General features: G+C 57.8%; 1 protein-coding gene and 1 long non-coding RNA gene across 2 annotated transcripts; one reads left to right on the forward strand and one right to left on the reverse strand.

Moving 5' to 3' along the window:
- Window positions 1-22,366: 22,366 nt before the first annotated feature.
- LOC122116125 lies at window positions 22,367-23,853 on the forward strand. The gene is made up of 3 exons (XR_006148897.1): window positions 22,367-22,506; window positions 22,873-22,937; window positions 23,111-23,853. It is a non-coding gene; the product is annotated as an uncharacterized LOC122116125 (long non-coding RNA).
- An 842-nt stretch (window positions 23,854-24,695) lies between these two features.
- On the reverse strand, window positions 24,696-32,861 carry LOC122116110 (extensin-like). The gene is made up of 4 exons (XM_042689746.1): window positions 32,692-32,861; window positions 28,595-29,935; window positions 28,182-28,248; window positions 24,696-25,265 (listed from the first exon to the last, which is right to left on the reverse strand). Exons 1-4 carry the CDS (start codon window positions 32,859-32,861, stop codon window positions 24,696-24,698), a joined length of 2,148 nt encoding a protein of 715 aa, XP_042545680.1.
- Between the last annotated feature and the right edge of the window lie 36,982 nt (window positions 32,862-69,843).

Below are 69,843 nucleotides of genomic sequence, written 5' to 3' on the forward strand. Positions count from 1 at the left end.
GACATCTGAGTCACTGTGGGCCTTTGCCTCCCAGTTCTTTGAGGAGCCAATAGTTGGCGTGTCTGCTCAGTTCATACCGTCTGCCGGTGGACTCAGAGGCCACCCAACTCCCTGCCTCTTGGGGGTCAGGGCAGAAGGTTTTTTAGGAGACTTTGTTGACTTAGTGTGGTGACATGATGTTAGGGGAAGCCGGAGACACGGGGAGAGGGGAGCTGGGACAGGGAGCCCCTCCGGCATACCCCCGCTTCATGTTTGGAGTAATTCAAGTCTAAAGACAGCAACTGTAACTTCATCCTATCAAGGTGATTTCAGGCCACATGTGCAGTGGTATTTTAAATTTGAGCCGTGGCATTTAGGGAAGTTGCTGGGAAACACAATTCAAGATGAGGACACCGATCCGATGCTCTGTCTAAGCTGAGAACCTGGCAGCCCTGTGATACTGAGAACTAGTTCTTCAGTCTTTTCGAGTCTTTAAATATATTCCCCTAATGGCACAGGTGGAATCCCGTCCCACGGCGGGACAGGCCGGCGCTCACCGCGCGTGTGTTGAAAGGGAACCGAGGCTCCACTGGGGGGTGAGCAGTTCTTTGGAGCTGTCTCGGGAAGTGTGGGGCGGCCAGAGAGGGGTGCAGAGCCGTGGGCTTCAAGGCTGCGCGGCCTGTGGGCGTCGCTCCGCTCTGCTCCTCCCCGCCAGCGAGATGTCAAAAGACTTTATTTAAACTTGGATCCAAATTACATCTTCAGAACCACAAGCAGGGGCTTCCTCTTTCAAGCTTCTTATTCACCACGGCCGACATCTGACGAGTGGTTAGGTGATCAATGGAGGCAGTTGGCACAATGCCCTGTGTGCGGGTGGCAGCAGTGAGAGCCACAGAAAGCTGAGCTGGCGAAGGCTGCCCTCGGACCTCCCTGCCCCTCCCCAGCCCGTGGTGCTCAGCGTGGGCTAAGTCCTGCCTGAGGCTGACCCCCAGGCCAGCAAGGGCCGGTGGGGACACACCGCCGGGAAGTTTTCTGGGAGCTCAGCCTCTACCCTTCGTCCTGGGGAGGCTGTGCTGGGTTCCTGGTGTCCCCCATCAGGAGTGACGCCAGGAGAGGTACGACCTCATTTCTGGGCACAGAGCACAGACACAGCCACCCGCCGGCACTGTACACTTCCACAGCGGCTGAGCTGTGGCTCGTGGCTCCCGGAAATATGAACGGAAGCCTGCAGGTTTTGCAGACTTGCGGTTCCTCACCCCCAGAAGTGTTGAGCCTGCAATCCTGGGCTTCGGTGGGCACAGAGCCTCTCCCTGAAGCTCGTGGAAGTCCTGAGGCAGAGGTGAGGTCTTCTGCGAAGATGTCACACTGATTTGTGTCACAAGAGCTTCAGCCTCCTGCTGCGCTGGGAGCTCTTAAGGAAACACAGGGTGATTTGGTGAGAAACTCCCGCAGGGGCAGCTGGTGGCCGTGCGCTGACTCGGACGAGTCAGCCTGGGAAAGGCAGTGGAACTCCTCTTTATACCCCAGTGTCCTGGGTCCTGGGAGCCACGGGACCAGTGTTTCCTGGCACACGAGGCCTGTGGGGAGAAGGTGCAGCTGGGACCGCGTGGCTCCCGGTTCTGGCCTGGCCCAGCTTCCCCGCCCGCGAGGACCCCGCACTCCTCAGGCCCCGCCGCTTCCGATGCCCCCACCGAGGCCCAATGCCTCTTCTGTCCCTCACCTCCGGTTCCCTCACTAAGATGTGGTGGACAAGGCCTCGGGAGAGCCAGGACAGAGCGGAGGAGCTCTGGGCCCAGGAGGGCAGGGCAGGTGTTCTGGAAGGCAGCACGGAGGAGGGAACCATCACTGCGGTCGAGAGCCAGCCCCGCGGTGTGCAGCGGCTGCCCGACAGCCTTGAGTCTTCTGCGAAGATGCCCTCTTGTTGCCCTGGTCCTGATGGAAGACCCGGGGTGCGTCTGTGCTCCGGGGAGGGAGACCAGAGTGGCGGGCCAGGCTCCCCCCCAGGGCGGGGGTGACGGCTAGGGAGAGCCAAGTTCAAGGTCGTGGCTGGCGCTGTCTGCACCACAGGCGTGCTCGGCGCGGCTCCCTGGGGCCTCCACGTGCGCTCATCCACAGCAGTGGTACGGCCATGCAGGGCAGGACGCACCACCCGCAGGACAGCGGCTCCAGCCGGGCAGGCTTTCGCTGCGGGGAGACACTGCTCTAGGAAGGTTCACCACACACAGCAGCGTTTTTATTCTGAGCTTGTTTCCAGGTATTGAGTTGCATTTCTGAAAACCTTCCAGTGTGTCCAGCTAAAAGCGATGAGCTGCTGCTCCGTCCGGGGCTCTGCAGGGAGGCTCCTCCCCCGCACGGCACACGCCAGCTCCCAGCGCGGGGCTGGGGGCCTGGCTGGACACAGCTGCCCTTCACCTGCAGCAGTGCTGGGCACCCCTCACAGCTGGCTGCGTGGCCCCCTGAGCCACGGGACCTGGCTCTCCTGTCATCTTCCACACGAGAGCTGTTTGACCCTGGACAGAGCCTGTGATCCCAGTCAATTCTGCAGCGCCCCCAAGGAGAAAATCCTAAAATCCACACCTCACACCACTAAAAGAAAGCAATGATTTCAACACAAGCCCAACAAACGGGAGCAAACAGGTCAGTGATGACACTGGAGAGCAGCTGTGGCTTTCGATTCTCCTTCGTTCACTGGCTGTTGGAGGCGCGCCATCCAGGGTGTGGGCCCCTTGAGGGAGTCCACCTCGAGTGGTGAGCTGCCCAGGACACGGAGGCTCACGGCTTCCTGGGTCCTGTGGCCAACGCTGCACCGTCGTTTCCTGCCACGTGCCCCTGAGGAGGGGGGGGGGAACGCCGCTCCGAAGAGCCAAGGCTGGCGGGACTCATGGAGATCCAATGGCGCGGATGCCTGTGTGCATCGCAGACGGAAGGGACCAGAAGGGCTCTGGCAGCGGCTCGTGGCCCTGAGCAGCCCAGTCTGGGCAGAGCGGGCTGAAGACGTGGACTCCCCTGGACGGGAGGCGAGGGGCAGGGACCCCTCACTGCCAATTGCAGGTCAGCGGGAGCCCAGGGCCTCTCCCCTCCTGCAAGGTAGACCAGGCATCCACTGACCATGAGGGTGGACACTTGTCTGTGGGGACGGACAGGGCCATCCACTGACCACTAGGGTGGACACTTGTCTGAAGGGGTGGACAAGGCCATCCACTAGTCACAAGGGTGGACACTTGTCTAAAGGGTGGACAGGGCCATCCACTGACCACGAGGGTGGACACTTGTCTGAAGGGTGGACACTTGTCTGAAGAGTGGACAGGGCCATCCACTGAAGAAGCATCCGTGGCAAAGCTGTCTCAGATGGGCGTTGCGTAGGCGAACCTCTGGCTGCCTTGAGCAGAAGGGAGCTGAGTCCTCTCCTGCCCAGCTCAAGGCAGTGGCCTTGTGGTCCCGGCCAGAGGCCAAAGTGGCTTTGGCCTACCTCACACCCGACAATAGCAGCTTGGGATTCCAGCTATGGGGGACCTGCCCGGAGGGTGGGCCAGGAGCGGGGGACCTGCCCAGAGGGAGGGCCAGGAGCAGAGGGCCTTCCCAGAGGGCCAGGAGCGGAGGACCTGCCCGGAGGGAGGGCCAGGAGTGGAGGACCTGCCCAGAGGGAGGGCCAGGAGTGGAGGACCTGCCCAGAGGACCAGGAGCGGAGGGACTGCCCAGAGGGAGGGCCAGGAGTGGAGGACCTGCCCAGAGGGAGGGCCAGGAGTGGAGGACCTGCCCAGAGGACCAGGAGCGGAGGGCCTGCCTGGAGGGCCAGGAGTGGAGGACCTGCCCAGAGGACCAGGAGCGGAGGGCCTGCCTGGAGGGCCAGGAGTGGAGGACCTGCCCAGAGGGAGGGCCAGGAGCAAAGGACCTGCCCAGAGGACCAGGACTGGAGGACCTGCCCAGAGGGAGGGCCAGGAGCGGAGGACCTGCCCAGAGGGCCAGGAGCGGAGGACCTGCCTGGAGGAGGGCCAGGAGCGGAGGGCCTGCCCAGAGGGAGAGCCAGGAGTGGAGGATCTGCCCGGAGGGTGGGCCAAGAGCGGAGGGCCTGCCTGGAGGGAGGGCCAGGAGCGGAGGGCCCAGGGCCGTCTCCCGTCTCCAACCACTTGGGGTTAAGGCCGCTCTGCAGACCAAATGCCCCCGGTGCACCCAGGTGACACCCACCACACACAGTCTTTCAGAGGTAACTGGACACACTGCCTACTGTGCTGCATTGTCCTAGAATCTAACATAACCCAGTTACGAAGAACCCTCTTCACTGCAGACCCAGGAGGCAACGTCAGGCCTCTCACTTGATCTGTAGATAACTTCAGTACCCAGGAACAACTCGGGTCTGTCAAGGGGGGAGGTCCACGTACCTTGAGCCTGTGGGGCTCACGGTGAGCATGTCCTGACGGTCGGCACGCCTGCAGCTCTGCAGCCCCTGAGAACGCTGGCATGGGGCGGGGCAGAGTGCTGCGTGTGCCCCAGGCTCAAAGCTGCCCTTGGGGACAAGCCCGTGGCCACCAGGCCGTCTGGAACAGCGTTGCTCCAGAGTGGCCTGGCCAAGGCCTGACTCTCATGGGAATCGGGAGCACGGTTGGCTTGATGTGCGTGTGATGTGTTTAGTGTTGAATTATGTCCAGGAAACCTGTCCACGAGACCCGTCCACAAAGCAGCAGCACTGGCTTCTGACCTTGTGTGATCATCTCTGCGGACAAGCCATGCCCCGGCTCTTATCTCCTGTGGAGTTCCCCCAACACACTGCTCAGGACCACAGCTGGACAGCACCCGGCAAAGTCCGTCCCCAAGGATGCCACACCCATACCTGTGCAGAGCGGCCACTGAGAGAAGGTGTGAGATGAGACCCGGCTCGAAGGGCAGCCCGGCCCGGGGCGGCCGTCCTGAGAAGCGGCGCTCACCATCACCTCTGCAATCAGGGCTCCCGCCTCCCTGTGCTCTGCTCCCTCCACACTGTCTCCTACTTCAGCCGCTCGCCCTGGCCTCCCTGGAGACTCTGGGCCTTGGCTCCTGTATCCATGCAGTGGCTCCCGTGTCCCGTGCAGGCTGTGGCTCCCGTGTCCCGTGCAGGGCTGTGGCTCCCGTGTCCCATGCAGAGCTGTGGCTCCCGTGTCCCGTGCAGGGCCGTGGTTCCCGTGTCCCGTGCAGGCTGTGGCTCCCGTGTCCCGTGCAGGGCCGTGGCTCCCGTGTTCTGTGCAGGGCCATGGCTCCCGTGTCCCGTGCAGGGCTGTGGCTCCCGTGTCCTGTGCAGGGCTGTGGCTCCCGTGTTCTGTGCAGGGCTGTGGCTCCCGTGTTCTGTGCAGGGCCGTGGCTCCTGTGTCCCGTGCAGTGCCGTGGCTCCCGTGTCCCGTGCAGGGCTGTGGCTCCCGTGTTCTGTGCAGGGCCATGGCTCCCGTGTCCCGTGCAGTGCCGTGGCTCCCGTGTCCCGTGCAGGGCTGTGGCTCCCGTGTCCCGTGCAGGGCCATGGCTCCCATGTCCCGTGCAGGGCCGTGGCTCCCGTGTCCCATGCAGGATGTGGCTCCCATGTCCTGTGCAGGGCTGTGGCTCCCGTGTCCCGTGCAGGGCTGTGGCTCCCGTGTCCCGTGCAGGGCTGTGGCTCCCGTGTTCTGTGCAGGGCCGTGGCTCCTGTGTTCTGTGCAGGGCTGTGGCTCCCGTGTTCCATGCAGGGCTGTGGCTCCCGTGTTCTGTGCAGGGCCATGGCTCCCGTGTTCCATGCAGGGCCGTGGCTCCTGTGTTCCGTGCAGGGCCGTGGCACCTGTGTCTCACGCAGGCTGTGGCTCCCGTGTCCCGTTCAGGGCCGTGGCTCCCGTGTTCCATGCAGGGCTGTGGCTCCCGTGTTCTGTGCAGGGCCATGGCTCCCGTGTTCCATGCAGAGCCGTGGCTCCCGTGTTCTGTGCAGGGCCGTGGCTCCTGTGTTCCGTGCAGGGCCGTGGCTCCCGTGTTCTGTGCAGGGCCGTGGCTCCCGTGTTCTGTGCAGGGCCGTGGCTCCCATGTTCCATGCAGGGCTGTGGCTCCCGTGTTCCGTGCAGGGCTGTGGCTCCCGTGTCCTGTGCAGGGCCGTGGCTCCCGTGTTCTGTGCAGGGCCGTGGCTCCCGTGTTCCGTGCAGGGCCGTGGCACCTGTGTCTCGCGCAGGCTGTGGCTCCCGTGTCCCGTGCAGGGCCATGGCTCCCGTGTTCCGTGCAGGGCTGTGGCACCTGTGTCTAGCGCAGGGCCGGGTGCAGATTCTTTGGACGAGCATCCTGTCTGTAGGAGTGTGTCCCTTGAGCTCTCAGGAACAGCCATGAGGAGGGCCATGTGCTCACACCCATCACCTCCTGGCACCACCTGTGCTTCTGCCCCCCCCCCATGTGGTCTTTCCTGGCGCCCAGTTGTGGCACTGGAGACATACTCAACACTCACTCCTTCCTGCTGGGTTAGTCACAAGGGTCCATCTGCCAGCCCAGGAGAACCATGCATCCATGGCACACTTGCCAGCCGTGCAGATGGGCAAGAAGGAAGGGGCGGTGCCACCCAGGCACCGTGAGGCTCTGGTCATCAGCTCCTCTCCCCCACCGTGCTCAACTGCTGTTTGGACGCAGGTTGGCTTCTCATTCCACATTAGCTTTGCCCAAATCATTCAGTTTGGGTCCTTGGCCCATTCATCTTGATCCCTGGAGATCATCAGGCCCAGTTCCTGTGGGCTCAGGAACTAGGGGAGAGTCTGGGGTTGCCAGCTTGCACCCCTGAGGGCTACATGGAGATTCAGGGCCAGGGTAAATACCAAGTCTACACACTGCAGCAAAGGACTAAGGTTCAGCTTGGCCTGGGCAGCATCCTCTTGATGGATCCTTGCCACAGATCCGGGGAGGTAAGTGGGTTTCCCTGTGGCAACAGGGTCTGCTCGGGCCAGGAGTCATGCTCACTGCCACTGGGGGCCCTGTGGTAACTTCGGAACTCTTTTCTGGCCTGTAGACTGAGAACACAGACCCCCAGGTCTGGGACACAGCCCAGGACTGGGTCGGGGAGGTCGGTTGTGAGAACACTGTCCGCATGCTGTCAATCACAGTAATGTATGGACCCGCGATCAAAGGTCCGGGCTTTCTGTCAGCCTAGGGTGTGATCTGTCCTCTCGGAGGCATTGTCCTGTGTGTTGCAAAACTCACTTGAGTTTGAAAACAAGCCACATCCATACTCGCAGGACAGGGCTAACCCTTAAGACGTCTGTGTCTCTGTCATGAGGGGACGTGTCCGCGAGGCACTGATTCAATAGGAAAATTCCTCCTGCCTGTGACCCGCACAGACCCCCCCGTCCCTCCCAGCGAAGCAGCTCCTCCGTTCCACTCTGACAGTCCATCGAAAACATCTCTCCTCCAACTGGGGTGCGGGGTGCGTCCGGGCACCACTGGGGTCGTGCAGGGTTTGAAGTTCTCTACAAGCTCTGACCCCGTCTTACCCACAGTAAAGTGATGTAAGTGTTGCTGTCCTTGGACCCCTGGCAGAAGGAGCAATGTGCACAGCCAGGCAGGGCAGCAGGCACACGGCCGGGCAGGGCAGCACGCATGCCCGGGTAGGGCAGTGGGCACACAGCCGGGCAGAGCAGTGGGTGTGGCCAGGCAGGGCAGTGGACACACGGCCGAGCAGGGCACCAGGCATGCCCGGGTAGGGGAGTGGGCACAGCTGGGCAGGGCAGCGGGCACACAGCCGGGGAGGGCAGCGGGCACACGGCCGGGCAGGGCAGCGGGCACGGCTGGGCTGGGCAGTGGGCACACGGCCGGGCAGGGCAGTGGGCACATGGTTGGGCAGGGCAGCGGGCACACGGCCGGGCAGGGCAGCGGGCACACGGCTGGGCAGGGCAGCGGGCACGGCTGGTCAGGGCAGTGGGCACAGGGCTGGGCAGGGCAGTGGGCACACGGCTGGGCAGGGCAGCGGGCATGGCCTGGACCTCCAGAGCTCTTGCTCTGAGCTGAGCTGTGCAGGAGGCTGCTGGGAGGGGCTTCTTCCACAAGCAATAAATATTCTGCTGGCGCCTTGATTCATATGCTAAGGAGCATGGAATTAGGCCTTAATTGGTATAAGAGGAAAGTGGCCACAGCTGCTTCAGCCCCGCAGGTGGGATGCAGCCTGAATTGTGTTTAAAAATAAGCAGAGGGGAGCTGCAGGCAGCAGCTGGGAGGCAGGGGGGGGGGGGTTGGGAAAGGGGGAGGGGGGAGGGAGGGGAGGGAGGCTGGGGAGGGGGGAGGCTGGGGAGGAGGGGAGAGGGGGGAGGCTGCGGAGGGGGAGGGAGGCTGACCTGGGTGCCCCGACCTGACCTCAGAGGTGCGGCCTGCAGCCCCGGGCTGGGCCCAGGCCTCACCCTCAACCTGTGGCCCAGGAGCCCGGCACTTTTCACTGGCGCCGGCCTGGCCCTTCTGTGGTGAGGCACGTGGAGCCAGAGCCCGGCGGCAGCAGCCAGTGCCCACGGCTGCTCCATTGTGGATTCCTGCAAGAAAGCCAGTGGGGTGGGCTGCTGACGGAGCCAGGAGGTGGCCCAGCCTGGAGGTCAGTGTGTGCACACGTGTGGCGCTGACACTCCTGGAGGCCAGTGTGCATGCACACATGCGGTGACCATGCACTTCTAGAGGCAGTGTGCGTGTGGGGGGGATGCCACTCTTGGAAGTCAGCATGTGGGCACAGTGTGGGGGTGCCGAGCCTGGCGGGCTCTGTGGTGGTGGGCTGTAGGGCTCTGTGCGTCCGGCACACCATGATGAAGATCAGGACACGATTACAGCGCAGATCAGCCTCACGCACCCTTGGGCTGCAGCAGGGCCACCTTGCAGTCTGATGCCCTGGGCTTGGTCTGCAGCCATTCTGGGCGGCGCTGGTCTCCTGTGACAGGCTGTGGCCGTCTGCCTTTGTGTTTCTGCCTTAGTGAGCAAGCCGCTCTTTGTCCTTGCTGCCTCGGTTACACCAGCCAGTGCATGCCGGGAGCCGTGTGGAGCTGTAAGCCCCCAGCCCGGGGGGATGGGCACAGACACACCACGAGACTTGGCAGCCAGGCTCCAGGCAGGGTCAGGAGCAGGACAGAGACCGGGAAACGCTCCCGGCCTTTCATTCCGCGCCGCCTGGCCTCCCTGCCACAAGAGGAGCTGCGGGAGATGAGGGGGCCTTTGTGGAGGACCGCAGGCCAGTGGCCTCACTCGCGTGGACAGTTATGGGAGGCGGCCCATGGCAGGAGGAAAGGTTCCTTGTGAAGCAGCCGCTCCACTCCAGAAAGCTTGGCATCAAGGGATTTAGAGGCTGGGAGGGTTCTTTGTTGTCCCCTTGTTACCGTAACCCACCATTCGCACCCGAGGGCCTCAGGTCTGTGCCATTCTAAAGGTCTTGCTGGGCAGCAGACCTCTGCACCGCTCCAGCCTGAACTGCTGTGGTGCTGTCAGGGCCCGGTCTCCAGGCTGTGTGCGGCTGGCCCCGAAGCAGCAGTGACAAATGTTCCCACAGGCCGAGACTGCAAAAGAAGGGGGCGTGTGTATGCCAGCGTGTGTGCCAGGAGGGTCCGTCTGGTGCCAGCGTGTGCGGGGCTCACCTAGACAAAGCCCTGGGCCGGGAAAGCCTTCCTTCTTGGTGAGGGAGACGGAGTCCTGCCCTCTTCCACAGCAGGGAGGGGAAGCGGGGGGGGGGGGGGGCTGCCTCACCAGCCTCAGGAGAGCCTCAGCTCTGAGGGCTCCCGGATGGCAGGACTGGGTGCCTTGTAACCCCAACCCCCATTTAGGGAATCTCTGAGGGGCACAGGGAGCCCCAGTTTCTTTCACTGAAGACCACGGTGAGGCCAAGCGTGAGAACCTTGCTCTAGGGAAATGTCATGCATGGAATCTCTCCCTGCCGCCCAGGCCGCCCCTCTGCCGCCGCTCAGCACCCATTAGCTGTGCGACATGCTCAGACTTCACCACCTTTCAGGAAGGCGCAGCCACTGGCCGTGCTGTGTGTGAGATACATCCTTTCCCTAGATGCGTTAAAATATGACCAGGAGCATCTAAGAACCCAGGCAACGTGACGTTTGGATAGAGCCAAATAATACGTGCGTGCGTCCACATTCAGGTGTGTCTGGGAAGCAGAGTTAACTCCGGAGGACGCGCGAGGGTCAGCCCGGGCCAGCCTGGGCTGTGCTGAGCCACCAGCAGAGGACGTCAACGGTGTACAGACGGTGAACGTCCTCCAAAAAGAGGCAGACGTGACGCCGTGAAGCAGGACCGTCTGATGCTAGCACTCGGAGAAATGTGTGTGTGTGTGTGTGTGTGCGCCCCAAACACTCACACTTATTTAATCCCCTCCTGCCTGTCAGTGATGGTATCAGCTGAGGCCTGGAGAAGTCCATGACTTGCCGAAGATGGCACAGCGGACTTGGAGCTCGAACCCCAGACGTCTTCCACTGAGTACAATGTTCCGGTCACAGAGAAGAGCACGTGTCTGCTGAGGGTCTGGAGGGCAGGCTGGCCAGGGAGACCCCTGGGACCATGTCCCGGCGGACGGTGAGAGAAGGAAGCGTGGGGGCAGGCTCTGTGTCCAGTCCTGGACGCCAGGCTGTGCGGTGTGGCAGGGTCCTGTCCCGTGTGAGTTCATCACCCCAACACCCACCCACACAGGCCTCTCCTGCTCCCGCCACGTCTCGGCCCCGTCAGCCTGTGCTGAGACTGGAACTGTGTGCCCCAAGGAGACTCCGCCCCCGAGCTGCTTTGGCGGGGTGTTCCCTTGGGAGCCCTGGCGTGGGGGCCCAGGGTGGAGGTGCTTACAACCCACACCCCTAGGGTCTGAAGATGCCAAGGGAGCTGTGAACGCCCAGTCCTGGGCTTCTCAAGGGTTGTGGGGTGGGGAGGCTGTGTCTGGGATGGCCAGTACCCCAATCTCTGCACAAAGGCGTTTGTCAGTCCCTGCCACTCCTTGTTAACCCAGGAGCCCAAGCCAAGAAAGGAGTGCCGGGCAGCTTCCCCGCGGCCCCTGGCCCTGCCCCGGTGCACCAGGACTGTGAGCGCCCTTAGGGGAGTGCCAGGCTGCTGCTGGACACCGCAGGGGACCTCGTGGGCTGGCCCGCTGTGCGCTATTGGCCCTCTGCCCTCCCTCTGCCTGGCTGCCGCCTCCTTCACCCCTACTTCCAGGTCCTCATGCTCACACACCGCCTTAGACTCCTTTCTTGAACACAGGCCGCTTTTGGAAAATGAGCCCAGGAGTGGAGGGGGGCGGGGGGACGGGGGGTGTCACATGCTCTGCCCGCAGTAGCGCCCCCTGCAGGCTCCACTGTGTTCCGTCAACTTCTCGGGCGGGGAGACCACTGTCTGTGTCCCCTGCGTCCCCCGTGGCCCCCGTGGCCCCCGTGGCTCCCGTGGCTCCCATGGCCCCGCAGCCCCAGCTCAGCACCCTCTCCCTGTCCCCTGCCCCCCCGTGGCCCCCGTGGCTCCCATGGCCCTGTGGCCCCAGCTCAGTTCCCTCTCCCTGTCCCCTGCCCCCCCTGTGGTCCCCATGGCCTCGCAGCCCCAGCTCAGCACCCTCTCCCTGTCCCCTGCCCCCCCCCGTGGCCCCCGTGGCTCCCACGGCCCTGTGGCCCCAGCCCAGCACCCTCTCCCTGTCCCCTGCGCCCCCCCCGTGGCCCCCGTGGCTCCCGTGGCCCCCGTGGCTCCCATGGCCCTGTGGCCCCAGCTCAGTTCCCTCTCCCTGTCCCCTGCGCCCCCCCCTGTGGTCCCCATGGCCTCATAGCCCCAGCCCAGCACCCTCTCCCTGTCCCCCGTCCCCCCCCCGCGGCCCCCGTGGCCTTGTGGCCCCCACTCAGCACCCTCTCCCTGTCCCCTGTGCCCCTCATGGCCCCACAGCCCCCGCTCAGCACCCTCTCCCTGTCCCCTGCACCCCCCCCATGGCCCCGCAGCCCCCGCTCAGCACCCTCTCCCTGTCCCCTGCGCCCCCCGTGGCCCCGCAGCCCCCGCTCAGCACCCTCTCCCTGTCCCCTGCGCCCCCTGCGTCCCCCGTGGCCTCGTGGCCCCCGCTCAGCACCCTCTCCCTGTCCCCTGCGCCCCCTGCGTCCCCCGTGGCCTCGCAGCCCCAGCCCAGCACCCTCTCCCTGTCCCCTGCCCCCCCATGGCCCCGCAGCCCCCGCTCAGCACCCTCTCCCTGTCCCCTGCACCCCCCCCATGGCCTCGCGGCCCCCGCTCAGCACCCTCTCCCTGTCCCCTGCCCCCCCATGGCCTCGCAGCCCCAGCCCAGCACCCTCTCCCTGTCCCCTGCGCCCCCTGTGCCCCCCCATGGCCCTGCAGCCCCCGCTCAGCACCCTCTCCCTGTCCCCTGCCCCCCCCATGGCCCCGCAGCCCCAGCCCAGCACCCTCTCCCTGTCCCCTGCGCCCCCCATGGCCTCGCAGCCCCAGCCCAGCACCCTCTCCCTGTCCCCTGTGCCCCCCGTGGCCCCGCAGCCCCTGCTCAGCACCCTCTCCCTGTCCCCTGCGCCCCCTGCGTCCCCCGTGGCCTCGCAGCCCCAGCCCAGCACCCTCTCCCTGTCCCCTGCACCCCCCCCCTGTGGCCTCGCGGCCCCCGCTCAGCACCCTCTCCCTGTCCCCTGCACCCCCTGTGCCCCCCCATGGCCCCGCAGCCCCCGCTCAGCACCCTCTCCCTGTCCCCTGCCCCCCCATGGCCCCGCAGCCCCAGCCCAGCACCCTCTCCCTGCCCCCTGTGCCCCCCGTGGCCTCGCAGCCCCAGCCCAGCACCCTCTCCCTGCCCCCTGTGCCCCCCGTGGCCTCGCAGCCCCAGCCCAGCACCCTCTCCCTGTCCCCTGTGCCCCCGCGGCCCCGCAGCCCCAGCCCAGCACCCTCTCCCTGTCCCCTGCCCCCCCATGGCCCCGCAGTCCCCGCTCAGCACCCTCTCCCTGTCCCCTGCGCCCCCTGTGCCCCCCATGGCCTCGCAGCCCCAGCCCAGCGCCCTCTCCCTGTCCCCTGCCCCCCCATGGCCCCGCAGCCCCCGCTCAGCACCCTCTCCCTGTCCCCTGCCCCCTCTGTGGTCCCCGTGGCCTTGCGGCCCCCGCTCAGCACCCTCTCCCCTGTCCAACTTTTGTCCACGAGCACCACATCCCAGCAGTGCTTAAGACAAACCCTGGAAAGGATGAAGGAGCGTCGGTGACAGAGGGGTGCAGAGGGGTTCAGGCCTCCTGGGCTCTCCCTCTCCAGCCCAACCTTCAGAGCCAGGAAGGAGTGGGGAGGGAAGAGGCGGCCTTGGAGCAACAGACAGAAATACAATGCTCTGGGAAGAGCAGGAGGGCCAAGTGCACGTGAAAGATGCCGGCAAGCCGCGTTCGGAGCTCTCCAAGCAGCCGTCTCCTCTGGGTGGATGGGATTCTGCCTTCTGGCCCTTCTTGTCCTTGGGGTGGGCAGCCCCAACTCGAAGCTCCTTCGGGGGCCCCAGTCACCCACCAGGTGCATTCTGGCGATGTAGAAAACACAGCACCAGGAGGATGTGCTTAATTCCCACCACCTCCCTCCTACAGCCTCGTGTTCTGGAATGGGGTCTTCTAGAAACAGGTGAGAGTTGTATGGAAATTTTGGGGTAAACATGATGGAGGAGAGCGTCAGACAGCATAACCCAGAGACAAGACAGGGTCTCGGCAGCCCACACGCAAGCCAGCCCTGAGAGCAGGTGCTGGGTCACGCAAGCTAGCCCTGAGAGCAGGTGCTGGGTCATGCAAGCCAGCCCTGCGAGCAGGTGCTGGGTCATGCAAGCCAGCCTGTGAGCAGGTGCTGGGTCACGCAAGCTAGCCCTGCGAGCGCTGGGTCACACAAGCTAGCCCTGCGAGCAGGTGCTGGGTCACGCAAGCCAGCCCTGAGAGCAGGTGCTGGGTCACGCAAGCCAGCCCTGCGAGCAGGTGCTGGGTCACGCAAGCCAGCCCTGCGAGCAGGTGCTGGGTCACGCAAGCCAGCCCTGAGAGCAGGTGCTGGGTCACGCAAGCCAGCCCTGCGAGCAGGTGCTGGGTCACGCAAGCTAGCCCTGAGAGCAGGTGCTGGGTCACGCAAGCCAGCCCTGAGAGCAGGTGCTGGGTCACGCAAGCCAGCCCTGCGAGCGCTGGGTCACGCAAGCCAGCCCTGCGAGCAGGTGCTGGGTCACGCAAGCCAGCCCTGCGAGCAGGTGCTGGGTCACGCAAGCCAGCCCTGCGAGCAGGTGCTGGGTCACGCAAGCCAGCCCTGAGAGCAGGTGCTGGGTCACGCAAGCCAGCCCTGAGAGCAGGTGCTGGGTCACGCAAGCCAGCCCTGCGAGCGCTGGGTCACGCAAGCCAGCCCTGCGAGCAGGTGCTGGGTCACGCAAGCTAGCCCTGCGAGCAGGTGCTGGGTCATGCAAGCCAGCCCTGCGAGCGCTGGGTCACGCAAGCCAGCCCTGCGAGCAGGTGCTGGGTCACGCAAGCCAGCCCTGAGAGCAGGTGCTGGGTCATGCAAGCCAGCCCTGCGAGCGCTGGGTCACGCAAGCTAGCCCTGAGAGCAGGTGCTGGGTCACGCAAGCCAGCCCTGAGAGCAGGTGCTGGGTCATGCAAGCCAGCCCTGCGAGCGCTGGGTCACGCAAGCTAGCCCTGCGAGCAGGTGCTGGATCATGCAAGCCAGCCTGTGAGCAGGTGCTGGATCATGCAAGCCAGCCTGAGAGCAGGTGCTGGGTCACGCAAGCTAGCCCTGCGAGCAGGTGCTGGGTCACGCAAGCCAGCCCTGCGAGCAGATGCTGGTGGGATCCACTTCATTCCATTCCATCCTGTCCCACCCCACTGGCCCCAGCTCCCCGCCGCCCACCGCACCCCATCCCAGGAGGTCTTGAGCTCTGGATGGGCCTCTGGTGCATCCAGCTGCGCTGTATTGCTGGCGTCAGGAAGCAGCTCTGGCTGGCGTCTGGGCCAGGGCAGAAGAACACAGCCCTGGGTCTGGTCCCGCCAGCCTCTTCCCACATGGCCGTGGGTCTCTCTTCTGAAGCATCCGTGTTCTTATCCAGGATCCAACTTGCCCCCGGCACATCAAGTAAAGTGAAGTAGGTCTGTCCCAGGCTCTGGCAGATTTCCAAGGCCAGACAATGACCCCTTTCACGGAGGAGCCTCGAAACTGGGCTCTGATTACCCACGGCCCTGATGCTAGGAAGTTTATGTTTAGATCAGGAAGAGACGGTGGCGGAGGGGAGACGGGTGGAGCCCTGCTGGCCCTGGTCAACCACTGGCTCTCAGGGAGAAAAAGACGTGCGTCTGGAGGAGCGCAGTCATGCCCACGTCTTCCCAGCGGAAAGGTGAGGCGCAGCTTACGAGAGCAGCGCGCTGTCCTCGCGCGGGCCCTGTGTGCACGGAGAGTGTGTGGCCCGACGCCGCGTCCTACACAGGCCTCGGCTCGCCTGGTGGGTCTCCACGCTCCTGTCCACGCCGCGTTGGTGACCCCCGCCCTTCCTCCACCTCAGCTCCACCTCTTTGGTTCTTGTACAGCCGTGGGGCCAGGACGGAGTTCCATCCTGCCTGCGCTCAGCACGGCCACCATCAGCGAAGAGTTAACCATTCACCCTTGAGAGCTGGCAGGCAGGGGCATGGCGGCGGCCGGCGCGGCTCAGCGAACAGCCTGTGGATCTCTAGAGGCCTGTAAGAAAAGAGTCAGGACTCTGTGATACAAACTTGCCAACTGTCCTGGGGTGGTTCAGCCCAGGCCTCGCTCAGGTAAGGTAAGGGACAGGTAGGCAAACGTCCAGTCCTGGAATCGCCCCAGCGGCTTCCAAAACTGTTGTTGGATGGACTTGGAAAAATCAGACAAAGATGCTCCTGCCTCCCTAGCCGAACTCTTCACAATTGGTTCATAGGGATTCTGGAAATTCACAAAGGGATGAGCCTGCCCCCCCCCCAGCTCCCCCGGCCCGCCCCCCGCCCCTCAGCCGCCCCTGGCAGTACCCCTCTCAGAACCAACGTCTGCCATTTGCTTCCGACCTTCTGTGCTGAAAAGAAGTCCAAGGCACCCACAGGAGAAGAGGAACTTAAACACTTCCTCTTCCACACTTGCCACTTCATCTGGCTCGTCGGCTGCTTCCCCTTTGGCGGACGCAGCCAGCCCACGTGAAGTTATTTTGAGCCTCTGATTTCTTCCTTGCAAACACCTTGTCCCGCCCTTCCCCACCTCCCTCCCAGCCAGTTACAACCAGGAAGTCTTGGGGTGCCCTGCTACGCTGCCAGAATTCGTTTTCAGATGTCATCCATCTGGAATGTACAGGTGTTTGCCAGATTGCTTTCTATTCGTGGTAGAGGTGGCGAGAATTATTTAATATAGTTACAGATCCTTATGTAATGATACGTAGAGAATGCTATGTAGCATAGCGTCACAGTAAGTGTTATATATCAGTATACCTGCACAGCCTGGCGGCCACAGGGCTCTGCCACCCTGGAAATCTACCCCTCGGGAACAAGGACAGAGCTGGCCCCATGAGGGCCCGGAGCTGTTTGCAGAGGAGCCTGGAGCAACCTCTAAGAGGAGTTCATCCCGCCCTGTGTGCACATGCACGTGCACACACAAGTACATGTGTGCACACACATCGACAAGCACACATCCACACACGCATCCACATACTTCCCCTCCCTCTTCTCCAGGCCTCGTCCAGCCGTTCCCTCTACGGGGCCGGGTGGGGGTGTCTTCCCGGTGGAAGGCCGGGAGAGCACCTGACGCTCCCTGTGCCAGCAGCCTGCGGAGCCCGGGCTCCCCCCCTGCACCGGCCCACAGCCTCTGCTGAGAAGTCTGCAGAACACCGGCTCCCAGGACGAACTCTCACACATGGGCGGGGTTGCTTGACTGAGATGCTGAAAGCCACAGAAGAGGTCCTGCGCTCTGCGCACGGCATGTTTTAAGAAGCAGTGAGCACACTTCCTCCCCTCCTTCCCTCTCTCCTTCTTCCTTCTTCCCTCCCTCCCTCTCTTCCTTCTCTCCCTCTCTTCCTTCCCTCTTGCTTTCTAGAGGAGCGTCTGTTCTGCCCTGTGCTCCGTGCTGTGCACTGTGCAGGAGGGGGGGTGGGTCTTTACGGTGTGGTGTCTGCACGTTCAGAAGCCCCTTGGTGCAGTTTTCCTCCAGCCTCAGGGGAGCCGCCTGAGTGGAGCCAGTTCCCTGCTTTGGTGCTGGTGAACGTTTGATAAGCCACACGGCCACGTTGCAATCTCCCGTTCCAGCAGCTCAGTTGTTGATATAGATGCGGAAGAGCAAGTGCAAGCATCTCTTAAAATGTGCGAGGAGCTTGACTCAGAACGTATGGAAGGAGCTTTATCCAAGGCGCTATCTTAACACCTGGAAACACAGAAACCTGGTGAACCTGCAATTCAGAAGTAGCATGGCCCAACCACCCTGACAACAGCCGTCTTTTCTTAAGTGCTTTTACATGTCAAATACATGTTAATTTGCTTTAAATCCAGGATCTCATTTAGTCCCAGCAGATAAGGAAAGTGCCACAGAGAGGCTGGAGAGAACACAAAAGTCACACAGCCACTGCAGGCACATGGACTAGCAACAAAGTCTCCTTGTTTCAGAACCTGAACTCTACTCTCTGGAGGTCTTCATTAATCACATAAAGCAAATTCGCTTAAAGTCACTCAAATTCAAAGTCAACAACATGAAACTGGAGATTTGCAAACAGATTCACCTCCCCTCCCCCACGGATCACAGGATTATGTGTTCACTGTAGTTCTAAAGAAGAAACATTAGTGAGGATTTTTTGCTACAGTTTTCTGCGCAGCGTTTTACACGGCTCCCATCTTCCCTTGGCTTTGGGAAGCAGGGCCACAGCAGGAAATGGTGTGAGGGTGAGGCTCTGTGTTCCAAAGGTCGGCAGGTCTCGTCCTGCGTGGCTCCGCCTCCCGCCCCGTGTCTGCGTGGGTCACCGCGCCTCCTCACCCCATCCAGATCTGAGATCTGTGGCGTAGTTTGCCAGCAGCGTGCATGGGGTTCGGACGTTCAACTCCAGTGAGCAACACGGCCATCGACACCCACGGTGGCTGAGCTGGAGCCGGCCTCCGCCCACCCTGCGCTGTTGACGCTGTGCAGTGGGCGGGGGGGGGGGGGCGCGGAGGGGAGGTTTCACCCGTTCTGCTGCTGGCCGGGGCAGACACCAGCCAGGTCCCACGAGGATGGGACCCCACACCAGGCTCCGGCTCTCAGAGCCTCTGCCTGGCTGAGCCCAGCTCCTTGGGGTCCCCGTCGATCCGAGGCACCGGGGTGGTTCCGGGTTTTCATCGCGCTGGGCTCACGTGAGGACGCACATGGGATCGCGTCCCTTCTGCCAGACTCTGCTCCACGCACCTGGGGTCCTGGCCCAGCCCTCACCACCATCATCCCACAGCAGGCCGCTTCTCCAGGAAAGGACACGTGGGCCGCTCCTCTGTCCTCCTGAGCACTGTGTGCACGTGTGCCCACACGTGTGCATGGTTGAGAAGGGAGGTAAACCACAGAACTCCCTCTGCTCCTTCCAGAGGTGTCCACAAACACAAATGATTATTTCGGAAGGCGCTGCGCCCGCCCTCTTTGTTTAGTGCTCAGAAACTCTGAGTCATGGTTGCCACAGGACCTCGGCAAAGCCCAAAGCCCTCCTCCCTTCCCCTCCCTTTCCACCTGCTCCAGCTACATATTGGGTGCAAAGGTCACAGCAGAGGCGGTGGCTGAGAGCCAGGCCGCATTCCCACGGGGCTGGCGCTCCCAAGAGGCCAGGCCGCTTAGGCTCCAGCATTGGGAGGAACCAGCGCCCGGGTCCAGCAGAGCCCAGGCCTGGCTGAGACTATTTCTGCAGTTATGGAAACCTGGTAATGTTACCACAGCCACAAAGCCATGGGAGCCACAAAGCCACGGGAACCACACTGTCCACAGAGACCCCACAGCCACAAAACCACGGGAGCCACACTATCCACAGAGACTCACAGCCACAAAGCCACGGGAGCCACACTGTCCACAGAGTCCCACAGCCACAAAGCCGCAGGAACCACACTGTCCATAGAAACCCACAGCCACAAAACCACGGGAGCCACACTGTCCACAGAGACCCACAGCCACAAAGCCACGGGAGCCACACTGTCCACAGAGACCCACAGCCACAAAGCCACAGGAGCCACACTGTCCACAGAGACCCACAGCCACAAAGCCACAGGAGCCACACTGTCCACAGAGACCCACAGCTGTGAGTCCAAGGGAGCCACACTGTCCACAGAGACCCACAGCCACAAAGCCACAGGAGCCACACTGTCCACAGAGACCCACAGCTGTGAGTCCACGGGAGCCACACTGTCCACAGAGACCCACAGCCGTGAGGTTGAGGGGGTGTCAGACTTGAGGGCTTCGGAGCTGGTTTCCAAGTAGACTGGCCTCTTGGGTGCCCAGAGTACACTGCGCAGGTGCATGTGTGTGTGCACATGTGCACCCGCGGAGCCCAGGGAACTGTCATTCAGTGATGTGGGGGTGAGACCCACCATGCTGGCAGAAGGAACAAGTCTAATTTTAGACTGTCCGATATCAGCACAAGATCGACTCTATTGCTTTGCACTCAGTCTCTGCCACAGAGGGTGGTCCTGCCTGTGGCAGGTGCGTTGGGGTGTGGCGGGCGGTCCCTGTGTGGTGGTTGGGGTGTGGCGGGCGGTCCCTGTGTGGTGTTTGGGGTGTGGTGGGCGGTCCCTGTGTGGTGGTTGGGGTGTGGCAGGTGGTCCCAGCTGTCCTGGGCATGCTTGCCAGGTCACTAGTGGAGAAGATTGCCCGTCATGATGCTCATGTAGAGCCACGGAGGCCATGGACGCTGCAGGGGGCCGCTGCCGGCTCTCTCCATTCTCGGCTTCAGACTTCTCATCACCAACTGGGACACACAGGCAACAGAGCAGAGTCTGTGTGGGCCACATGCAGGTTAGAGAATGAAACCCTTTCACACCACACACCAGCGCCCAGCTCTGCAGACCACGTGCCCCAAGAGCCCACACCACAGGCACCTGTGTCCGTCATCTACCATCCCTGTCCAGCCGCTGTGGACCCTCCAGGTTACACGCTGGATGCTGCCACCCACCCTAGGCTGGACACCCCACGCTGGGCATCCCACACTGGACACCCCATGCTGGGCCCCACCCCACGCTGGACCCCACCCCAGCCTCAGGTGGCAGGTCCTCAGAGCCAGGACTGGCGCTGATGTCTGTGCTGAGAAGCGTTTTGATGGAGCCAAGGCAGCTTCCCTCCGGCTCTTGATGTTCTACTAGGCTGTCCCGCCGTGGCTGGGCGGAGCCCCTCTCCATCTGTGGGGTTTCTCGCTGCTGGCCCTGCGCTTGTCGAGTCTGGCCATGCCAGCGAGTGCTTGGCACTGGTGGACACAGCCTGGGGGGAGGGTCGCACCTGCGCTGCCCGGCAGGGCCAGGGGTGGGTGCACACTCCCAGGGCAGCCTGATGGATGGGGGCTGCACCTGTGCTGCCCCTCAGGGCCAGGGGTGGGTGCACACTCCCAGGGCAGCCTGATGGATGGGGGCTGCACCTGCGCTGCCCGCAGGGCCAGGGGTGGGTGCACACTCCCAGGGCAGCCTGATGGATGGGGGCTGCACCTGCGCTGCCCGCAGGGCCAGGGGTGGGTGCACACTCCCAGGGCAGCCTGATGGATGGGGGCTGCACCTGTGCTGCCCCTCAGGGCCAGGGGTGGGTGCACACTCCCAGGGCAGCCTGATGGATGGGGGCTGCACCTGCGCTGCCCCACAGGGCCAGGGGTGGGTGCACACTCCCAGGGCAGCCTGATGGATGGGGGCTGCACCTGCGCTGCCCCTCAGGGCCAGGGGTGGGTGCACACTCCCAGGGCAGCCTGATGGATGGGGGCTGCACCTGTGCTGCCCGGCAGGTCGGGCGGGGGGCTGGCGGGGGCGGGGGCACTCCCAGCACACCCTGAGAAGCTCAGCCCCAGGTCTGCCAGCCTTTCGGGTCGCCCATAGAGCCCCTGGGGATGAAGGTGGGTCCTGGACTCCCACAGCCCAGGCCTCGGGCCAGGAACCTGAGCCTCTTCCCCAGAGTCCAGGGCAGCTGCTAGAGGCCGGGCGTGAATGACCGCGGCCCTCAGTCATCGAGTCTGTGGATTGTCCACCCCCGTCCCGTAACCAAATCCACCAACACAGCCTCTCGGCTCGCGTTCACCAAAAGTGCATTCTAAAGGAGGGGATTCAACACAAAAGAATGTTTTTAAATAAGGTTTCCAGCCCGGGGAATTTCCCAGACCTGACGTTCATTCCCTCCTTCGAATCCCCTGCCACTTCCTAACTGCTTCTGCATCCTGGCTGCACAAAGCATTTGCTGGCATGTTTGGCTCACATTCGCAGAAGTCCTGTGAGGTTTTTATCCCCATTATTTTCTCTCCCTCTAATTTTATTGTATTTTTTTATTATTATTATTTGCAGCACTGGGCATTGAACTCAGAGCCTCATGCTCTTGCTTGGCTGTTTAGTTTTTTCTCAAGGCTGGCACTCTACCTCTTGGGCCACATCTCTACCTCTGGTTTTTGCTCGTTAATTGGAAATGCAAGTTTGGGGAGTTTTTCCGCCTGGTCTGGCTTCCAGCTGTGACCCTGGGATCTCAGCCCGTGAGCAGCAGGGTTTGCAGGTGTGGCACCAGAGCTTGACTTGTTTCCGTCAGTTAACAGACGAAAGGACCTCATTCAGAATGGTGAAGGAAAGCATCCAAGTCTGCACAAATTGCTTGCGGGCCTGAGGCTCAGCTCTGGCGGCGGATGGTTCTCATGCCCTCCCCCAAGGCTGGGCCTCAGTGGGACCCACAGCACACGCCTGCTCACGCCTGTGTACACATGTCTACGCCTGCACACTCTCGCCCCTGCACGCACACATCTGCACACCCCTGCCGTACATCCTTTGCAGTTCTGAAGGGGGGGGGGGGACAGAGTTCTTGGCCTTGCGGCTCGGCTGGGGTGAGGATGTGCTCAGGCCACGCAGACAAGCGGGTATGGCCTTCTTAGCCTGCCCTGCTATGTCCCGCCTCCGCCCGCTCCTGTGAGCCCGGACCCCAGCAGCTCCTCTGTGCCCGCAGGAGGCTAAACACCACCAGCGCCCGTCCTGCTGCTGAGGCCAACCCCAGAGGGTCTCATTATCCACACGGCTGCAGCCCCAGCCCCAAACCCATCTGCAACACGTGCTCCATCTGCCTCGACACCTTTCGAGTTCAGCTAAATCATCCTTGAGAGGAATACAGCCAGCCACAGGCCCTTGACATCGGCCGTGGCGGCCATGGCAGCCTGCTCCCAGGTCCCTGCCTTTACAGACGCACCAGCAGGTGGCCGTGAGCAGCAGAAATGGAACTCCCTGGAGGGCGTGGTCACGTCCTGTGGGCGTGGCCCGCAGATTCACAGGGCAGCACAATACAGCCTCTTCTTAGATCCTGGAATGCTGTCTGCTAGGAAATGCTAAGGAAAAGAAAGACAACTCACAGCCCAACAGGTTTTACTGAACAACTTGGGAAAGGCAACCAATCATCAGCCTGGCTGGAGAAGAAATGGTGCATGATTTCCTTACAGCTAAGGTCTCATTTTATTAGGTAGAGAGAGCTAAGTTATGCAGGGCAGGGGGCAGGGGTCATTTGTCATGGGACGGGAACAGGAGAAGGGGCTCTTTGTGCGGAGATCGGATCTTCTCTTGAGTTATAGGGAGGGCTGTGTGTGTGTGTGTGTGTGTGTGTGTGTGTGTGTGTGTGTGTGTGTTTGCAGCAGCTGTTGTCAGCAGGCGTGTCTGCAGTCTGGCCATCGTTGCATGGGTTATCTCTTCCACAGCTGTCTAGGGAGGGGGAGCTGAGGGAGATGATCCTGGAGGTCTGCAGCAAGCGCATTTCTAAAATGGTGCTGTGGGGGTAAAGGTGAGTGTGTCTAGTCTGTCATTTTCCAGCAGTGTCCTAATCTCCTTCCAGATGCCCCGACTTCCCCCATGTGTGCCTGTGGGGGCGCAGACACCAGACTACAGCCACCGGACAAGGTGCGTCGCTGCTTCCTGCCCACACCTCAGGCTTGGCCTGAGAGCCCCGAGGACACACCAGTGCCGTTCATTCTCAGTACGGGGCACGGGGCAGCCGCCGGAGGGAAGGAATCTTCTGGAGCAGTGTGCGTGTGGAGCGATGTTGAAGCCGCCACATCTCTGTCTTTCCACAGAAGGTGAGGATTCTAGCACAGCACCCGCCTGGCTCCTGGTGAGCCCCCTCCACCGTCCCCACCGTCCCCACCGTCAGCAGCTCGTGGGCATTCTCGCTGTGGCAGGGCTGAGGGACTGCCGTGAGGAGGTTTGCCCCACCAAAGCCAACCCAACGCCAGAGCCAGCCCCAGAGCAGCCCAAGTCCAAGGCGTGACCTGTGGCCTGTGCAGGTGAGAGGGTGGACGAGGAAGACCAAGGCATGGTAAATACTGCCGGAAATTCAATCATCTCCAGCTAAGAGCAAATACAGATGTCCATCCTCCACCTCCCGTTAGAGTATAGGACCAACAGCATTTTAGGGGGAAATGAGACAAGTTAAATTGAGGAAACAGGCTTGGTGAGGCAACTCAGAAACATGCTATCTCGAAGCACAGGTGCGCTCTGCTTCAGAGAATGACAACAGGACATGTCCCTTCCTGAGAGAAATGCTCCCCAAAGTAACCAAAGGGTGGGCCCGAAATGCCAACAACCAGAAGGGTAACCAAAAGCCAGAAATGTAGGAAGTGTGTTAACACCAAGAGTGACTGAAAGCAGAGATGAACTCCTATCTTCATGTCAGACCCGGCCATTACCAAATAAACACCCTGACGCCAAAGAGCCGTGCGCCTCCCCTCTCCAGCACCCACATGCTGATAGAGTGTGTTGCGGTTTTGCCTTTGTCTGCTGCTTGCTAGCTTACTTACTCAATAAAATCCCACTGTGATTCGCCCAGAAATTCTTACTCTGTGATCACCGCAGTCAAGGACCCTAAGGGAAGAGCTCACACTGGTTTTAAATTTACTTTCTTATTTCTATAGAGGTGATATGCAGAGGGTTGCGCTTAGGAGTCAGGTGACGAGGACATTTCCTGTGCACCGTGTCATCTGCTGAGTTCCTACTTTTAAAGGGAAACTCCACAGACCTTGGGATGGCACTATCTCACAGCCATCCATCGTGGAACTCATGCTCCATAAACACGCACATTGGGAAGACCGGGCCATCTTCCCGCTGTCCACAGCGCGTCTGGGTCATCACCAGACACCTCATGCACTGGCCGCTCACAGATCCTTTTCATCAAGCTCAGTGTATCTGTTCTTCCTCCTCCTCCTCTTCCTCCTCCCTCCTTCTCCTCCTCCTCCTCCTCCTCCTCCTCCTCCTCCTTCTTCCAGTCTGGATCTTAAACTCAGGGCCTGGGCACTGTCCTTGAGCTTCTTTTGCTCAAGGCTAGCACTCTACCACTTGAGCCACAGTGCCACTTCCAGCTTTTTCTGTGTATCTGATTCTGAGGAATGGAACCCAGGGCTTCATGCACTGTAGGCAAGCACTCTACCACTGAGCCACCTTCCCGGCAGTATTTGTTAATTCTTGAATGGTTTTAATCTGTTGTGATTTCTATTCCATATCCTCTCCTCCCACCCCCCATTTCTGCCTCCTCACACGTCTGGGTGGTCCCTCTGGAGTTCTCGCTGGAGGGAACCATCACCGACTGGTAAATTGGTGAAGGGGTCACTGTGTCTGGTGGGGAGGGCTGGGACTGGGGGTCCCAGGGGAGTGGCTGGGTGGAGTTCAGCATTGGAGGGAGCCCACTGTCTGGTCAGTTGGTGGAGGGGTCACTGCGTCTGGTGGGGAGGGCTGGGACTGGGGGTCCTGGGGTCTGGTGGAGAGGGCTGGGACGGGGGTCCCGGGGGTGTGGCTGCGTCTGGTGGGGAGGGCTGGGATGGGGGGTCCTGGGGGCGTGGCTGAGTGGAGTTCAGCACTGGAGGGAACCGTCACCGTCTGGTCAGTTGGTGAAGGGGTCACTGCGTCTGGTGGAGAGGGCTGGGACGGGGGTCCCGGGGGTGTGGCTGCGTCTGGTGGGGAGGGCTGGGACGGGGGTCCTGGGGGTGTGGCTGCGTCTGGTGGGGAGGGCTGGGACGGGGGTCCCGGGGGTGTGGCTGCGTCTGGTGGGGAGGGCTGGGACAGGGGTCCTGGGGGCGTGGCTGCGTCTGGTGGGGAGGGCTGCGATGGGGGTCCCGGGGGCATGGCTGGGTGGGCGTAGGGCAGCAGGAGGGACAGGAAGACTGTCTTGGCCGCAGCCTGGCCAGTGAAGAATTTCAAGCAGAGAGAGAGGAGAGAGGGGCGGTCGCTGCTTGGTGCCTGGAATTTTAGGGAGTGGCAGAGACATCAACAGGAATTTTAAGGCGTGTTGGTGGGAATTCTGCGGGCCAGAGTTTCTGTGTGTCTTGGCAAGAGGAGAGGGAGGAGGAGGCAGAAAAGACTAATAGGGATTCCGTTCTTTGTAAGCTCTGCGGCTCGCTTTGGCAGCTAACCTGGACTAGGAGGTGAGGGTAGAGGGAGAGGCCTGCCAGGGGGTGGGTGGTCCAAGCAGCCCGGGGCCACCAGGCCTGGCCTCCAGCCCCCTCCCATGACCCCGCTGTCACATGTACCATGTGATCACACGTGACACACCCTGTGTGACTGTGTGTAGCACGCAGTGCCGTCATGGGAAACACGCGGTAATTAGACATGGGATGACGTCTAACATGCAGTCTGATTGTAACCTGAACAGTGTGGTCATGTGTAGTGTGCACCGTGTGGCCAAACACATGCATTGTGATCCAATGTAACACACATGGTGATCATGACACGTTCCATGTCATCATCTCTAACACATTGAATAAGTTGTAACCCAGGCAGTATGATCATATGCAACATGTACAGTGAAGCCAAACACGTGCAGTGTGACCTAATGTAACACATGTGATGTGATCACCGATGACACGGTGTTGTCACGTCTAACATGCGCAGCGTGATGGCATGTAATATGCAGTGGGATCTTGTGTGACATGCACAGCACGATCAAATGTAATACACCCAGTGTGATTGTGTGTAACATGCAGTGTGATCATGTCTGACACACAGAAGGTCATGTGTGATGTGGTACACAATGGTTATAAGCATCTTATGCATCCGAGCTTAGGATATAACTCTTTCTACCAATGCAGAAGATGGCTACAGAACTATTCTAAATGATTTTTATTATGTTGATCTTTAAATGTTCAAACTTGTTACAGCAAACACATATTATTCTTTAAAAAAAAAAAAAAAGTGAAGCCAAGTGCTGGTGGCTCACACCTGTCATCCTAGCTACTTGAGGGGATGAGATCTGAGGATTGCAGTTCAAAGCCAGTCCAGGCAGGAAAGTCTGTGAGACTCATCTCCAATAAACCACCAGAAACACGGAGGTGGTGCTGTGGCTCAAGTGGTAGAGGATTTGCCTTGAGATCGCAGGGACAGCGCCCAGGCTCAAAGTTCAAGCCCCACAACTGACAAAAAAAAAGTGAAAAATCAAATAATGAAAGTCAGTAACAATGGTAAACAGACAGGAAAACACCCAAAGGAACACAGCAGCGGGCTGGCCTGTCCTGAGAGAGAGCCTGCCTGCTCCAGCTGGGGTGGAAAATGGCTCTGAAAACACAGAGAGTCAGCATGTGTGCTTTGTGGGTAAGCGTGTGCGCTTTGTGAGTTAGTGTGTGCGCTTTGTGGGTTAGTGTGTATGCTTTGTGGATTAGCATGTATGCTTTGTGGGTTAGCATATGCACCTCATGTGCTATCATGTAAGCTTTATATGTTAGCATGTACATTTTGTGGGTTAATATATATTGTGTAGGTTAATAGTGTGCTTCATGGGTCAGCATGCAGCCTTCATGGGTTAACATGCATGCTTCATGGGTTGGTATGCACACTTCGTGGGTTAACATGCATGTTTCCCAGCTAGGATGCAGGCTTCATGGGTTAACATGCATGTTTCCTGGGTTGGCATACACACTTTGTGGGTTAATGTGCATGTTTCCTGGGTCAGTATGCACACTTCATGGGTTAACATGCATGTTTCCTGGGTTGCTGTGCATGCTTTGTGGGTTAACATGCATGTTTCCTGGGTTGGCATACACACTTTGTGGGTTAACATGCATATTTCCTGGGTCATTGTGCACGCTTCGTGGGTTAACATGCATGTTTCCTGGGTCACTGTGCACGCTTCGTGGGTTAACATGCATGTTTCCTGGGTTGGTGTGCAGGCTTCATAGGTTAACATGCATGTTTCCTAGGTCACTGTGAACACTTCATGGGTTAACATGTATGTTTCCTGGGTTGCTGTGCACACTTTGTGGGTTAACATGCATGTTTCCTGTGTCAGTGTGCATGCTTTGTGGGTTACATGCATGTTTCCTGGGTCAGTTTGAAGGCTTCATGGGTTAACATGCATATTTCCTGGGTTGCTGTGCAGGCTTCATGGGTTAACATGCATGTTTCCTGGAAGTGTGCAGGCTTTGTGGGTTAACATGCATGTTTCCTGGGTCAGTGTGCATGCTTTGTGGGTTACATGCATGTTTCCTGGGTCAGCTTGCAGGCTTCATGGGTTAACATGCATGTTTCCTGGGTTGCTGTGCAGGCTTCGTGGGTTAACATACATGTTTCCTGGGTTGGCGTGCAGACCTCGTGGATTAACATGCATGTTTCCTGGGTCGGCATGCACACTTCGTGGGTTAACATGCATGCTTCCTGGGTTGGCATGCACACTTCATGGGTTAACATGCATGTTTCCTGGGTTGCTCTGCAGACTTCGTGGGTTAACATGCATGTTTCCCAGGTCGCCATGCGGGCTTCATGGCCACGTGGTCAGCTGGGCAGCTCCTCTGTGCTCTGTCCAGCCCCGTGTGACCCACCCACATGCTGGCCACACGAGACAAAGCAGGGAGTCGGCCCTGCAGGAAACGTGACTTGGGCGCTGAAATTTAATGTTATTTTTATGACACAAAATGTCTTCATTTGATTTTTTTTTTTTATCAACCTCTTAGAAAGACAACAAGCATCAGGCCCCTCCTCAGGAATCAAGCAGAATGAAGATGTGCAGCGCGGCAATGTGTCCCTCCCTGTACGGCGGTCAAGCTGGGAGCCAGGTCGAGTGAAAGAGACAGTGTGTCTGGAGATGCCGCGGGAAGAGGGGGACGGTGTGGGGGGAGCGGGGGGGTGCCCCTACCCCAGCAGCTGGGAAGACAGGACGACTCTCACAGAGGCTGAGAGCGTGCCAGATGGCAGCCGCAGCTGCCCACGCTCGGTCCTAGATTGGGTTCCAGGGCTTCAGCCACAAACAGACATGTCTAAGTGGGAGGAAGAGAAACCCCTGCTGCCTGTGTGTCTGCCATGTCTGCCACTCAGGGCCCTCGGTCCCCAGGCTGGAGTCAGGCTGCCAGGAAGGAAGGTATGACGCTGGCCTCGCTCAGGGGCTCTGCTGGTGGTCTAGGGAGCGTCCTGCCCCGGCCTGCTCTTCTGCATATGCACATACACATGCACGCACACTTGCACACACATGCACACACATACACACGCTTCTCCAGGAGTCTGCACCTGCATGTGGTAGGGCCCTGGTAATGGTGGCTTTCAATGCCGCACCGTGCCAAGCTGGCAGGAACGGAACAGCGCACCGTGACAAGCCGGTAGTCAGCGCCGCACCGTGACAAGCCGGCAGGAACAGGCTGTCCTTGCCACAGCCCACACTTGGGACCTCAGGCGACTCGGCTTGCAGGTACGCGGAGGGCTCGGCCAGGCTCCCTGTGCGTAGGACAGGACTGGAGACCCAGTGAGGTCTGGGGCTGGCGTCAGGCACCAGTGACAAGGTGACGGGGTGACGGGGTGACGGGGGTGACGAGGTTATGGGGTGACGGGGGTGACGGGGGTGACAATGTGACGGGGTGACGGGGGTGACGGTGACGGGGTGACGGGGTGACAGGGTGACGGGGTGACGGGGTGACGGGGTGACGGGGCGACGGTGACGGGGTGACGGGGTGACAATGTGACGGGGTGACGGGGTGACGGGGTGACAATGTGACGGGGTGACGGGGTGACGGGGTGACGGGGTGACGGTGACGGGGTGACGGGGTGACGGGGTGACGGGGTGACGGGGTGACGGGGTGACGGGGTGGTGGGGTGACGGGGTGACGGTGACGGGGTGACGGGGTGACGGGGTGACGAGGTGACGGGGTGACGGGGTGACGAGGTGACAGGGTGACGGCGTGTCGGGGTGATGGCGTGTTGGGGTGAAGGGGTGACGGGGTGACTGCGTGTCGGTGTGTCGGGGTGACGGTGTGAATGCGTGTCGGGGTGATGGCGTGTCGGGGTGATGGCGTGTCGGGGTGACTGCGTGTCGGGGTGACGGGGTGACAGGGTGATGGCGTGTTGGGGTGACGGCGTGTCGGGGTGATGGGGTGACGGTGTGACTGCGTGTCGGGGTGACAGGGTGACGGTGTGACTGCGTGTCGGGGTGACGGGGTGTCGGGGTGTTGGTGTGACGGCGTGACTGCGTGTTGGGGTGACGGTGTGTCGGGGTGACGGGGTGACGGGGTGATGGCGTGAGGGCGTGTTGGGGTGACGGGGTGATGGCGTGTCGGGGTGACGGCGTGTCGGGGTGACGGGGTGACGGGGTGACTGCGTGTCGGGGTGATGGGGTGACGGGGTGATGGCGTGAGGGCGTGTCGGGGTGACGGGGTGACGGCGTGACTGTGTGTTGGGGTGACGGTGTGTCGGGGTGACGGGGTGACGGGGTGATGGTGTGTCGGGGGTGACGGCGTGTCGGGGTGACGGGGTGACGGGGTGACTGCGTGTCGGGGTGACGGGGTGACGGGGTGATGGCGTGAGGGCGTGTTGGGGTGACGGGGTGACGGCGTGACTGCGTGTCGGGGTGACGGGCAGCCCCGTCCAGGCAGCACGTCTGTCCCCTCCCGAGCCTGGCATCGCTTTGTTCGGATAACGCGCCCCTGGGCACCGGGCTGTGGATTTTGCGGGGCAGTGCTGGTTAAATTGTCCACAACCTTCCGGCAATCTCTGTCAGTCTCTAAAATTAGTCCCAGTAAAGATAAAAACGCCCAGACACAGACCTCCGCGAGCGTGTCAGCAGCGGTGGAAAGGAGTGACCGGTCCAGCCCACTGCGCGCCTGCAGGGCGAGGGGCCATCTGGACGGGGCACCGCTGCCCAGGGCCCTCGCGGCGCTCCCGTCCTCGAGGCTCGCCCTTCCTTAAGGAAAGATGTGTGAGTGAGTGTTTTCTCCCAAACTTAGGGGCTGCCTTTTGGCTGCTCTCTCTCTCTGTCTCTCTCTCTCTCTCTGGCACAGGAATCTTATTAATGAAATGTGTGCAGATTGCAGGTGTCTTTTGACCAAGGAAGAAGCTGCTGGCCTGCAGCTGTTTCAGGAACAGGAAAGGAGGGGAGGGGCCCCTGCTGTGCCCCCCCCCCGCAGGCCCCACATCTGGACCCTGCTGTGCCCCCCCCCCCGCAGGCCCCACATCTGGACCCTGCTGTGCCCCCCCCCCGCAGGCCCCACATCTGGACCCTGCTGTGCCCCCCCCCCCGCAGGCCCCACATCTGGACCCTGCTGTGCCCCGTCCCCCCCCCCCCCCGCAGGCCCCACATCTGGACTCTGCTGTGCCCCCCCCCCCCGCAGGCCCCACATCTGGACTCTGCTGTGCCCCCCCCCGCAGGCCCCACATCTGGACTCTGCTGTGCCCCCCCCCCACAGGCCCCACATCTGGACTCTGCTGTGCCCCGCTCCCCCCCCCCCGCAGGCCCCACATCTGGACTCTGCTGTGCCCCGGCCCCCCCCTGCAGGCCCCACATCTGGACTCTGCTGTGCCCCCCCCCCGCAGGCCCCACATCTGGACTCTGCTGTGCCCCCCCCTGCAGGCCCCACATCTGGACTCTGCTGTGCCCCCCCCCGCAGGCCCCACATCTGGACTCTGCTGTGCCCCCCCCCGCAGGCCCCACATCTGGACCCTGCTGTGCCCCCCCCCCGCAGGCCCCACATCTGGACTCTGCTGTGCCCCGCCCCCCCCGCAGGCCCCACATCTGGACTCTGCTGTGCCCCCCCCCGCAGGCCCCACATCTGGACTCTGCTGTGCCCCCCCCGCAGGCCCCACATCTGGACTCTGCTGTGCCCCCCCCGCCCCCCCGCAGGCCCCACATCTGGACTCTGCTGTGCCCCGCCCCCCCCCCCGCAGGCCCCACATCTGGACTCTGCTGTGCCCCCCCCCGCCCACCCCCCCCGCAGGCCCCACATCTGGACTCTGCTGTGCCCCGCCCCCCCGCAGGCCCCACATCTGGACTCTGCTGTGCCCCCCCGCAGGCCCCACATCTGGACTCTGCTGTGCCCCCCCCCCGCAGGCCCCACATCTGGACTCTGCTGTGCCCCGCCCCCCCCCGCAGGCCCCACATCTGGACCCTGCTGTGCCCCGCCCCCCCGCAGGCCCCACATCTGGACTCTGCTGTGCCCCCCCCCGCAGGCCCCACATCTGGACTCTGCTGTGCCCCCCCCCCCGCAGGCCCCACATCTGGACTCTGCTGTGCCCCCCCCGCCCCCCCGCAGGCCCCACATCTGGACTCTGCTGTGCCCCGCCCCCCCCCCCGCAGGCCCCACATCTGGACTCTGCTGTGCCCCCCCCCGCCCACCCCCCCCGCAGGCCCCACATCTGGACTCTGCTGTGCCCCGCCCCCCGCCCCCCCCCCCGCAGGCCCCACATCTGGACTCTGCTGTGCCCCGCCCCCGCAGGCCCCACATCTGGACTCTGCTGTGCCCCCCCCCGCAGGCCCCACATCTGGACTCTGCTGTGCCCCGCCCCCCCCCCCCCCCGCAGGCCCCACATCTGGACTCTGGACTCTGGTGAGTTGGGTCACTATGACACAGGGCTCCAGACCAGCGAGTTCAACCCTGGACGTGGCCCCTCCCGCCCCGAGAGTGACTCCAGCTCTTGAATTCTGCTGAGGTGAGGCCAGTCTTGAATCCAGCTGGGTGGAGAGGGCCACGCCCACGGGGGGTTGGTTGATGAGGACGGGCCGCTTGGCCTTCGGGGTGCTGAGGGACCAGGTGACTTCCAGTTCAACCCAGAAGAGTGTTGAGCTCAGGGCAGAGCGGGAGCTGGGGCTCAGCCCTCTGCCAGGCGGAGCCTTGGGTCAGTTTTGCACCCCGGGTGCCCGGTCAAGTCTACCTTATTCTGACTCAGGAAGACCTCTCACAGAAGGCCAGCTTCTGTGATTCTACACTGGTCCCCCCCAGCACGGCAGTGAACACCCCATCCCCCCCCCAGCACGGCAGTGAACGCCCCATCCCCCTCAGCACGGCAGTGAACGCCCCATCCCCCTCAGCACGGCAGTGAACACCCCATCCCCCTCAGCACAGCAGTGAACGCCCCGTCCACCCCCCCCAGGAGCACAGCAGTGAACGCCCCGTCCACCCCCCCCCCCAGGGGCATGGCAGTGAACGCCCCCCCCTCCCCTCAGCACAGCAGTGAACGCCCCATCCAGGCCCGTGAGCCCTTTAATCCTGACACTGCTCAGACTCAAAACTCCCATTGAATACCTCACGTCATGGTTCTCGGCTCTGGTAGCTTTATTTAATTCACTGTAACTGCCCATTGAAATCCACTGTAGAAAGAAGCCGCAGGGTCCCCCCACTGAATATGGTCACTCTTCTCCTTTTCTTCTTCTTTTTTTTCCAGCTGAAAGATATCTGTGTCTTTCGAGGCTCACTGTTACGAGAGGGGCCTGCTGGTGCTGGAGGGCTCTCCTGGTGTGTTCCTGCGTTTGCGTTTGGCGTGCTGGTGACTTTGTAAGCTGGCTTTGTAAGCAGCCATCCAGTCTGGTGGGATGTACTGGTAGATACTCCACTCACTGCCACCACCCAACAGCACCCGAGAGGGCCACATCACACTCTCTTAACCTGGGGATTTTAAACCAAAGTTCAGAATTCACAACAGTTTCTACTGACAGCGGCAAAGGGAAGCTGGGTGCCTTCCCTGCTTTTAATGAATTCACCAGCCCAAGTCAGTATTTGAGCAAAGAGTCGTTTAAATACCTCTTAGATCACCATACTAGGCTTCTCCTTCTTAGTCTTCATATCATCATCATCATCATCATCCTTAAGTAGTTGTACACAGTAGTCTCAGTTCCACACATTGGCTGTAAGTGCAATGCTTCCTGATGGACGTCACCCTTCCCAACCTCCCCCCCCCATCTTTCTCAACCCATCCATAGCCCTGGGTCTCTTTCTTCGTCATATCTGAGAGTTTCTGTCTCTTCATTGGTCAGTGTAGACATTTCACATTAAAAACAAAATTCTGGAATTTGGGGATCTTCCCATAATCTTACATTATACTTTATCTGTTATCCTGGCATTTTCTTTGAATACCCCTCCCTGCCTGTTTGATTTTGATCATTTTCTGGTTTGCTTTAAATTGTTGCCCTGCTCTGCAGCTGTGTGTCTGTATTTGTTCTTTGGAAGTAGTAAGAAGATTGAGCTTAGCAAAGTTGTGTTACTAGTGTGCATCTCCCTTAAACAATATGGAGATCACCAGAGCTTTTCTCTTACAAATACCAATGGGTGTGTGACAAAGATTTACTTAAACCATTAATGAGAGGAAAGAATTATGTTAATTGTCATTCAACAGAGTATAGAACGGGATGAAGTATTTGTAGTTACTGAAAGATGTAAAGTCGGTAAGATTGCCAAACTCGATACAAGACGGTTTATTGTTTTATAGGACGAAACCCTGAACTTTGCGGTTATCTGTTCTGCCAGAGACATGTCATTTGCATTTCCACCAGACAAAATTCATTTGCATTGTGATGAGAAAGAGAATCACTTGTATTGCATCAATTTCCTCCCGGGTAACATCTGCTACGGAGTTGTAAAATGTCCTCATCAATAGTTGGCGTGTGCGGGTGGCGAGAGCGAGGGAGCCCCGGCCCGCCCAGGCCCTGCAGCCACGGTCGCCCATTTTCACGTTTGAGGCTTTTTTCTAAACACTCCCAGTCCCCACTGACCTGAGAGTGATCGCTGTGGGTTGTTTGCTGCTTCAACCGTCAGCCTACGTACGCCTTTCCCCACAGTGGCCTGGCCAGCGGCTTGGCCACTGGGGGAAGGCGGGCTCCCTCTTCCCTTTTGCAGGGTCAGAGGCGTCCTGTCCATACAGCACTCTGTAGGCCAGGATATCAGTAAAGCAGGAACTCCAGAAGTGGACGAGCACAGGCCTACCAGAGCAGCTTTAAGGGGAGGTGCCCCCACGCTGGGGCCCCTGGAAAGGGGCACAGCCTGTTTTCCATGGCTCTTGGGCTCTGGGGAGCCCTACCAGGGCTCATCTTTACATTAGGGTTTCTGCCGTCATTACTAGCTCCCTGAGGTAGAAATTCCCCAGGGGCAACAGCACCCAAGTCCTCGGCTCACTGATACCCTCTCTGGTCCCCAGTCCTTTGGGTGCTGGGCTCACGGTGTTGCTTGTTTGAGAACTGGCTGTTCACAGAAAGGTTAGCCGACGGTCTCCTCCAGCGTTTCTAGACCTGGGCTGTGCCGCACATTTCACGCACCGTGCTGATGGGGATGCGATCACCTCCAGCGTTTGTCGGACTCGGGTCTACTGAGCACAGACGGGCTCAGCAGCCAGACAGCCTGAATCCTCTCCTCTCCGAGAGAGTCCGGCCTGTCAGGCCCTGGGGTCTGTTTGATGTTGCCATCAGCTGGGAGAAGCGCTCCGGCCACCTGCTGGTTAGAGCAGGAAGCCCCTGCGCTCACCTTCGGTGGGCGCCAGCCAAGCATCACACATCACGATGCCAACTCCTCCCGACAGCCCGGGCGGCGCCAAGCCGGAGTCTAGAAGCTGCCTTGGCTGGAAAGGGCCGACACGCCACCTGGGCCCACAGCGAAGCTAAAGGCGGACCACAGCCTCCTGCCCCGCCGCGCCTCGCTCTCCCTGGTCTTTCTGGCCTCCGTGCACGGGATGGTCACCGTGGGGAGTACGTGGCCACAGGCCGCGCCATGGCCTGGGTCAGAGGCTCTGCTCAGCTCTGTGCGGTGGCCCTTCTGTGCCGTGCCATGTGGTGGGGAGGGGAAGAGAGGCTGGGGTGCTTAGAGCTTCCTGGGGAGCCGCCCGGGGGGCCCCTAGTCCCCTATATGTCTCCCCTGGCAACAGAAACATCTAGAGCTTTCATCCTGAAAATCAGAGCTTGTCTTCTCACCGGGAAGACACAAGTAGTTTCCGTAAATTCGGTCTTGATGGGAGGACTGTTTCTCGTTCGTTCTACGGTGATGTCGTCCGAGTGCTTGGCCCGGGCTTGCTCCGAGTGAGGACAGACCCCCGCTGGCCAGCCATGTGCGGACGACCGTGGGCCACAGGAGAGGAAGGGGAAGGCTGCGTGGGCCACGGGAGGGGAAGGGGAAGGGGAAGGCTGCGTGGGCCACGGGAGGGGAAGGGGAAGGGGAAGGCTGCATGGGCCACGGGAGGGGAAGGGGAAGGCTGCGTGGGCCACGGGAGGGGAAGGGGAAGGCTGCGTGGGCCACAGGAGGGGAAGGGGAAGGCTGCGTGGGGCACGGGAGAGGAAGGGGAAGGCTGTGTGGGGCATGGGAGGGGAAGGGGAAGGGGAAGGCTGTGTGGGCCACGGGAGGGGAAGGGGAAGGCTGCGTGGGCCACGGGAGGGGAAGGGGAATGCTGCGTGGGCCACGGGAGGGGAAGGGGAAGGCTGCATGGGGCACGGGAGGGGAAGGGGAAGGCTGCGTGGGCCACGGGAGGGGAAGGGGAAGGCTGTGTGGGCCACGGGAGGGGAAGGGGAAGGCTGTGTGGGCCACGGGAGGGGAAGGGGAAGGCTGCGTGGGGCACGGGAGGGGAAGGGGAAGGCTGCGTGGGCCACGGGAGGGGAAGGGGAAGGCTGCGTGGGCCACGGGAGGGGAAGGGGAAGGGGAAGGCTGCGTGGGCCACGGGAGGGGAAGGGGAAGGGGAAGGCTGCGTGGGGCACGGGAGGGGAAGGAGAAGGCTGCGTGGGCCACGGGAGGGGAAGGGGAAGGCTGCGTGGGGCACGGGAGGGGAAGGAGAAGGCTGCGTGGGCCACGGGAGGGGAAGGGGAAGGGGAAGGCTGCGTGGGGCACGGGAGGGGAAGGGGAAGGGGAAGGCTGCGTGGGCCACGGGAGGGGAAGGGGAAGGGGAAGGCTGCGTGGGGCACAGGAGGGGAAGGGGAAAGCTGCGTGGGCCACAGGAGGGGAAGGGGAAGGCTGCGTGGGGCACGGGAGGGGAAGGGGAAGGGGAAGGCTGCGTGGGCCACGGGAGGGGAAGGGGAAGGGGAAGGCTGCGTGGGCCACGGGAGGGGAAGGGGAAGGCTGCGTGGGCCATGGGAGGGGAAGGGGAAGGGGAAGGCTGCGTGGGCCATGGGAGGGGAAGGGGAAGGGGAAGGCTATGTGGGCCATGGGAGGGGAAGGGGAAGGGGAAGGCTGCGTGGGCCACGGGAGGGGAAGGGGAAGGCTGCGTGGGGCACGGGAGGGGAAGGGGAAGGCTGCGTGGGGCACGGGAGGGGAAGGGGAAGGGGAAGGCTGCGTGGGGCACGGGAGGGGAAGGGGAAGGGGAAGGCTGCGTGGGGCACGGGAGGGGAAGGAGAAGGGGAAGGCTGCGTGGGGCACGGGAGGGGAAGGGGAAGGCTGCGTGGGGCACGGGAGGGGAAGGGGAAGGGGAAGGCTGCGTGGGGCACGGGAGAGGAAGGGGAAGGCTGCGTGGGGCACGGGAGAGGAAGGGGAAGGCTGCGTGGGGCACGGGAGGGGAAGGGGAAGGGGAAGGCTGCGTGGGCCACGGGAGGGGAAGGGGAAGGCTCAGAGTGCGTAGGCGCACAGGGCAGACCACGGGTGTGCACCGATGGCACCAGCTCTGTGGCTCCGGCGTAACTCACAGACGCGGACACGAATGCTTTTCTGGTTCATAGCCCCCCTCGTGCCCACCTGCAGTGAGCAGCTGAGAGGGGGCGGCTCCCTCCCCGCGCAGCCCCGGCCCCAGGCGCTGGTCAGCCCCTTCCCACAGCGCTTCTTCTTGGCGTGGATGTGACTCTGGGCCCAGCCCCGCCCCCGCTGCCCCCCGCCGCTCTCTTGGGGCCCAGGAGCCCTGCAGGCCGGGACGGCTGGCCACATTCCACCCTGTCACCCACTCTGTCACCCGTGGCCCGGACACTGTGCTGCTTTCAGTTGCCGCCTCTGCTGAGCGAGTCTATTTCGGACGTCCACTTCTGGATGGACGGACATTTCCATTGGCCCTGGATGGAAACGGGAGCAGAGGGTGAGCCGTGTGCACAGAGGGGCCCTACGACAGGACGGTCCCGTTCTAGTCCAGTGTGGGGTCTGAGCCGCAGCCGACGGGCAGGCTTGGTGTGGAGCCTGATCCCAAACCTCTGAGGTGAAGTCCAGCTTAGACCTTGAGGCTGGAGGAGCTGAGTTCAAGTGTGTCTGCTCCCCAAGGATTTCACAGGTCTTCCTTGTCATTTGGGGATGTTTCCTTTGTTTTCTGTCTTCTATTCGAGCAGGCATACTTCTACAACCCCACTGTGTGTACATCTACAACACCATGTGTGTACTTCTACAACCCTACTGTGTGTACTTCTACAACACCATGTGTGCACTTCTACAACACCATGTGTGCACTTCTACAACACCATGTGTACTTCTACAACACCATGTGTGCACTTCTACAACCCCAGTGTGTATACATCTACAACCCCACTGTGTGCACTTCTACAACCCCAGTGTGTACACTTCTACAACCACACTGTGTGCACGTCTACAACCCTACTGTGTGCATTTCTACAACCCCAGTGTGCACTTCTACAACACCATGTGTCCACTTCTACAACCCCACTGTGTGTACTTCTACAACACCATGTGTGCACTTCTACAACACCATGTGTGCACTTCTACAACACCATGTGTGCCCTTCTACAACCCCACTGTGTGTACATCTACAATTTCACTGTGTGTACTTCTACAGTCCCACTGTGTGTACATCTACAACCCCACTGTGTGTACTTCTACAACTCCAGTGTGTGTACATCCGCAACACCACTCTGTATATGCCCTTCTACAACCCCAGTGTGTACATCTACAATCCCACTGTATGCACTTCTACAATCCCACTGTGTGTACATCTACCACCCCCAGCTTTGGCTGTGGCCCTCATTGAGAGACTTCACTTGCAGCTGACTAGGGACAGTATCCTGGCCTCTCGGCAGAGGGCAGCTTGTTCCTTGGGTTCTGCCATGGCTTGTCCAGGGCTTCCCAGTCCCCTGCTCTGCCCAGCCCTCCCTGACAGCATGTATGGACTGACCTGCAGAGCACAGGCAGAGCCCTAGGGTCTAGGCCCCAAGGGGGCCTCCTTATCTGCATTTTGTCTTTGGGAATTCATAAATCCTATGTTGTATTCTTCTTATCTGCTCTTAGGGCCACAACAATTTAGTCTAGAATCATTGGAGGCTTTCTGTTTTGCTTTCTCTTGCTTTATGCAAGAAGCAAGGAACAGATGGTGCAATATTAACAGGTGGAGAAGAAACCTCAAAAATTTAATCTATACTTTATTGATCAAACCAAAAGCACAGAGCAACTTTCAGAGAACTAGAATGTGAAGGAGAAAATAATACAAGAACATCTTTCTATAAGAGAAAATAATCTGTTTGACCCCAGACGATCCCAGACATTGACCATGAAACTGTGATCTGTGCTCAATCTTGAATGAGAGAGAAAGAGGCCTGAGAAAGAGGTGAACAGACACCTGCTTCCCAGATGGGAATGAGGGCTACAGATGAGTGGACAGGGGCATCTGATTGTATCAGTCAGACTGTGTTGCTGAGACACAACAGCCCACAGAAACAGCTAAGAAGGCAAGGTGGATTCCAGCTCATGGTCTCAGAGGTGTCAATCCATGCTGGAGGGAGGCTGTGGCAGGGAAAGGGATATGAGAGGAGCCAAGGCAAGATCCAGTCACCAACAACGCACCACGGGTGACCCACTTCCTCCAGCTGGACCCCACGGCCTGCCTTACCACGTCCCCCTCAGCTGCACACACAGTCTCCTAAGGACAAGGGGGAGAGAAATCAGGTAGAAACAATACATTTCAGGGAGGACAAAACTCGTCAAACAATGGTGTTGAGGAGCTGGATGCCAACTACAGATCGCTAATTTGCCCTAGGCTTTGTAACACAGCTGGAGGAAGGGGAAATTGAGATTCAATAGAAGATATAAACAATATAGAAATGCAAAGCTTTCCTAACCCTACGCTAGTCAGAAAGTTAACACTAGAAAAATGCAAAGTCCCAAATTAAATCTCTTTGATTACACAGAGTCCACAGCGTAAATGTCCTCTTTCAGGACGGAGAGGTGACTCATTAGAATTGTCTCATCCTTGTCACCTTAGAGGAGAACCAAAACACTCAAGAGACCCCACGAACCTGAGAAGAGGGTTCATGCCTGCACAAGCCACCTCAGAGGCATCTTAGAAGATTGCCCCGGGTTCCTTCACGAGGACATTACCACAAGAACTCCTGCATGGCTTCTGCTCTACAAAGCCTTCTCTAGGAGAACTGCTCCATAAGGCTTTCTCCATGATCCCTCTCCATGACACCTTCTCCATGACACCTTCTCCATGACACTTCTCCATGACACCTTCTCCATGATCCCTCTCCATGACACTTCTCCATGACACTTCTCCATGAGACCTTCTCCATGACACTTCTCCATGACACTTCTTCATGAGACCTTCTCCATGACACCTTCTCCATGACACCTTCTCCATGACACCTTCTCCATGACACCTTCTCCATGATCCCTCTCCATGACACCTTCTCCATGACACCTTCTCTATGAGACCTTCTCCATGACACCTTCTCCATGATCCCTCTCCATGACACCTTCTCCATGACACCTTCTCCATGAGACCTTCTCCATGACACTTCTCCATGACACTTCTCCATGACACCTTCTCCATGACACCTTCTCCATGACACTTCTCCATGACACCTTCTCCATGACACCTTCTCCATGAGGCTGTCTCCATCATTTGTTATTTTCCCCCCAAAATGTGTTTAATCAATCCTCTCTACCTGGTAATTTGATACAAAGCATATAAAAGAAGATGGGCATGGAGGCTCCCACCTGAAATGCTAGCTACTCAGGAGGCTGAGATGTAGAGGATCACAGTTTATTTTCAAAATAACCAACAAAAAGCTGAACAGGAGGAATGGCTCAGTGATAGAGTGTTAGCTGAAGAAGCAAGTTAGCTGAGCAAGTGTGAGGCCTGAGTTCAAACCCAAGTACAGGCAAAACAAACCAAACCAAAACAAAAAACCAGCCAAACAAAGAAAAGAAATCATTCTGACTCCCAAACTGTCAGTGAACCCAACACGTAAACCTAAGCATCTTGGAAATGGAGGGGTGAAGGGTGAACAAATGTAGCAGTGGTGTTCACGAGACACCATGTTGAAAATGAACTATACAACTTGTGGGTGAGGACAAGAGGAGAAAACAGAGAGAGTAAGGGAAATGGTGACACTGTCCAAAGAGAAATGTACCCTCTACCTATCTTAGGTAACTATTACCCTTTTTACATCACCTTTGTAATAACAATTAAAAAATAAAACCCAAACCTTTCCCAGAAAACCAAAACATAGTAGCATCAAACTGTGTTATCTAATTGTATACTGTAGGAATGCTGACAGAATTATATTTTAAAACATAATTTTAATTATATTTTAATGGTTGGCTCAAGAAGTCTATCCCTTGCAAATATTCTTGTAACATAAATCAGTCACAAAAATCTGCCAACTGCAGATGTGTATCACCACAGAAACCTCAGAAAAAACTCATTTCCAGCATCGTTGTCCCCACAGGCCACCTAACATAGCTTGGAGTTTAGAGCCTGCTCATCCCCTGGGGGACACATGGGCAGCAAAGATGGCGCTGAGAGGAAGTTGAGTGGGCAGAGCCGAGTTGCTTACGTTAAAACCACGATCAGGCAAAGTGACGTCAGTGTGTGAACAGCTCGTGGACAGCGCTTAGGCGCATGAGAGGTGACCTCTACAGTGATTGGTTGGTTCCTTTTCCTCCCCTTTTATGCCGCGCGGGTTTTTTGCTTTAAAAATGCTTGCTGTGTGATAATAAATGAGTTCCTGCTTGACTTGACTCCCTGCTGTGTCTGACTGTCTCCTGGGCTGAGGGAGGCTGGGGAACGGGCCAACGGCGCATTTACCTTTCCTCGGACCTCGTCCGTCTTCCGCGGAATGGACGAAGACCCAACAATCCCCCACCATGTGTACAGATATGCAGGTGTGTGCGTGTGAGGTGTGCAGGTGTGTGCAAGCACGCAGGTGTGCAGGTGTGCAGGCTGTGATTGAACAATCCTGGGCTCCAGCTGCTTGTGCAGACACACACTATGCTGCACAGACAGTATTTCAGTCCAGCTCATACTCCTCGTTGGATTCTCAGCAGATGTCTCCATCCAAACAGAACCATATCTTGTCTCGTGTGCTTAATGACAGTCTGAAAATTCAGTGGTAAAAGAAATGACAAAGCATATTGTGCCAATAGATTGTGCCTGGACTCTTCTGGGATGAGGAGCTAATCTATGTTGTGTTACAGTGGGACCAGGTGACATGTCTCCTGGAGTAAGAAGAGGAGGACCCTTCTGGCCGCCTCCGGTACAGATTGCTTTCTTCCCCTGGATGCCTGGTGTTAGACTGTGCTCCAAAGAAATGACACTCTCTGGGCCCCAGGGAGCTTGTAACATCAGAACACTGGACACAAGCAAGAGTCAGCCACACTGCCTGCAGATGGAGGGGAATTCCTGTCAAAATAGTCCATTTATCACGAGGTAGAGAATTTTGATTGTTCTTCAGTGGCTTCCATGTGGAGACAGGAGGAGTTTTGGGGACTCCTGGCATCACCCCAGCAGAGCGGGGGTCTGCAGAGCACCTGCCTCTCGCCGCTCTGCCAGGATCTTAGTGGCCACTGACGGCCACGGCAGACAGGAAAGTCCAGAGTACCGGGCAGGGAGCAGGAAGCACTCAGGCCTGGGGTGACAGGGGTTCAGGGACCCAAGCGGGCAATTCCATTGTTTGGGCTTTATTGAGGCGCAAAGGATGAACAAAACTGTGCATATTTAAAGTGCACAACGTGGTGCACTATGAAATATCAGCACAATGAGGTCGACGTGTGGCTGGGGTTTCTTTTGGCTGTGCTCCTGGTGGGGTACTCAGCCTGCAGGGAGCCATCCCAATGCACCCCCGTTCCAATGCACCCCCATCCCAATGCACCCCCATCCCAATGCACCCCCATCCCAATGCACCCCCATCCCAATGCACCCCCATCCCAATGCACCCCCATCCCAATGCACCCCCGTTCCCCAGCTGCGTTGTTGTCGGTGGAGGTGGTTCTGTCATGTCTCTTTACCAGTGCCTCTCATGTAGAAGTGACCATTAGGAGATGCAAAGGTTATTTTACAAGTGGCTGGAGAGGCATTCCCGGGTCCTGTCTCATGCCCACATGGCTGGGTCCCAGACTTGTCAGAAATGAACCACACAACCTTTTGCTTTCTCCTGTTACTATCACTCATCCTGCCCCGGATTCTGTCATCCACTTGATGGGGTGTGCAGGAAGTGAACCTTGTTTTCCTTGTAACTCAGAGCCTCTCCTTCTGGCCCACAGATTAGAAGGTTAATTGAGATTTCCGTGTCTCTGTTCTAATCGCCTCGCATGAAGCATTCTAAAGTCTTTACCTTTTGCAGCTGGAACGGCTTCGTCGCGTCTGTGAGGGGAGCCTGGAGCACCCGGGATGAATTACGGGCATGGACAGTCCTGACAAACTCGGGCTTGCAGAAAACAAGCATGATTTCTTTTTTTTTTGTGGGGGGGGTCGTGGGGCCTGAACTCTGGGCCTGGGTGCTGTCCCTCAGCTCTTCAACTCAAGGCTAGCACTGTACCACTTGAGCTACAGCGCCACTTCCGGCTTTTTTTTTTGCTTATGTGGTGCTGGGGAATCGAACCCAGGGCCTCATGCATGTAAGGCAAGCACTCTACCACTGAGCCACCTTCCCAGCCCCAAAACAAGCATGATTTATGCAGAGAGGGCAGGAAAATGTATCTTGAATTTCAGCCTTGTCAGTGATGATTGTTTTAATGTTTCTCAAGGACGCGTGAATCGTTTCACACTGACTTTGGCTTCGCCCCGTGTGTGCTGTTTATGAAATCGGAGTAGGTGATGGTTTGTTTTTAATAAGAAAGTGCCCGGATGTGAATGGGTTGATGTCCAAAAATCACACAATCGGCAGGACAAAAAGCAGTGAAGACGCACACAAGATTTACAAGTTTGGAAATGTAAACAAGAGCCCAGGAGAAGCCCTTTCCGTCCTCACCTTCGTTTGAGTCAGCGGTGGCTTCGGGCCTGCTGAGGAGCGGGGGCTGCAGGCACGGCGTCAGCCGCCTTCGCCCCCCACCTTCTGGCACTGTTTGTGGGTTCCAGTTTGTCGCACCGGAAGAACCCCGGATCGCCAGTGAGTGCCTGGTGTCACAGCCTGGATTCAAACCCCGAATCCGCCGTGTCAGATGGCTGGGGAGCTGGCCCCAGAGGCGAGGCTCCTCTTCTCCCACTGTGCACCGGGAGAGTCCCTGCCACGCGACCCCGGGCGGCAGAGCGGAGGCTCTGTGGAAGGGAGGACGCCTCCGGCCAGCTGCCAGCCACTAGCACGCGCCATCTCAAAAGGAGTCCCAAAGGCCGACATCCACAGGGGCCACAGTCCCACTTCTCAAGAAACCCGAGCTGGGCCGGCCACCCGGCTCCCCTGACTCGGCCCCACAGGATCCCCAGGGAGCACACGTCTGTTGGAGCCATCATTTCAGGGGCAACTTGCTATGCAGCAATACTATAACGTGACCTTGAGCAACGACCTAAAGTCTTGGTTTTGCATTAAATGAACTAATAGATAAAGGGCCCCATGAGTTACCCCATAGATCATCTTTGTTGGAGTTCTGAAAAACTAAGAACTGGGCAGACATTGCCAGGCTCAAGGGACCCTCACCTATAATCCCAGCTATTCAAGAGACTGAGACCAGGAGGATCACAGTGTGAGGCCAGCTGAGGCAGAGAAGCCCTTGAACCACCGTCTCCAAAAAACAACAACAAAGAGCAGGCATGAAGATGTGGCTCAAGTGGTAGAGCACCAGCCAAAAAAGTATAAAGCCAGGAGGGAGGGGGAGGAAGAGGGGAAGGGGAAGGAGGAGGAGGAAAGAAGGAAGGAAGGAAGGGAGGAAAGAAGAAAGGGAGGGAGGAAGGGTGGGAGGGAGGGAGGGAGGGAGGGAGGGAAAGGAACAAAGAAAGAAGGGGGGGAGGAAGGAAGGAAAGAAACCTACTTTGCCTCTCTCACTCTGTATGAGTCTGTAAAAACATTTCTCTCTGAAGGTATGAGGGAAGGGCAGGCTCCGGGCGGTGCGAACACAAGGAAGACACAGCAAACCCGAGAGCAAACAAACAAGAGACTGAAAACGATCCTCAGAGATGCAGTGCGTGCCCCCCCTCGCTGGCCCTCAGCCTTGGCTCCGGGAATCAAAACGAGCTGACCCGAGCGCAGAGGCCACAGAGGGTCACCGAGGGTCACCACAGAGGGTCACCGAGGGTCACCACAGAGGGTCACCACAGAGGGTCACCACAGAGGGTCACAGAGGGTCACCACAGAGGGTCACCACAGAGGGTCGCCACAGAGGGTCACCACAGAGGGTCGCCACAGAGGGTCACCACAGAGGGTCACCGAGGGTCACCACAGAGGGTCACCACAGAGGGTCACCACAGAGGGTCACCGAGGGTCACCACAGAGGGTCGCCACAGAGGGTCGCCACAGAGGGTCACCACAGAGGGTCACCACAGAGGGTCACCGAGGGTCACCACAGAGGGTCACCACAGAGGGTCGCCACAGAGGGTCACCGAGGGTCACCACAGAGGGTCACCACAGAGGGTCACAGAGGGTCACCACAGAGGGTCACCACAGAGGGTCACCGAGGGTCACCACAGAGGGTCACCACAGAGGGTCGCCACAGAGGGTCACCACAGAGGGTCACTGAGGGTCACCACAGAGGGTCACCACAGAGGGTCACAGAGGGTCACCACAGAGGGTCACCACAGAGGGTCACCACAGAGGGTCACCACAGAGGGTCACAGAGGGTCACCACAGAGGGTCACCACAGAGGGTCACCAAGGGTCACCACAGAGGGTCGCCACAGAGGGTCACCACAGAGGGTCACTGAGGGTCACCACAGAGGGTCACCACAGAGGGTCACCACAGAGGGTCACCACAGAGGGTCACCACAGAGGGTCACCAAGGGTCACCACAGAGGGTCGCCACAGAGGGTCACCACAGAGGGTCACTGAGGGTCACCACAGAGGGTCACCAAGGGTCACCACAGAGGGTCGCCACAGAGGGTCACCACAGAGGGTCACAGAGGGTCACCACAGAGGGTCACAGAGGGTCACCACAGAGGGTCACCACAGAGGGTCACCAAGGGTCACCACAGAGGGTCGCCACAGAGGGTCACCACAGAGGGTCACTGAGGGTCACCACAGAGGGTCACCACAGAGGGTCACCACAGAGGGTCACCACAGAGGGTCACCACAGAGGGTCACCAAGGGTCACCACAGAGGGTCGCCACAGAGGGTCGCCGAGAGTCACCGCCATCCCCAGCGGATCCCCACACCCTGGGCAGAGGGCCTTGATCCACCTTGGAAGGGAAATGGAGAGCAGGCGCGGGGCCGCGTGCTGCAGTGTCCCCCCCACGCTTGGCCTCCTCTGCGAGGGAGGGCACAGCGGCATGTCCAGTGTCCAGTGAGGAAGCGGGGTGCGGGCCAGAGCCCAGGTGAGATCTCGGGGAGCGGTGTGGAGGCCAGGGCCATGGGTGAGGAGCGTAGGGAAGGGAATGGCAACTAAGCCCACGCCCCAGGTTCACCGCGCCTGCGTCCCATCGCGTGGCCGGCCTGACATGCGTGGAGAGCTGGGCTTCATGGAAGTATCTGGTCCACTCTCCATTATTAGCTCAACAGCTCGAGCCGGCCTGGGCCTCCCTGCTCATCCCGCGCCCCTCGCCCCAGCGACCAAGTTCTGCTGCCCGGCGGGGTCGCACCCCTCTCCAGCCACCGCCAGGGCTCAGCTGGCAGCAGCCGGGGCAGAGCGGGCCTGCCCGGCTGAGGGAGCCATGGGGCAGGAGGGTCGGAAGGGACGGAGGGACAGCGCCGTGGTGGGCGTGCTGCCTGCTGGGACCCGGGGAGCTCAAACAGGATGGCAGGGGCCAGTGAACACCCTGGACTCCCGGAGGCCAGCCTCCCTCCCGGCTTCCTTCCGTCTCCATCAGCTCTGTTTGCCAGGCTAAGGCTTCGCCCAGACAGGAAATCTCGCTGCGTGTGTCCTGGTCCTGAGGTCAGTCAGCTGGTTGCTGCGAGCGGTGGGGGTGGGGTTGGGGGTGAGGCCCTGACCTCGGCAGCTGGGCTCCCCCAGGATGAGGCAGCCCGGGCGTCCCCCAGGGACACCCACAGCCCAGGTGGGCAGCGGTGGCCACGGCCCCACAGGTACCTGGGGACCCGGACCCTCCAGTTCCCCGCCCAGTCCTGGAGGGGGCAGGTCCCCCGTGGGTTGGACTCCATCTTCCTGGAAGCTACGTTTAGCTCTAAGAGGTTGATAAAAAAAATCAAATGAAGACATTTTGTGTCATAAAAATAACATTAAATTTCAGTGCCCAAGTCACGTTTCCTACAGGCCGGCTCCCTGCTTTGTCTCGTGTGGCCAGCATGTGGGTGGGTCACACGGGGCTGGACAGAGCACAGAGGAGCTGCCCAGGTGACCACGTGGCCATGAAGCCTACATGGCGACCTGGGAAACATGCATGTTAACCCACAAAGCCTGCACAGCAACCCAGGAAACAAGCATGTTAACCCATGAAGTATGCATGCCGACCCAGGAAACACGCATGTTAACCCACGAACTCTGCAGAGCAACCCAGGAAACATGCATGTTAACCCACGAAGTGTGCATGCCAACCCAGAAAACATGCATGTTAACCCACAAAGCCTGCACACCACCAGGAAACATGCATGTTAACCCATGAAGTGTGCACACCACCAGGAAGCGTGCATGCTAACCCATGAAGCCTGCACACCACCAGGAAACATGCATGTTAACCCACGAAGCCTGCACAGCAACCCAGGAAACATGCATGTTAACCCATGAAGCCTGCACGGCAACCCAGGAAACATGCATGTTAAGCCATGAAACCTGCAAGCTGACCAGTAAACAGAATGTGACGCCGGAGTCCTTGGAAGGACGGCCTGACTTGCAGGCGGGATTCGGATTCTGAAATTATCCTGAGATTATCCTGGATCGTAGTCCCAAGTGCTCCCAGAGGAGAGGAGCACGCTCAGAGTGGACGGAACAGGAGCAACTGTGAATCGGAGAGCAGAGGGCTGTCTATGAACCCAAGAGCAGGGAAGCTTCCAGAAACTAGATAAAGACGTGTCTTTTCCCCTAGAAGCCTCCAGAAGTAACCATCTCTGTCAGCATCTGGGTTTCGGGCTTCTTATCTCTAGAGCCACGAGAACATGAATGTGTGTTGCTTTAGGCCATAAAGTGTGTAGTGATTTGTCAGCTGCAGTGAGGAACGGGTATGGTTTGCAAGGTGCCACGCAGAACCCGTGGGCAGAGCTGCACTCCACGGGGAGGGCGGACACCTCCCATGAAGGGGACAGCCGTGTGCCACGTGTCAGGACCGCTGTGTGCCGCGTGTGAGGACAGCTGTGTGCTGCGTGTGAGGACCGCCGTGTGCCCATGTGAGGAGCACCGTATGCCTGTGTGAGGAACGCCGTGTGCCTGTGTGAGGACCGCCGTGTGCCCTGTGTCAGGACCGCCGTATGCCGTGTGAGGAACGCCGTGTGCCGTGTGAGGAGCGCCATGTGCCGCGTGTGAGGACCGCCGTGTGCCCTGTGTCAGGACCGCCGTGTGCCTGTGTGAGGACCGCCGTGTGCCCGTGTGAGGACCACCGTGTGCCCGTGTGAGGACCGCCGTGTGCCCGTGTGAGGACAGCAGTGTGCCCGTGTGAGGACAGCCGTGTGCCCTGTGTCAGGACCGCTGTGTGCCCGTGTGAGGACAGCTGTGTGCCGTGTGTGAGGAGCGCCGTGTGCCGTGTGTGAGGACAGCCATGTGCCGTGTGTGAGGACAGCCGTGTGCCGTGTGAGGCGCGCCGTGTGCCATGTGTGAGGAGCGCCGTGTGCCGTGTGAGGCGCGCCGTGTGCCGTGTGAGGCGCGCCGTGTGCCGTGAGGCGCGCCGTGTGCCATGTGTGAGGAGCGCCGTGTGCCGTGTGTGAGGAGCGCCGTGTGCCGTGTGAGGCGCGCCGTGTGCCGTGTGAGGAGCGCCGTGTGCCGTGTGAGGAGCGCCGTGTGCCGTGTGTGAGGAGCGCCGTGTGCCGTGTGAGGAGCGCCGTGTGCCGTGTGAGGAGCGCCGTGTGCCGTGTGAGGCGCGCCGTGTGCCGTGAGGCGCGCCGTGTGCCATGTGTGAGGAGCGCCGTGTGCCGTGTGAGGCGCGCCGTGTGCCGTGTGAGGCGCGCCGTGTGCCGTGAGGCGCGCCGTGTGCCGTGTGTGAGGAGCGCCGTGTGCCGTGTGAGGCGCGCCGTGTGCCGTGTGAGGAGCGCCGTGTGCCGTGTGAGGAGCGCCGTGTGCCGTGTGTGAGGAGCGCCGTGTGCCGTGTGAGGAGCGCCGTGTGCCGTGTGAGGAGCGCCGTGTGCCGTGTGAGGAGCGCCGTGTGCCGTGTGAGGCGCGCCGTGTGCCCGTGGGGACGGTGCTCTCGCCCCGCGCCTCTCTGCGCCCGGCCTGCCCCCGCCGGGCCCCTGTGCTGCGGCCGTGAGCATGTGGAAGCCCCGGCGCCAGCTCGGCTCGGCTCCCCGCGGAGGCGCGTGGCCGCAGTCGCGCCTCCTGTGCTTCAGAACACCGATTCTGAAGTTTCAGAACAACTGTTTCCTGCTCTCCTCGCCCAGGAGCCGCCGACCTCTCCACACACTGCCCTGAAGGCGTGCTCTGAAGCCCGTCCCTCACAGACGATCTCGGCAGAAGCCCGCCGGGAGCGTGGTAAGGGAGGCAGGGTTTGCCACCCCTGGCCCCCCATTCCCCCCCCCCCCGCCTCCCCTCCCCTCACCTGACCCCCCACTCCTCTCCCCTGCCTCCCCCCCCCCCGCCTTTTCCCCCGCCTGGCCCCCCACTCCCCCCCCCCCCCCGCCTCCCCTCCCTGCGCCTGGCCCCGCACTCCAGTGTACCTCCCGCCTAACTCCCTCACTCCTCTGGCTGTGAACAGCCCCTCCCCCAGCTGGCGACCTGTCCAGTCCCCGGGGGGCCTCCGGCCACAGGACTGCCAGAAGAGCAGTCCACTTCCCTGAGCTCAGCTTCCTCGCCTGGAAAATGGAGAGGACACTTCACACCAGCCGGCATTACTGAGCCCAGGAAACCCTACCAGCATGTAGGGGGCATTGTGCCCCAGACTTCAGATTTGAAAGCCTTTTCCTAAGGCTCGGAGCATCCTTGGGCCGCCAAGCTGGACGCAGAGTGACAGGCTCTGACAAGCGATCGGGGTGTGGCGGCAGCCAGCGGCTTTACAGGCGCCCTTAGCGCAGTAAGGAAGGTTCCGCAGGGTCTCCCTGCAGGACCGGCATGAAGCACACAGTGGTGAGCAGCTTTGAGAAGCTCTTCTACCACGCATGTCCCAGGACAAGGCAGGCACCCGGGGCATCTGCCCAGAAGAGACGGTCAGAAGGGTCAGTGACAGCTGGGCAGTGTGTGGAAGGAACTGAAGTGCACCAGCATGTCAACTCCAAAACGATCGGCAGTGTTCCCAGAAACCACGCCCTGCTGCTCAACGGGAAAATGAAACACCTGCTCTCCACTGCTCACCAGGTCAGGCGTCTGAGGCGGTGGACTGACACTTTGAGTCCTGATTTGAAAAAGGAAGGAAGGAAGGGAGGGAGGGAGGGAGGGAGGGAGGGAGGGAGGGAGAGAGGGAGGGAGGGAGGGAGAGAGGGAGGGAGTGAGGGAGGGAGGGAGGGAGGAAGGAAGGAAGGGAGGAAGGAAGGAAGGAAGGAAGGGAGGGAGGGAGGGAGGGAGAGAGGGAAGGAGGAAGGAAGGAAGGAAGGAAGGAAGGAAGGAAGGAAGGAAGGAAGGAAGGAAGGAAGGAAGGGAGGGAGGGAGGGAGGGAGGGAGGGAGGGAGGAAAGGAGGGAGGGAGGGAGGGAGAGAGGGAAGGAGGAAGGAAAGAAGGAAGGAAGGAAGGAAGGAAGGGAGGGAAGGAGGGAGGGAGGGAGGGAGGGAGGAAAGGAGGGAGGGAGGGAGGGAGGGAGGAAAGGAGGGAGGGAGGGAGGGAGGGAGGGAGAGAGGGAAGGAGGAAGGAAGGAAGGAAGGAAGGGAAGGAGGGAGGGAGGGAGGGAGGAAAAGGAAGGAAGGAGGGAGGGAGGGAGGGAGGAAGGAAGGAAGGAAGGAAGGGAGGAAGGAAGGAAGGAAGGAAGGAAGGGAAGGAGGGAGGGAGGGAGGGAGGGAGGGAGAGAGGGAAGGAGGAAGGAAGGAAGGAAGGAAGGGAAGGAGGGAGGGAGGGAGGGAGGGAGGAAAAGGAAGGAAGGAGGAAGGGAGGGAGGGAGGGAGGGAGGGAGGGAGGAAGGAAGGAAGGAAGGAAGGGAGGAAGGAAGGAAGGAAGGGAAGGAGGGAGGGAGGGAGGAAGGAAGGAAGGAAGGGAAGGAGGGAGGGAGGGAGGGAGGAAAAGGAAGGAAGGAGGGAGGGAGGGAGGGAGGGAGGGAGGGAGGGAGGAAGGAAGGAAGGGAAGGAGGGAGGGAGGGAGGGAGGGAGGAAGGAAGGAAGGAAGGAAGGAAGGGAGGAAGGAAGGAAGGAAGGAACTCGGAGCATGCCCTGTTGTGCAGAAACGCTGAGAAGATTCCTGCGGAATCCCCGTGTGTTTGCTGTGCTATTGCTTGGGTTCTGACTGTTGATGGGGACATCAGGTCAGGTGCCACCCACCAACCATCCCCGCGGAGAGGCTGCTCCCCTTCGCCAGAGTGAGCTCCAGAACAAAGGCCGGCCGGGCAGGGCTGAGCCTCCCTGGGAGGGAGGGCAGGGAGGAGCAGATGAGCAGCTCCCGTTCACAGAGGCTCCCGCCCTTTCATCTGAAGCAAAGGGAGCCCGAATCCCAGCAGAGAAGAGAGAGCCATCAGAAGTCCCGAAGAGGAGCCCAAGGTGCCCAGCAAATCTCGTGACTCCTCCAGAGAGAGAGCCCAGAGGGACTCATCCAGGCGCTTGCTGACCCCTGGCCTTGGGCAGTGGACGCCAGAGACCTGTCTGCCCGCCTCCCTCCCTCCCCCAGCGAAGGCTCTGGCCCAGGCCATACGCTTTTGGCATAGTCTGGAAAGGCAGATCTGCTGCCTTCACAGTCACCGCAGGCTTCCAGCAGAAATTGAGGCTTTGATCTATTATTTAGGAAAAGCATCAGGGGAAAAAGTTGTCATGTGAGGCTGCCTGAAAAGCAGCCTTCCTAAGCAGCTTCCTTCTCCTGGAACACGCTCAACCCCGCAGAGCAGGGTGCTGTGAGGACCACCCTGCCGGCCCCCACACACCTGCATCCACAGGCAGCCAGGAACCCAAGCTGAGCCCCTCCAGGCTGCACCCCTGCCCCTCAGTGAGAGGCTCCTGCGCTGCGGCTTGCTGTTTCCTTACAGGGTTCAGGCTGCCCAGAGAAGCTGAGTTGGAAATGGAGCCCTCCAGTAGGTCAGAATGCCGCAGCCCATGGCACAGCTTGTATTCTTCCATGAGAAAGGAGTCGTGCAAGATTCTTTGCACTAAAGTATACCGCTACTGCCACATTTGCAGTGATGACAAAAAGCATAAATACGTACTCAGAGGGTTTGTACATACAGGAGAGAGAGACTGTATATGTAAATGTGTATGCAAATATATTCTCTCAATTGCCATAAAAGCTTACAATATAGTTTGGAAAACAGATTTCAAGTGTTCAATGTGGCCTCAGAGAAATAGCTTTCTCATCTAGGATCCTCAGCTGGATAAGCTGGATTCTCCACTGTGACTGTCTCCATGGCAGTAACAAGACAGACCCTTCAGGCTGACTTAATAACTTACTTAGGTATGTGAGGCATATTAACCCTATTAGCCACACACTAAATCACTCTGAACTATTGAACAATCCATTGAGACCTCACTATCCATCTATCCATCATCTCTCAGTCCATCTGTCTGTCTAACTACCGACCTACCTACCTATCATTCATTTACTCTCCCGCATCTATCCATCCATCTACCCATCTCTCCCTCCATCCATCTTTTGCCTTGTTCCAATAAAAAGTAAAACAACTAATTATTCAGATATTCAGTGTGCAGAGAAAGGGGGAAGGAAGAGACCACAAAATGAAGAGCAAAAAGAAATGGACGATGGGATAAAGAAAAAAATGAAAGAAAAATGAATTTATATTGAATTTATTCTGAATATCAGTAAGAACAAATAAGGATAGACAACTATCCAAGCAAGAGATGGCTCTACATAGTCGAGGAAAACGATCATCAAGCGACACTTTGCTAAAAAATAAAATAGAAGTTCAGGCAGGTGCACTAAGTCAAGAGGAGGCCGCAGTCACACTGGCCGCTCTTCCGGCGCGAAGCAGCCCCTCTCCTGAGGCCTGTCCCCTGGACAGGTGCTGTTTTTCTTTCCCTGGCATCAGGTTTCAAATGCTCATGCTTTCTTTGGGGGTGACGCATACGGTTTTGGGGAGGAGTCACCCTGCCCCGGGCCTGGGGTGGCCCTCGAGGCCAGTCTGGCCTTGTCTGCATTTATCCCCACCTGCAGCACTTGGTTTGGAAGTTTGTGCCGTGAGGCGGGCTCAGTCAGCATTTGCCTGCTTGTCTTGGCTGGGGGAAGAGAGGCGTTCTTCCCCTGCCCTGAGCTGGGAGCATGTGAGCTTCGGAGGAAGAGATGACACAGCCTGCGGACAATGGCTGCACGCGGAGGACGCACGGCCTCTAGCTCCGGGACGCAAGTCCATCCAGAGGCTCGGCTCTGGCCTTCAGCGATCCTGCCGTCTTTGCACAGGGAAGATCAGCTCTCAGAACAGCAGCCCTGGGCAGCTCGCGGGCTCCCTGTCCCTCAGCCCAGCAGGGGCAGAGCTGTCCCAATTAGCTGCTCTGAGAGGAGCCCAGGGGACCTCCAGCTGGGGGACGCCCTGGGGCTCCTGGCAGCCCAGGTCTGCCCACGCGAGCAGCCGAGATTCCACCACCATGGCGACTGGCCGTGGGCCGGAGCACCGGCTGGCGAAGGACACTTGCTATCTCATGGCCAGGCCTGGTTCCATCTTTAAGGTAAAAATACCAGTGCCGTGTTCTCAGAAATGGACGCTTGCTCACCCTCGTGTTACAGCTGACATTGGGCCGTTAACTCCTCGGCCATGGAGAAGATTCATCCCCATGGAAGTGCTTTCTCTAAGTGTGTGCCGAAACCGGTGGACAGCACTGAAGGCAGCTGCCCTGCCGCCCTCTGAGCCAGGGAGGCTCTGTTTTGTCCTGGAGACAGAAGTTGCAGATTATCTATAACTTGGTCCTAATGACGGCAGTGTAAACAGCAGTGGAGCACTGATTCACAAACGAGGCGAGTTGTTCTTTTGACTTTGGTCTTTTTCAACAGGCTGCGTGTATTCTTTGAAAAATGTCTTCCTGGAACCTTTTTTGTAGTATAACATCAACATTTTTAGGCCATTTCTCAATGTCCCAAGTATTACACTGGTTACCTAGACTCCAAACAAAAGTACTATTGCTCTCTCCACCGTCGGGGGTAATAGCTTGATAGAACGGGGAGGGGGGAGAAATGAGCCTTTAAACAATTTCATGGATGCCCATGTGCAGGCAGGGGCCTCTGCTGCTGGGTCTCCTCGGCTGCCTCCTGGGACTGCCGAGTCTGTGCGGGTGCCCACCTCCTGTGTGCATACCTGTCCACACCCAGGGCTGGTATGGAGTGAGTCTGGCTCCTGGAGATGAGGCCCCCCGGCCCCAGGCTGCTCCCAGGAGGAATGGGGGCAAGCCTGGCCCCAGTCACGCTGTAGCTTGGCATGGACCGGGCAGCGCTGCTCCCCTGTGGTGCCCACCGTGGTGCTCACAGGAACGCGGCGGGGGCGTTTGCTCCCACGGAGAATTCACTCCGATTAGGGAAGTCCAGGAAGGCTGAGCCATCCGCACTCAGCCTGCCAGCAAGTGGGAAACCCCTAAACACCACACTGGGCCTTCCAGAAGGAGGGTTCTAGAAGCTCAGCTGCCGTGCAGAGCAGCAGAGAACCCAAGCACACCAGGCCTGCCGAGCTGACCCCAGGCCCCATTTCTGGCACATCTGTGTGCAGTAAGGATGGCCAGCTGCTCCCACACAGCAGCAATGGAGGGTGGGCCTCCCCCTCCACGCCCAGCTCAGCAGAGCCACGCCTCACTCCCGTATCAGTGCCGCCCGGCCAAGACCTTGCCCAGGCCTCGCACACCCGCGGAGCTGCCACCTGCACCGAGGTCACCACCGGCCCCTGCGCCCAGCCCAGGTGGTGGAGTCCCAAGATGGAAGACAGGCCGGGAAGCGTTCCCCCCGCGTCCACCCCTGCACAGTGCCTCACCCCTGCGTCCTGAGGGATAGCTCCCCCAGGTGCCAGTCTAGAGGCGTCTTAAATTTTGGTTAAAGATCTTGGCTTTTTTTTCTATTCTAGAATCATAGAATCAGTGTCCACGAGTCTAGTTTTCATCAGAGAAAAATCTCGTTATGGATTGACAGTTCTCTGGATAGCAGCATCAGGATCCGCCAGAGGTGTGTTTTATAAAGTTACAGGCTGACATCGTAAGTCCTCCAGTCATGCTTGAAATGAATGTTTATTGGGAATTCTGATGAAAATGTCCTTTCCTTCCCTAAACGCACTTCACGCTCGGGAGGAAAGCGCTGCTGCTGGCCTGGGCATTGCACAGGTGATGCCTCTGATTTTGCTCTGCCGGGCGCAGGCCGCAGGGACTGGCCCCGCCCGAGGCTCACGGCTCCCAGCTTAGCTGACCTGACTTGGAAACCGACTTCTCCAGTAGCAGAAGGTGGCAAGCAAATGAAGCAATCCTCACATTTATCTCATCCTAGAAGGAAATCACCCACACCTTCCAAAATCGATACAGCTTTTCTCTAGAAATATCTTCACTTTTATGTAGCTTGAGAAAAGTATTTGCTTCATTTTAAACTCACTTTAACGCAGCACGTGGATGTTTGCGATTGTCACTAAGAAGCCCAGGATGGAGAGGGCTGCGGGACAATGGCCTGCTTCTTTGAAGCCGGGAGATGGAGGTCTAGGTGCCGGGATGATTCCCAAGCTTGCTCTGGCTTGTCTTGCTGGGCATTGCTACGCCTCCGCCTTTATGCACTAGATTTTGAAGGTATAAGTGAGCGAGCCACTGCACACGGGAGGCGTCTCACGACCGAGGCGGCCGGGGAGGTAACAAACGCATGGGCGATGGAGGGCGTCAGGTTCCAGGACTTTACGTTCTGAACTCGAGCTCAGGATTTGGGCCGGGAGCTGCAGTGCCCCGCGGGCACAGCAGCTGGTACGTTGTGTGACACGGGACAAAGCCTGCCGGTGTTGGCCAAGCTCACCCTCCCTCAGCCGTTTCAAAGTGGAACAAGTAATTCTGGATTTTTTTTTTTGGATGCGACATTTCTCCAAACAGATTGGATCTTAAATTTAGATGTGGTTATTGCATAAGATGCGGGAGAAAATATTGGTGTTGTCTGGAATGTTGAAAGGCTAAGAGCAATGAAGTAGAATAATGAATTGTTATGCTCAGAGCACATGGTATTTATTAGTGGAACAAGCCAAATGTGCAAGTCTGGAAGTGTATGTAGAAATCTCCTGCCCCCACTCCAAAAATAAAACCTCAAGGTAGAAATAAATCCTTAGAAAAAAATGAGCATGCTGAAAATTCTTAAGAGATATGCAAGATTCAGCCAGGCACCAGTGGCTCACATCTGTCATCCTAGCTACTCAGCAGGCTGAGATCTGAGGATCACAGTTTGAAGCCGGCCTGGGCAGGAAAATCCGTGCGGCTCTTATCTCCAATTAACCACCAAAAAGCTGGAAGTGGAGCCAAGGCATAGGAAGTGGAGCTCTAGCCTTGAGTGAAAAAGTACTGAGGCTGAGTTAAAGTCCTGGGACTAGAAGAGCGGGCAGAGGAGGGGAAGGGGAGGAGGGGAGAGAGAGGAAGCATAATGTAACTTGCATCCCCGTGGACATGTGAAGAAGGCCTTGGCCTTCTTATAACCCAGAGCTACATGACAAGACATCACTTCAAGAACGATTTGAATAGCAAAAAGTATTTGTGTGAAACGCTTAGCAGCCGCCAGGAGCGTGGGGATATTTTATCTGTGCTTTTCAAGCTAGGCCTGTGCCGTCTTCAGCCAGCGGCCAGGGGCTGCAGGACCCGAAACAGGGCCCCACGAGAAGGAAGATCTGGAAACAACCGCTAGAGCTGCCTGTGATTAGGTGTAGCGGTGACTTTGACGTCACCGATGGGCTTTTTCACCCATCCATTCACTCATTCCACTTTTCTGTCTGCATCTTAGTTAGTTCACTTTGTAACGGGGTGATGCGTGCGTAGGATACATAATTTGAAAGCAGCAGAGGATATACGATGGAAAGTGAGCACGGATCCCCCTTTGGGGAAAGCGACCATCAGTAATGCTTTAATGCACTTCCTCCCAGATACACTTTACATAAGAATGCATAGAAGAGCCACGGGGTGTGCAGCTTACTTTCTCTACATAATGGCACCATTCTCTGGAGACGGGCCAGTGCACATGCAGTAGCTCCATTCATTTTAATGGTTGCATATGATTTGCTTCTACAAATGAGCTGTGATTTATTCAGTCAGACCCCTTGGAGGGACTTGTGAGTATCTGCCAACCCTTGGTTTGTGTGTGTGCTGGTCCTGGGGCTGGAACTCAGGGCCTGAGCCCTGTCCCTGAGCTATTTTGCTCAAGGCTAGCACCTCTATTGTGTGTGTGTGTGCGCGCACGCGTGTGCATGTGTATGTGTGTATGTGTGTGAGTATGTATGTGTGTGCATAGGTGTGTGTATGTATGTGTGTATGTGTGTTTGTGTTTGTGTGTGTTTGTGGTATATGTGTGTATGTGTATGTGGTGTATGTGTGCATGTGTGTGCATGTGTGTACATATGCATGTGTATGTGTGTATGTGTATATATGTGTATGTGTATATATGTGTGTATGTGTGTATTGCGAATGTGTGAATGTGTGTATGTGTGTATGTGTGTGTGTATGTATGTGTGTATGTGTGCATGTATGTTTGTATGTGTGTATGTGTATGTGTGTGTATGTGTACATGTGTGCATGTGCGTATGTGTGTATGTTTGTGTATGTGTACATGTATGTGTATTTATGTATTGTGTATGTGTATGTGTGTGTATATGTTTATGCATGTGTGTGTTATGTGTGTATGTGTGTGTGTGCATGTGTCTGTGTGTGTATGTGTAGTATGTGTGTATGTATGTATGTGTGTGAATATGTGCATGTGTGTATATGTGTGCACGTGCGTGTGTATGTGCGTGTGTGTGCACATGTATGTGCATGTGTGTGTGTGTGTGTGTGTGTGTGTGTGCTGCTCATTGGTGGGGGAGCTGTAAGTCTCACAAAATTTGCTGCCTGATCTGGCTTACAGTCTCAATCCTCAATCCTGAGTAGCTAGCAGTACGGGCATGAGACAATGGATCCTAGCAGGTCTCCGCCCTAAAACACGACACTCCGTGAAGGAGACCAGAGCCTCGCGTGTGACCACCTGTGAGACCCAGCCTCTCACACTCACACCCAGCCTCTCACACACAGACCCTCTCAGCCTCCATGAGACCCAGCCTCTCACACACAGACCTCCACAGCCTCCGTGAGACCCAGCCTCTCCCGCACAGACCCCCACAGCCTCCGTGAGACCCAGCCTCTCACACACAGACCTCCACAGCCTCCGTGAGACCCAGCCTCTCACACACAGACCTCCACAGCCTCTGTGAGACCCAGCCTCTCCCGCACAGACCCCCACAGCCTCCATGAGACCCAGCCTCTCCCACACAGACCCCCACAGCCTCCGTGAGACCAGCCTCTCCCACACAGACCCCCACAGCCTCCGTGAGACCCAGCCTCTCCCACACAGACCCCCACAGCCTCCGTGAGACCAGCCTCTCACACACAGACCCCCACAGCCTCCGTGAGACCCAGCCTCTCCCACACAGACCCCCACAGCCTCCGTGAGACCCAGCCTCTCACACTCAGACCTCCACAGCCTCGGTGAGACCCAGCCTCTCACACACAGACCCCCATGGGTCCCACACCCATGACAAAGGGCTTTCTTTCCCAGCTCCAATCCTGAGTGAGCATCAACCAAAATGACGTGGCACCATGGATACAGAGCCAGGGCTGTGGCCAGCTGCTTTCCCCAAACCAGACATGAAAATATTTGTGAAAACGTTTGTGAATTTTTTCCAACAGAATTTTAATGAACTTTTTATGTTATCATGCAGTGTGCTTTGTTTTGTAATGGTTTTTTTTTTGGGGGGGAGGGTGTCCGGTTGTGGGTCCTGAACTCTGGGCCTGGGCGCTGTCCCTCAGCTCTTCAGCTCAAGGCTAGTGCTCTACCACTTGAGCTACAGCACCACTTCTGGCTTTTTTTCTGCTTATGTGGTGCTGAGGAATTGAACCCAGGGCCTCAGGCATGCAAGGCAAACCCTCCACCACTGAGCCACCTTCCCAGCCTACAGTAAGCATCTTATAAATGGTTTATTTGGATGTCTCTCATAGTAAGTATCCACAGACAGAACCCACATAAGCAAAAGTCTAGAGTTCTCAGCACATTTTAGAATGTAAAAAAAAGTATGTTGCTATGACACAATCATTGTACGGGTGAATTGGTCAGTGAAAGTTATATGCTTTTGTATCTTAATCAATACTGTCCAATTTCCCTGCCAGAAAGATGTGTCAGCTGACATTCACACCAATCATCTAAACCATGTCCATTTCTTTCCATCTTGAAAAACAGCTCCAGTGTGCTTTCAGACTCCAGCCCACCTGGTAGCTGAAAGTATTTCTTTTTTATAGTTTAATTTTGACTTTATCTTTGTATCCACCTGAGGGAATAACTTTATGTGGTGAGAGTCCATATACACATACATACGTATATACATTTATATACCCACACATCTATGTAGGCATATATATAGAGAGAGGGGGGCATGCATCTTGGCCATCCTCTCAGTGGGAAACTTGCTGCCTGACCAATTTTAAGTGCTCTCTGTATGCCAGCCCCTTTTTTCCCCTGCAAATTCTCTGCACACTCTTCCCTTACTGGGTCTATTTCTGGACTTCTTATTCTGCTCTAGTTGTTTTCAACAACTAGGCAGGGGAGCCTTTTTCTGGCCGTTTGACTTGCTGATTTGTCTGGCAGTCCAGCTGGGCCTGGGACCCTCCCCCGCCCCCTGGAGCACCTTGCAAACGCCTGATGGGAGGAGATCTAACTAGGGGAACTTGAAGCTTCTCTGAAATGCCACCACAGCATTTCTCAACACAGAAGGGGGCTTGGTGCCCTCTTGACTCTCCACATGCTTCCCGTGCAGAGCCTTGGTGCCTACAGCCAAGCTGACTCTCTGGGACCCAGCAGCAGGATGAAGAGAGACTGAATGATGAAGCATGAAGGCTGGATCTAGGATTGACCAGATTCATACTACATATGGAAAAACTGGAGTCAGAAAAGTTGTGAACTCTGCCCAAGGTGACAGAGAGAATTCTAGAACCAAAGTCCTGATCTAAGCTCTGTCATTTCATGATTGGTGACTGAGAAATTCTATTACACATGTGTGCAGCACCACGTGCTTATGCCTCTCCCTTTTACATTGTCCTTTGCCATCCCTTGTTTGGTCACGAAAGGCTTCTGCCTCTGGCTCTCACTGGAGGACAGCAGTTGTCTTTCCCAAGAACTGGGTGGTGCACCTGGCAGGAGCTTTGCCCGGTTGGCTTGCACGAAACAGAGCGGCTAGCAAAGAGCTGTCAGGAGACCACCCTGCAACTGAGGTACCACCACCGCGAGGCTGCTCTTCTCTTTCTCTTCTCCAAGGACAGGGCCTCTCAGCAGCAATACTCCAGCTGACCTGAAATCATGACTGGTTTTATCAGCACACGTATATGAAGTTAGGTCATAGTGAAATCGTGACTGGGTTTGTCAGCACACGTGTAAGAAGTGAGGTCATAGTGAAATCGTGACTGGTTTTGTCAGCACACGTGTAAGAAGTTAGGTCATAGCGAGGTTGAGAGTAAGCGTGGTGGCCGCATGAGCTCTATGCTGGAAATGCACCGAGAGAGCACAGGCCCTGTGTAAAGATGGGTGAACTCCTGACATGCTCTGTCTCTTAGAGATAAAGGGCCTCCAAGCTGGGAGAGAGAAAGTCAAACCATTACTGTTTTTATACAACACAGTCTTACCTTTAGAAAAACTTAAGACTATACCCTAAAATGACATGATCTCATGAACAAATTCAGAAAAGGTGTACGACACCAAGCCACCATGCTAAATTCAGTAGCATTTCTATAGGACCACAGCAAATTATCTGGAAAAGGAATCAGGAAAGCAATCCTGTTTATAACAGCTATCAAACAACAAGACGACTCAGGATCAACAAGACTCTGATAAAGATTTGTACTTGAAAAACTATAAAATATCTATGAAAGAATTTGCGAAAGGTCCTCCCAGGAGGACAGGGCCCCACATTCACGGAATGGAGGAATCCAATTACTCAATGTCCTGACCACTCAAACCCACCCTATCAAACCAAAATGACATTATTCACAGAGTCAAAAAAGAAATGATCATGAAATTCATATAAAGCCACAAAAATAGAAAACAAACCAACCCAAGTAGTCAAAAACTAAGAAGAAAGAAGCATCATGGTATTTGACTTGAATATATACTACAAAGCTAGGATAATTTACAGGTATAACAAGGGGCCGGGCGAGGTGGCCTGTGTCTGTAATCTCAGCTGCAGAAGGCTGAGATGGAAGGATCGCAGTTTGAAGCCAGCCCTGGAGAAGTTAGCATGAGACCCTGTCTGTAAAAATCTGTATAAAGGCCGGGCGCTGGTGGCTCATGCCTGTAATCCTAGCTACTCAGGAGGCTGAGATCTGAGGATCGTGGTTCAAAGCCAGCCCGGGCAGGAGAGACCGTGAGACTCCTATCTCCAATAAACCACCAGAAAACCGGAAGTGGCACTGTAGCTCAAGTGGTAGAGCGCTCGCCTTGAGCTGAAGAGCTGAGGGACAGCGTCCAGGCCCAGAGTTCAAGCCCCACGGCCGACAAAAATAAAAAAAAAAAATCTGTATAAAGGAAAAAGACTTGGGACACAGTTTAAGAGGTTGCATGCCTGCCTAGCAGCGTGAGGCCTTGAGTTTCACCTTCAGTAAAAATAAACAAATGAAACAGATCAAATAAACAAAAACCAAACTGGCACTGGTCTAACAGAACAATAGTAGAGAAAAGAGAGCCTGGAAGTAATCCCACACCTCTGAGACCAGATGATCTTCAACAACAATGATAAGGCTCCCCTCCCACGGGGTATCACCTCAGTGCTGGGAGTGGGGGGTGGAACAGAGGGGGGATAGGTTTTGCGAGCATCACTGTCATACATAAGAGACACAGGCTAGGGACACACATGAGGGTAAGGGGTACCGCACAGTGGGTTTTTGTTGTTGGTCCTGAGGCTTGAATTCAGAGCCAAGGCATTGTCCCTGGGCTTTTTTGCTCAAGGCTGGTATGCTACTACCTGAGCCACAGTTCTACTTCTGGATTTGGGGGGGTTAGTTGGAGACAAGAATCTCATTTTCCTGCCAAAGCTGGCTTCCAACTGCAACCCTCAGATCTCAGCCTCCTGTAGAATTACAGGCATGAGCCACGAGGTCATTCCTAGGGTCATTCCTTTTTATTTTTAAACCCAGTTCTGGGGATTGAGCTCAGGGGCTCACCCCACCACTCCAACCACCTTCTCAGTCCTTCTGCTTTTACTGTGTTTTAAAAATAATGTCTCATCTTAACTTTCCTCAGAGTGGCCTCAAATTATGTTACTCCACCTCCAGTAGCTGGGAACACAGCCATTGCCATTGTTCTTGCCAAGGAATTCTTTTCTTTCTTTCTTTCTTTCTTCCTTCCTTCCTTTCTTTCTTTCTTTCTCCCTTTCTCCCTGTCTTCTTTCCTTCCTTCCTTCCTTCCTTCTTTCCTTCCCCATCCTGGGAATTGAACTCTGGGCCTGGGCATTGTCTCTGGGCTCCTTTTGCTCAAGGCTAGCACAACCCAGCGCACCATTTCTAGCTTTTGCTGTGATTATTGGATATAAGAGTCTCACGGTCTTTTCTGCCCAGGCTGGCTTTGAACCATGATCCTCAGATCTCAGACTCCTAAGTAGCTAAGATGACAGGTGTGAGCCACCAGTGCCTGGCAAGGAAGGAATTCTTTAGAAAGCAAACTATAATAAACAAATAATCCATTCAATTATATTAAAAATAAGAATTCTACTCATCCCAAGAGAGCATAAGAAAAGCAGAGGAAATCGTTCCAGTGCATTGAACCTGAAAGAGTTCATGTCAGGACTACATTAACAACTCCTAAATCAGTAAGAAAATGGCAAACCACCCAGAATAATCAGAGCAAAACTCTGCCGCCAGCGTTTCAGAAAAGCAGCAGTGCAAACGCAGGAGAGAACAGGAAAGGCGTGGAGCCCCCTCGCTGCTAATCAGAGAGACGCGGCCCGGCAATTCCCAGGGGGTGGGGCAGTCAGGAATGTGCAGTCTGCTGGATTCTTAATACACCCCACCCCCCCCCCACCCCCACCCCGGCTGCAGATGCAGATTAGGCTCCACAAAGACCTGGCTTAAAGAATATCTTTGCAAAATGAAGTTTGAAAGCTCGCGATCTGAACAAACTGCTTAGACTCTCAGGAACAAATGTACATACCTGTTGGCACTACAAACAGAAAAACCCAGAGACCACCAAACCTAAGGATGGGGCTACCTTTGGAGCTGGGGCATTCCTGCGGTAGGGGGGCAGAGGAGGGGCAGAGGAGTGGGCAGGAGAGCAGGATGCTGAGCCCAAGAAAGGCACTTTGCCTGCATTGTAGTTCCTGGGTTACGTGTGGGTGTGACTCTTGCATTATATTAGTAGATGCTATTAATATATTAATCTATACTTGTGTTATATTAACAGGTACAGGTAGATAAACAAATGGAAACAAAGTAAAGCAAACAGGCTGTTACATTTGGACTAACCTAACCTGCCACACTTGAATGATAAAATTTGGCCCTGAGTGGCCCCACTATAGAGTGAACTGCAACCTATCTTGATGTGCAAGTAGGTTGTATGCCCTGGTAGCCAGGCAACAGCGTTCGGCCAATCGCAGCAGCCCCTCAGCCAATTCCAGGCTGGAGGCTGCTGGTGATGGCCAAATGCTGGGGTGGGGGACTGACTGCTGGTCGGCAGTGGCCCGGGCCGTGGCCTGGGTGGTGGCCCTGGCGGTGGCCCGGGCCGTGGCCTGGCGGTGGCCTGGGTGGTGGCCTGGGTGATGGCCTGGCGGTGGCCCGGGCCACGGCCTGGGTGGTGGCCCTGGCGGTGGCCCGGGCCGTGGCCTGGGTGGTGGCCCTGGCGGTGGCCCGGGCCGTGGCCTGGCGGTGGCCTGGGTGGTGGCCTGGGTGATGGCCTGGCGGTGGCCCGGGCCGTGGCCTGGGTGGTGGCCCTGGCGGTGGCCCGGGCCATGGCCTGGGTGGTGGCCCTGGTGGTGGCCCGGGCCGTGGCCTGGGTGGTGGCCCTAGTGGTGTCCCGGGCCGTGGCCTGGGTGGTGGCCCTGGCGGTGGCCTGGGCCGTGGCCTGGGCGGCCTGGGCGGCTGCTGGGCAGGGCAGTTCACCACCTGGCTTTAGGGTGCAGAAATGAACCGTTTTGGTCTGAAATCCTCTCTTGTTCGAATGTCTTTTTCTTGCTCAGGTAAATGTGGTTAAATAACTAATCTCAGTCCATCTGGTTTGAGTTTGTTTGCTTATTTCCCAACAGGGCCAAAATTCACAGCTCTTCAGGAGGCCTCCAGACGCTCTCCAGTGCTTAGAGCCCCATGCACACTGCCCAGTGAACACTGAAAGGAGATGTGGTGAAAGAGATTTTTCACAGATGACTGCAGCAGCTAGGGGTGTGGCCATGTGACCGGCCGCTTTCTCTTCCAGGGACACAAAAGTCAGGGTCAGATGAGACAGGAGAGGGACTTGGCGGGAGGCAGCTGGGGAGAGGCCAGCTCTGTCTCTCAATGGTCTGTGTAAATCGTTTCATCTGTAAAACAGAAACGCAGTCACACAGTATCTCAGGATAGGAACGGACATGCTGAGAACTGGTTTGCCAAGCAGTGTCATTATGCTGACACCATGAGGAGACTTTGTGCCAGCAGACAGGGCTTCGGCCTCATCGGGTAAGAGAATGCTGGGTGCCCCCTCCCCCAACACACACTGTAGAAACTTCTGGCTCCCGTAGCCCTTTCTCTGCCCATTTCCCTCGTTCTGTTTTTCTTCTCTGCACTGCTCACTACCTGAAGCTGTTGTGTATCGATTGGTTAGCTGACCTCCTGCAGGAGGATCCGTTCCAACAAAACACAAGTTCCCAGAGGGCAAGGATCGAGGCGGTTCTGCTGCTCCTCTATCTGTGGCTCCAAGCAAAACCTGATAGATTGAAAATTCTCCATGCAAATGGTTGAATGAAGCAGAACGGGTGACGGGGGAAAGCGGGTGTGAGCAGATGAACGAACGAATGAAGGAATGAATGGAGTGAGAGCAGGTGCACGTGTGTATCGTGAGTGGATGCACGGAGCTGTGACGAGGCGCGAGGAGCCTCTGCTGTCCCTGAGCATCTCCACTGCACCTGCAGCTCCCAGACAGCTCAAGCAGAGTTTGCCTTGGAGGCCTCTGCCCACAGACAATTTTCTCAGTACTCCCTTTAAGGCAGGTGGCCACAAAACTTCCAGGAAGCATTGCTGAAAATCAAAGTAGAGTTCGTGGCCTGGATTCCAGAGAACATCTGAGATCCTGGGTCTTCAGTCCCATGAGTGGCTCCTCCTTCCCACCCCCAGCCTTGCTCCGTCCCCCAAGGTCACACCGCATCACAAGGTCACACCGCATCACAAACATCACAAGGTCACCCAAGGTCACACCGCATCACAAGGTCACACCACATCACAAGGTCACACAGCATCACAAGGTCACACAGCATCACAAACATCACAAGATCACCCAAGGTCACACCGCATCACAAACATCACAAGGTCACCCAAGGTCACACCACATCACAAGGTCACACCGCATCCCAAGGTCACACCACATCACAAGGTCACACCGCATCCCAAGGTCACACAGCATCACAAACATCACAAGGTCACCCAAGGTCACACCGCATCACAAGGTCACACCGCATCACAAACATCACAAGGTCACCCAAGGTCACATTGCATCACAAGGTCACACCGCATCACAAGGTCACACCGCATCGCAAGGTCACACCGCATCACTAACATCACAAGGTCACCCAAGGTCACACTGCATCACAAGGTCACACCGCATCACAAGGTCACACCACATCACAAGGTCACACAGCATCACAAACATCACAAGGTCACCCAAGGTCACACCGCATCACAAGGTCACACAGCATCACAAACATCACAAGGTCACCCAAGGTCACACCGCATCACAAGGTCACACCGCATCACAAGGTCACACCGCATCACTAACATCACAAGGTCACCCAAGGTCACCCAGCATCACAAAGTCACACTGCATCATGCATCACAAGGTCACACAGCATCACAAACATCACAAGGTCACCCAAGGTCACACTGCATCACAAGGTCACACAGCATCACAAGGTCACAGAGCATCACAAACATCACAAGGTCACCCAAGGTCGCCCAGCATCACAAGCCTCTCCCCAGGGCTCCTGTCCTTTGGCCCAAGGGCGGTGTGGGATCACCAGAGGGCCCGCAGCCTGGGGCCTTGGCGGGTGCTTCTGTGTGCTGGGCACTGTCCAGGATCTGCTTGGGTGCAGTCAGTGAGAGGCTCTTGTTGCTCCTTTAATTCTATAGGCTACGCTCTGCCTTGTACTTCTATGTTAGCTCACGCAAAACCTAATTAAGAGTTGGATAAACATTAAAAGCCTAGCAGAGAAGTTTTTTCCCCACCAAGGCCTTCCCAGGCATAGTCTTCAAACTTGGCACTTGGGAGCCATACAATGTGCCTGCGCCGGTGCCTCCATTCCTGCGGATTTGCTTTCACCAGTTTGGTGTGGTCTCGACCTCAGGATGTTTGCTGAGAATCCAGGGGTCATTCTAGCAGCCTCTAAGAGTGTGAGCCGTGGAGCTGCACCTGACCGCCAGCTCCTCAACATGGCGGACGCTGCGGCTCCAGATGAGACGTAGAGCCTCTGTGCCAGGTTGGTGAAGCCCCACCTCAGCATGTGGCTTCACTTGAAGGTAGACTCCTCACAGAGATCGCCAAGCTGGGAGTTCCTTAGGGCAGGCTTTCATCCTCAGGTCTACGCGGGCAGGCATGCTGGGCACGCAACACAAAGAGACACGGTGACAGCGACATCTACACGCCAAGGCAAGAGAGCTGGGTGACGTCAGCCCAGCCTGTAATGGAAATAAACTCCTGTTGCTTAAATTGGCCCTCTGGTATTTTGTTACAGCATCTGTAACAGGCTTGTCCAGTGTGATGAGGAATGTGTGCGGTCTGGGGGTCGTGTGTGTGTGTGTGTGTGTGCGTGTGTGTGTGTCCAGGACTCCCCTAACGCCCCCCTCAACCCTGGGGGTGTGACCACCTCCTTCCCAGGGCTTTGAGAGAGAAGATGGCCAGTCTGCAGGGACGGCCGCTGTCGGAGTTGGGATCTGAGCCCCGCCTTTCCAAGGCCCTGCTCTTTGCGCTGTCTAATCTCAGATTTCTTAAGCCGTGGGGAGAGATGCTGCAACTAGAGACAAAAGAAGAGATGGAGAGAGAGAAGAATGAGAAGAGCAGACGTGGCCTACAACGCCCGTCCCCTCCCGCTGGTTCTCAGGACGCGGGGCCGGCGTGCCTGGCGTGCCCGGGCTGTTCCTCAGCATCCTCTTCATGGACTTCCCTGACGTTGAGGGCGAATGCAAACCAGCCTGGTCTGTGAGAGGCACTTAGCGATGGCATCAACACTCCATTTCTTGCTGAGCAGCAGCTCCCAGTTCCTGAGAAGAGTCTCTAGTTCCTAAACCATCACCCACAGTTCCTGAAGGGTGAGCTGGTGCAGCCGGAGCGGGAGCCAGAGCCGGAGCTGGAGCCGGAGCCGGAGTCGGGCTTCCACGTCCCTTCCAGGCTCAGCCCCCTTCTTCAGAGTGCCTTCCACTTCCCAGGTCACCTTCCACTTCCAGGTCTGGGGCAGGGTGGGCCTTCCCAGGAGCAGGCTGCTGCCCTGAGCCTCCTCGTGCTAATCTGCCTTTGTTTGCTTACCATCTGCCAGGCCTGCTTTAGAGACCCACCGGATGAAAGATTTCATTCAATTCCAATGCCACCGATTGTAGTTCAGACTGAACTGAAGGGTAGATGCAAACCACTGCCACCTTTCAGTCGCTTGCAGACTCCTTATTTCCCAAGATGATTCAGGGGCACAAACAGTTCAGCCATGGGATGGGGCAGGGCCCTCCCTCGCTGCCCGACGGCTAGCCAGCCGAGCCTGGCACCACCGGCCTTACAGAGCCGGTCCCACCCATCCCAGCAGCTGGCCTTGAGCAGGCGTGCTGTCCCAGCTCTTGCTGGTCCGGCCTCCGCCGGCCTGATGCTCCCCATTCTGCCTCCCTTTAGTCGCTGGGAGAGGACTCTGTGAAGTTGTTTGTGGATGGAGGCTCCCCGACAATGCCCACTCAGGTCCCCTTCCCGGGTTCAGGGCTGGCCCACAGGCAGGCGGGCTGGCACGGGCCGCACATCCCATGTTGGTCACAGAGCGGAGCAGAACAGAGCTGCGGGCTAGCTTCCGCTATCACAGCCTGAGAACACCAAGTTTGATCTACCATCTGTGCTGTAAAGTTGGAAGTTCCTGGGACTCTACGTTACACTAACTCTGTTCCTCTGGGGTGTATATTAACATAAGTATGTTATTGTGCGCATATGTGTATGTATACATATGCATATAGATGTACACATACAAATCCTATACCACTGTGCAGGCATATATGTTTATATTCATTTTTATGTATGTGTATACACATATACTTATGCTTCATGAAAATGTGTGTGCATATATTTACATGAATGCATGAGTACACAGACCTAGTATTTACATGGCATTGCGTGTGTTTGTGTGTATAATTCCATGAAAATGTATGTCATTTGTTTACATGAATACATATGTATGCATACATAAATATGCATGTGTGCACAACCACATGTATTTTTCCAGTTTACTGTATTGTTGTTTTAGAGTGATGTACAGCGGGCTACCTTGTTTTTCTGTCTTTCTCTCATAACAACACTGAGAGGCAGCAAGAGGGCCTGTGCCCGCTCAGGCCTCAATCCCGCAGCCTGCTTCCTTCACCCGGGCAGATTTCTCTACCGCCTAACAGCACCACCAGCTGGCCACCAAGCCTTTACATCCCAGTCCAGGGACATTGCTGAGGGGTCTGGGAGGCCTCCATGCGCCTGGAGGTTGGTGCTGGACTCCTCCCCTTGCTACCTGGAAGCTACTCTTCAGACTCTAACCCCGGAGACACAAGCAGCAAGCTTGAGCGGCTGGAGCAGCCCCCCCCCCCCGCCCCCACCACGCCCCTCTGCTTCCACTCACCACCCAGCTCTGCAGCCCAGCCCAGGCGCCCAGCGCTGAGGGCGCCCAGCACTGAGGTCTCTTCCCGGACTTCCCGGCAGATTTGATGAGCCATTGTTCTCCTCACCCTGAAAGCGCCCTGCCCCCTCCTCCCCTGCCTTCACACCTCCAAGTCAGAAGCAAACTATTCCAATCCAGACAGGAAGTCATTCATCCATCCCTCAAAGCCTCGCTAATCCAAAACATCATTTGTTTTCCAAATCTGTGTCTCCTCTGTCAAGAAGAGGGCATTTTGTGAGGACTGAGAGCAGGCCCAAGACCCCGCCCCAGCCAGCCAGACGCAGCTGACAGACACCGGGCTGAGTTACTTTTCTTGGAAGGTCCTCAGTGTAACAGCCTCTGAACGCCATCCAGTGAACACGGAGCTTACCACTTCTCTCAAGGCTTGTTTTCGACGTTGTTTTTATTTTGTCTGCACCTGTGTTCTTCGGTGGGTGTCCAGGCTACTCAGCTCACCAGGGATTTCGGGTTCTGAGCTTTCATGATTTCATTGCTGTCATCACCAGTAGCTGGCTCCGCCGCAGTGACTCGGGGTTTCGAGTTTACGTTCATCATTCAACAAGCATTTAGGAAAAAAGAGATGGAGAGCGAATGTGTGTGGCCGCGGCGGGCCCTCCTGTCTTTACAAAGGCCTGCGCCGCTCCGCGGAGCCGCGCGCTCCGTCAGCCCCTCCAGCATCTTTTCTTAGCAAATCCACCTTTTGTGCCATCTTGCTTTCTGCAGGTCCTGTAGCCTAGGAAGCTGAGGGGGCGTGGCGCAGGGCCGAGTGCGTGTGGCTGGAGTTTGCTGGGGGGGGCTCTCGCCCCTCCCTCTGCAGCCTCTGCAGAGGGGGTCACGCACGGGAAGGCTTTCCCAGGCGACTTCACAAAAGGCGGCTG

Source organism: Dipodomys spectabilis, unplaced genomic scaffold, assembly GCF_019054845.1.
Source record: "Dipodomys spectabilis isolate Male_0828 unplaced genomic scaffold, ASM1905484v1 ptg000126l, whole genome shotgun sequence".
Lineage (NCBI taxonomy): Eukaryota > Metazoa > Chordata > Mammalia > Rodentia > Heteromyidae > Dipodomys > Dipodomys spectabilis.

Coding starts and splice junctions, on each gene's coding strand:
- LOC122116110 (XM_042689746.1), bottom strand. CDS start 32,861: ATGTGGCCCTCTCGGGTGCTGTTGGGTGGTGGCAGTGAGTGGAGTATC. Junction 29,936..32,691: donor AGCACCAGCAGGCCCCTCTC/GTAACAGTGAGC, acceptor CAAAATCCACAG/CCCGGTGCCCAGGGGCGCGT. Junction 28,249..28,594: donor CTGACTACCGGCTTGTCACG/GTGCGCTGTTCC, acceptor TTGTGGCTGAAG/CCCTGGAACCCAATCTAGGA.